Source organism: Dendrobates tinctorius, unplaced genomic scaffold (assembly GCF_039654945.1).
Source record: "Dendrobates tinctorius isolate UK_male_01 unplaced genomic scaffold, ASM3965494v1 ptg000025l, whole genome shotgun sequence".
NCBI lineage: Eukaryota > Metazoa > Chordata > Amphibia > Anura > Dendrobatidae > Dendrobates > Dendrobates tinctorius.
The window spans coordinates 17,586,818-17,658,906 of record NW_027361693.1 but is presented as its reverse complement, the minus strand read 5'-3'; positions in this window follow the sequence as shown (position 1 = coordinate 17,658,906).

The window sequence follows — 72,089 nt, the reverse complement described above, 5'->3', positions numbered from 1 at the left end:
CAGCCAGAGCAGCCTGAGAAGAATTGTATGGAACAAAATGGGGAGGACATAGAACCCGATTTTCTCGCGATGCAGAAAATCTCCCACTCACAACTCCACCTCCTCCGTAACCTTAGAGATCGTCTCTTGCAAAGGCCTTCCATCTACAGAGGAAATCAGCCGGGATACCTGTGACCGGAATCTGAAGCTTACTGACCTCTTCTAGACTTATGAAGTTGCCTGCCGTGCCTGAATCTACATATGCCAACTCAGAATAGTGCCTATTCTTAAAAATTATTTGGACCGACATGGGTGATGGTAGAGAGGAGTCACATACGCCTAGGGCAGCCTCTCCTACCTGACCTAGGTGGAGGAGTTTCCCATCTACACGGGGCAAGAGCAGAGTTAGTGCAAAGCACTACCACAGTAAAAACCCTTGTGCGACCCTCTCTTTCCGCCGTAGATCTGCCACTTTGACTCCATCTACCTGCATAGGTTCAGGTGCGGGAATGGAAGGGGATGCTGAGGACCGCGGACTGGGAGGCCTATTGGTGGCAGGAACTGGATGACAGTACCTTCTCTCTTGAGCATACTCACGAGAACGCTCCTGGAAGCGTAAATCAATATATGTGGCCAGGGAAATTAATATTTTAAGGAGGTGGGGGTATCCCAACCTGCAAGTTCATCCTTAATTCGGCCCGAAAACCATCACCAGAAATCTCCGACCAGTGCCCCATTATTCCACCCTAGTTCCAAGGACAAAGTACGAAAACGATTGGCATATTGTCCGACAGTGAGAGCCTTGGTGAAGATTAAAGAGAGACTCAGTGGTTGAAGCTATGCAGCCTGGTTCGTCAAATACTGTTCAGAATGTCTCCAAAAAAGGTCAACAGCTGAGAGGTTATGAGGTCATCTTGCTCCTACAGAGGATCAACCCAAGCCAGAGCTTTGCTCTCTAAATGAAAAACCAGAAAGGCCACCTTAGCCCGATCGGTGGGGTATAGGTACGGCAATAGCTCAAAATGTAGACGGCATTGATTTAAAAAAAACCTGCACAGCATGGCATCACCATTATACCAGGGGGTTTACCAAGGCAGGGTGGAGGGTTGCCAAGTGGGATCGGGATTACAAGACAGGATTTGTGCAGAAGCCGGGGCGGTAGACCGAAGGGCAAACGGTCATCCACGGAAGCCATATAGCTTAAAATGTGAGACTAGGTGTCACAATGCTGAGCAAGCTCCTGTTGGAGAGTGGCAAGCTGGGAGTCATTCTCTGGGTCAGAGGCCTGTAAGGTGGACAAGCAAGACTCCATAGTCTTCTTAAAAGACATTATACGTGTCTGATTCTCCTGCAAGTACACCAACTCTTTCTGAACAGCAGCCGAGGCTCTGTTATGAATCCTGGATTGGATCCACTGGATCGCAGTACCGACCGATCCCGGGCGAGTTGGTCAGGTGGAACCAACCCCTATACAGGAACCATTAGGGACAGGCCTAAGAGGAAATTATACAGCAATAGTTAGCGCCAGAGGGGTGGCTCAATGATAACGAGGAGAATTTGGGTACTTACCAAGAACCAGATGGAGCAGAGAAGTCTCAGAGAGTCACAGGGTCCAGGACAAGGCAGAGTTGACTGTGAAGGTACGGGATCCTGGGCAGAGCAGAGCATGCACTGGAAGCGTACAGGGACAGAGTTGAGCAGAGCATACACTGGAAGCATAAAGAGACAGTGCAGAGCAGAGCACACACTAAAAGAACACAGGGATAGAGCAGTGCAGAGCACGCACTGGAAACATACAGGGACAGAGCAGAGCAGAGCAGAGCATGCACTGGAAGCATTCAAGGACAGAACAGAGCAGAGCACGCACTGGAAGCATACAGGGACAGAGCAGAGCCCGCACTGGAAGCGTACAGGGACAGGGCAGAGCAGAGCACACACTAGAAGCGTATAGGGAAATAGCAGATCAGGGCACGCACTGGAGGTGTACAGGGACCTGGGAGAGCACCGGCACAGGGCAAGTGCAGGAAATAATAATCAGGTGCTGAAGAATGGCCAAAGCAGCCTTATATACCTGACTGAGGGCACCGTGCAAGATCACTTCCGGGTCAGAACTCTGGCAGAAGCCTAGGTCCCCCGGCAAGCGCGTGGCCAAGGTCTAAGGGTGCGCATGCACTGACAGCGGGGGACCTGGGAAGACTGCAAGGCTGGCGGTACAGTGACAGCGTGGTGCGCCCCGGTCCCAGCAGCCCATCAGGAGACTGGAGCGCGGGCGGGATATGGCGGTAATATGCTGTTTCCTTGACAAAGTTGATGAAGGAAGCAAGGCAGGTCTGAAGGGCCAAACAATTATGATGAAGCAGCTAGGACTACTAGCATAGTAGTTGCAGTGCCCAGTGTCCAGGCATAGCCATAGTGTCTCCAAAAATTATCCCAAGGGGCTGTATCATAGTTGATCAAGGAAGTAAGACAGGTCTGAAGGGCCAAACAATTATGATGAAGCAGCTTGGACTACTAGCATAGTAGTTGAAGTGCCCAGTGTGCAGGCATAGCCATTGTGTCTCCAAAAATTATCCCAAGGGGCTGTATCATAGTTGATGAAGGAAACAAGGCAGGTCTGAAGAGCCAAACAATTATGATGAAGCAGCTAGGACTACTAACATAGTAGTTGCAGTGCCCAGTGTCCAGGCATAGCCATAGTGTCTCCAAACATTAGCCCAAGGGGCATGATACCCTGGTTGATGAAGGAAGAAGGGTCTCACTCTCATCACAAGTGCCTCTGATGGGAAATATTAATTAATGTAACATTGTTTTTAGCTTATTGTTATTGACCATGAGGTACATGTGGCAGAAGCCGGATTTGAAAACGTGTAAGAAAAAGAAAAGGGGCTTGTATGGGAAGGGAAGGACGTGATCACCAATTTTAATAAAAATAATGTTTTGGGTGACTTTAGGTTGGGATACTGTCACCTGGAGGGCTTAAATACTGTTGCAAAATCCAGTCCTTGTTAAATTTTATCAGAGTCAGCCTGTCTGCATTCTCTGTAGTCAAGCGTATGCGTGTACCTGTGATGATTGCCCCAGCGGCACTGAAAACATGCTAGCAGCAGGGCAGACCAGCTCCTCCAAGGCATATAAGTAGATGTCTGGCCAACTATGCAGCTTGGATACCCAGTAATTAAATGGTTCAGAAGCATCAGGAAGGATGCAAGTATGGTCACTTAGATAGTCATTGACCATCTTGTTCTACTTCTCCCTCCTTGACATTGCTACTGTTCCAGCTAGTCCTTGGTGATGAGCTGGTTTATTGAAGATGGCCCAGTTTGTGGACATTTTACCACCACCTCTTTTGGAACTGCTTGGCGTGTCTCTCCCCATTAATGCATGCTGTTGCACAGAGCTGGTACCTCTGCTAGCAGTGGTGTCTGAGGGTGCTGTTGCTATCAAATGATCTACAACAGCCTTCTTGAAGGATTCCATTGTGAAACCCCTTGGTGAATGCAACAGTAGCAAAGGAAATTTGTCCTTGCGCCGTGGGTCCAGAAAGGTGGCCAACCAGTATAGGTTGCTATAGAAAATGTGGATTACACGAGGGTCTTGGCACAGACAGTCAGATATGAAGTGTGCCATGTGTGCCAAGCTGCAAAGAGGCAAATCTTCTGTGACCCCAGAAGGAGTAACAATACCCATCCTCTCCTCACACTGACTCTCCTCCTCCACCTCCTCCTCTCCAGCCCACCCATGCTGGACAGACATGAAGCTGGGGTTGGGATTCTCCTCTGTAGCATGAGGTGTCCCCTCGGTACCACTGAAAAAGTCCTCTCCCTCCTCATTTTCATTATCATCTTCATCCCCCAATGTTACCTGATGATATTGGCTGGGCTAGATAGGATCACCCATTGTGAAATCTTGCTCCATACCCAGCTGCTGGGCACACAAAGATTCCATTTTTTGATTCTGCAGTGATTTTTTTCAGCAGATATAGCATAGGGATGGTTATGCTGATAATAGCCTGATCACCGCTCACAAGCTTGTTGCAATACTCAAAGTTATCAAGCACCTCACAAATATCAACGATCCACACCCACTCAACAGTTGTTATGTGTCTTGGCTGAGTCTCAGTGTGATGGTCATGTTTAAGCTGGTATTCAGCAAGTGCCCTCTGCTGCTCACTTACCCTTGCCAACATATGATATGTTGAGTTCCACCGTGTTGGCAGGTCGCAAAAGAGTATGTGGTTTGGCAAATTAAATTGCTTTTGAAGCACTGCAAGACAGGCAACAGCGGTTGAGGAATGGCGGAAATGGCAGCAAATACGACGCACATTCTCAAGTTGGTACGGCAAATCAGGGTATGTTTTTATAAATTTCTGCACCACTAGGTGCAGCACGTGAGCCATGCATGGCACGCGTACCAGCTTACCGAGCTTTAAAGCTGCCACCAGGTTATGCCCATTGTTGCAGACAACCAGACCAGGTTGGAGTTGCAGTGGGGAGAGCCACTGATCGTTCTGTTGTTTTAGACCTTACCACAGCTCTGCTGCAGTGTGTGGTGTTTCACCTAGGCAGATCAGCTTCAGCAAAGCGTGTTGCCACTTTGCTGATGCGCTGCTGCACAGCTCCCAACTTGGGAGTGATGTGGAGGGTAATTCAGCATAGGATGACTAGGCAGAGAAGTAGGAGGAAGAGGGTAGACTGGACATATATGATGAGGCGGAAACCCTGATTGAGGTTGGGCCCGCTATTCGTGGCGTGGGTAGGACATGTGATGGTCCAGTTTGAGACTTTGTCCCTCCCTCCACCAGGTTGAGCCAGTGTGTCGTGACAGAGATGTATCATCCCTGGCCACAAGTACTTGTCCACGTGTCTATAGTAAGGTGGACCTTCCCAGTTACGGCATTGGTGAGAGCATGCTTTAGATTGTTTAAGACATGCTGGTGTAACGCGGGGACAGCACAGCGGGAAAAATAGTGCCGGCTGGGAACCGAGTATCGTGGGGCAGCCACAGCCAAAAGATCATGGAAAGACTGTGTCCCCACAAGCCTAAATGGCAACATCTCCACGGCTAGCAACTTGGCAATGTGCACGTTCAGTAGTTGTGCTTGTGCGTGCATGGCTTGGTATTTACGCCTCCTTTCATACATCTAGGGCACAGACAATTGTACGCTTTCCTGGGAAAAACAAGTGGATGAGCTTGTTGTGGCCTTTGTCTGTGCAACCGCAGGTTGTGAGCAAAAGGTATGATGATCACCTGCTTCCTGCTCAGCAGATTGGAAAGGACGTATCACAGGCAACATGGCAGTGGTTTCACCCGCAGTCGCAGACACTGATTTGGTTCCCTGTTGTTCAGCCCACCGACTAGAGTTCTTGGCTGCCATGTGTTTCTGCATACTAGTGGTGCTTTGGTTGCCTTTGCCCTAGCCTCTGCTCAGCTTCATATGGCAGATGCTACAGATGACAACATTTGGTTCAGAAGGACTATTGGAAAAAAATTTCCAGACAGCGGCTGAACGCACCCTTGCCTTGACTTGGGGCACAGAGGGATTGCTCTTGGTAACAGTTGACACACTTCGTACTCTGCTCAAACCAGTAGCCCTTGGTACCTTTGTTGCTGCTACGTATCCACCTTCTTCCTCTGTGCTGCTGTGCTGGCAATGCATGCCAACGGTCCAGGTCGGATCGTGGTCTCATCATCGACCACCTCGTCATCCATGTCATCCTCCTTCCTGTTAGGAATGGCGGAACGCACTAAATAAAAATAAATAATAAAGTGCGTTTGCCGCTCGGGGTCCGCCATGCAGTAGGTGTTACACCGCTGCTAGGTAATGACAGCCGAGCAATATGGCGGTATAATGCGCATGGGTTCAACTTCAAGATTGCCAGGTTTAATAAGGGATATGTGGGAGACATCGGGCGCAGCAAAACCACCCGGAGCATAAGTTGAAGTGGAACGCCGCTGTGTGTCGGTGGATGTCTCCACTCTCTGTTTAAGGAGGCTAACCCAAGCACATGAGGCGCAAGCCTGAATATATTTTTTAATGTCCTGAGCGCTGTGTGGCCACCAATAAGACCCTGCCAGGAATTTTGTGGTCTGCATGTAGCCACAGTGACCACCCGCCCTGGACGCGTGTGCCCACGCAAGAACCTTCGGCCGAAGGTGAGGGGGAACAAAGGTCTTGCACGGCGGCACAGAGTTTGGCCATTGCGGGGCCCCATTATCCTGGGGAACAGAGTGCTGACAGTGGTAACCGCAAGTGGAGCCTAGTGCCGGACGCGCCTCGAGACTGGTGCAAGACACCTCCATGGGCTCTGGGAGTGAACACTGTGGCTCGAGTGATTCTAGAGGTTCAAAGAAGTTGGGAGCCGGAGTAACCTTCTGGATTGAGCACGCTCCAGCCAACGCTCCGAGAAGCGGAGATCAATGTGGGTGGCAATGGCAATCAGCTCCTCCAGACTTACAGGAACCTCTCTGGTAGATAAAGAATCCTTAAGATGCTCAGCTAAACCTCTCCAAAACAAAGGGATAAGGGCTTTATCAGACCACTCCAGCTCGGAAGCCAGCATCCAAAAACGAACGGCATACTGGCTGACCAAGAGGGATCCCTGAGTTAATGCAAGGAGCTGGAGAGAGGTATCATGCGTGACCCATGGTCCCAGGAAGATCTGCTTGATAGATGTTAAGAACTGAGCAGCGGTCCGAACCTCAGGGTCACCACGCTCCCATAGTGGCGTGGCCCACTCCAACGCCCTGCCCGACAGAAGGGAAACAATAAACCCCACCTTAGCCCGTTCTGTAGGGAATCGCGCAGCCAGTAACTCCAGCTGGATAGAGCACTGGCTCACGAAACCCCTGCAGGAGGCGCCATCGCCAGAAAATTTATTGGCAATGGGAGACGGGAAACTGTCGGCGCAGGGGACGAGGACATACGTGAAACCGCCTCTGCGATCACCTGAACAGCAGCCTCTGAAGACTTCGCCGCTGAGATAACGCTCTCAAGAGTAGCCAACCAGCCCTCTAGCTGGCAAATGCACTTTAGGAGTTGCTGCTCATCTGCCACTACTAGCCAGACCCTGGTGCTAGTATAATGTTAGGAATGGCGGAATGCACTAAATAAAAATAAATAATAAAGTGCGCTCGCCAATCGCGGTCCACCGTGCAGTAGGTGTTACACCGCTGCTAGGTAATGACAGCCGAGCAATATGGCGGTATAATACGCACGGGTTCAACTTCACCCAAAGTGCGCAGAGCGGGCTCTGTTCACACACAGAGGCGCCGCAACATAAACATACATAATCGCTGAGCCTGTTAGTGTCACAGGCCTCAGGTGAATGCACACACGGTATCTGGTCACAGGAGCAGTACCTAAGACATCGGAGCTGCATCCGTCTAGACCTACAGTGCGTGTGGCGTCGCTACTGCGAGCGCCAAGAAGGGCTGCAACTGCAGCGCCGCGTAGAACACTGCCGCTCAATGACAAAGCTAGAAAGCAAGCACAATGTCGGACGCTAGCGTAGAGGTGCGGTGTGCACAGTGGCCTAAGGCTTGCCACTGACTGTCGCTGACTGCTGAACTAATTCTCTATCCACATGCGTAATATCAGAGGGAAGGGGTTTCAAATGAGTCAGTCACCAGAATCATACATCCATCACCATTCAGACATCTAGCAAGTATAGCCTATACTAGCGCATGGCCGAACGGTCAGGCACACTTTTTATAGCCGTGCAAGACCTACCAGATTTCCGAGATGGACCAATGAGATCAGAAACAGGACTTGAGCATATGACTCCCGATCTCCATAGGGAGATCGTCTCGTGAGCATGCCCAGTAGGAGCACAGAGGGACTTAGTCTCTGGAGCGGTCTGCTGCAAAGTAATCTCCTCTGCAGTAGATAGACAGCAGGAGACTGCAGATTGTGAGGCTCTGGATTCCTGCAGAGCAGACGCAGAAACCCGACGCCTAACACTTCCGTGTTGATATTGGCCACTGGCAAGATGGCAATTGTGTGTCATCACCATCAGCCTCCACCTCTTCACCCGGTATATCACGTGGATGAAAGTGGCTTTCTTCTGGCCGTGGGGTTTCAAATATTTGGCCATCATCAACAGACAATACCTCCTCACGTTCCTCTTCAATGTCACGCGGTAAGAGGCCAGAGGCAAGGAAAGGAAATGGATCAAACAGATCCTCGGGGTGACCAAGGTTGGGGTGACCAAGGTTGGGGTCAAATGTTTCCTGCGACTCGTGACTGGGTGATTAACTAGGAACAGGTAGAGAATAGGATGACCCAGCGTTCACTGTATGGACAGGAGACTGTTTTGTCATGGACGATTGGGTCCTGCTAGAATATTTCGCTGAGGCCTTATCAGCCATCCAAGACAGTATCTGCTCTTGTTCCTCTGGCTTCCAGACCCGTTTATGTTCCAGACCGGGAAATTTTGCCAGGAACCTAGATGCATCAACCTTCTTCTGTCTCCCAGACTCTGTGCCTTGATGGGCACAAATAAAAACCCCACATCCACGTCCCTGTCCCTTCACAACAGCCTTTTTAGGAATTTTGGATTTTTCTGCCATAGTTGCAGATGTTCAGATGCCGATTTTGGGGAACAAGGAGCAGTTAGTGCTTTGTGGAAGGTAGCACTACAGCCTAGTACTGCTTTGTTCTTTACAAACAGTACCGCAACAGCACATAAAAATTGCCCTGAGGTTTAAGGCGAGATTAGGCACCCCAGTCACCACACAAGACAGTGGTGCTGCCACTAAAAAATTGCCCTGAAGTTTAAGGCGAGATTACGCACCCCAGTTACCACACAAGACAGCAGTGCTGCCACTAAAAAATTGCCCTGAGGTTTAAGGCGAGATTATGCACCCCAGTCACCACACAAGACAGCGGTGCTGGCTGCGTGTCAGTTGTGCAGTACCGTACGTGCATCCTATTCGCTGTGAACACAGCACCCCAACAGCACAAAAAAACTGCCCTGCAGGGGTAAATGAGACCCCAAAAATACAGTCATATGTTAAAGTTTGGGCACCCCTATTAATGTTAACCTTTTTTCTTTATAACAATTTTGGTTTTTGCAACAGCTATTTCAGTTTCATATATCTAATAACTGATGGACTCAGTTATATTTCTGGATTCAAATGAGGTTTATTGTACTAATAGAAAATGTGCAATCTGCATTTAAACAAAATTTGACGGGTGCAAAAGTATGGGCACCCTTATCATTTTCTTGACTTGAACACTCCTAACTACTTTTTACTGACTTCCTGAAGCATTAAATTGGTTTTGTAACCTCATTGAGCTTTGAACTTCATAGCCAGGTGTATCAAATCATGAGAAAAGGTATTTAAGATGGCCACTTGCAAGTAGTTCTCCTATTTGATTCTCCTATGAAGAGTGGCATCATGGGCTCCTCAAAACAACTCTCAAATGATCTGAAAACAAAGATTATTCAACATAGCTTTTCAGGGGAAGGATACAAAAAGTTGTCTCAGAGATTTAACCTGTCAGTTTCCACCGTGAGGAACATAGTAAGGAAATGGAAGAACCCAGGTACAGTTCTTGTTAAGCCCAGAAGTGGCAGGCCAAGAAAAATATCAGATAGGCAGAGAAGAAGAAGAATGGTGAGAACAGTCAAGGACAATCCACAGACCACCTCCAAAGACCTGCAGCATCATCTTGCTGCAGATGGCGTCACTGTGCATCGGTCAACAATACAGCGCACTTTGCACAAGGAGAAGTTGTATGGGAGAGTGATGCGAAAGAAGCCGTTTCTGCAAGCACGCCACAAACAGAGTCGCCTGAGGTATGCAAAAGCACATTTGGACAAGCCAGTTACGTTTTGGAAGAAGGTCCTGTGGACTGATGAAACAAAGATTGAGTTGTTTGGTCATACAAAAAGGCGTTAGGCATGGAGGCTAAAAAAACACAGCATTCCAAGAAAAACACTTGCTACCCACAGTAAAATTTGGTGGAGGTTCCATCATGCTTTCGGGCTGTGTGGCCAATGCCGGCACCGGGAATCTTGGGTTTTACAGAGGATTTCTGGATGATTTGCAGAAACAAACACAACTCTCCCTAGCAGCTGCTCACACTCTCCCTGCACTAGCTGTGTTCTGCATGCACTGTGCAGAAAATGGCGGCGGCAGGGCTTAGATAGAGCCAGGCTATGATGACTCATAGCCTATGATGCAGGGCGGCCAGCCAATCATAGTAATGCCGCCCACAACCAAGAAGGCTGCAGCATTACTGTGATTGGCAAATGCTCGGTGGGAGATCCGAGTAGTGTAAGGCGATTAGTGAAATTCGCACTATTTTCTGAGTACCGCGAGTACTTCACTACTCGCCGACTACCGAATACCCACGATTATGCTTGCTCATCCCTAGCCCCGAGCTCAAAAATATCAGCCCGCAGATGCCCAGAAAAGGTACGTCTATTAGATGCACCAATTCTGGTGCTTTGCCCGGCTCTTCCCAGTTGCCCTGTATTGGTGGCAACTGGGGTAATAGTTGGGGGGTTGACCTTTTATGTCACCTTTGTACTGTCAGGTGACATAAAGCCCTGAGGTTAGTAATACAGAGGTGTCAATAGGATACTCCCATTACTAACCCCATAGTCACATTGTAGTTAAACACTGACACCCAGAAAAAAACTCCTCGGAGTAACCATTGACACTCTCCTGTCCTTTAAACCGCACATCTAAACTCTTTCCACCTCCTGCCGCCTCCAGCTCAAAAATATTTCCAGAATCCGTCCCTTCCTCAACCCTCACTCTACTAAAATGCTTGTGCATGCCCTCATCATCTCCCATCTCGACTACTGTAACATCCTTTTCTGTGACCTCCCTGCTAACACCCTCACACCTCTCCAGTCCATCCTTAACTCTGCTGCCTGACTAATCCAGCTCTCTCCGAACTACTCCTCCACTTCTCCCCTCTGCAAATCTCTTCCCTGGCTCCCACTCCCTCAGCGTATCCAATTCAAATTACTAATACTGACCTACAAGGCCATCTATATCCTGTCTCCTCCATATATCTCTGAACTAATCTCCCAATATCTTCCCTCACATTATCTCCGATCCTCCCAAAACCTCCTTCTTTCCTCCTTATTTGTTCCTCACCCAACCGCCTCCAAGACTTCTCCCGAATTGCCCCTATTCTCTGGAATTCCTTGCCCCAACACCTCCGGCTATCAACCACATTCGGATCCTTCAGACGGAACCTGAAAACCCACCTCTACAGGAAAGCCTACAGCCTGCAATGATCCCTGCTGCCTCCTCACCACTACTGGAGCTACTGCCTCACCATCACGGGAGCTGCTACAACCCCCCAACCAACTGTCTCCTTCCCCACCACCCAGTAGAATGTAAGCCCGCAAGGGCAGGGTCGTCTCTCCCCTCTATATCAGTCTGTGATTTTTAGTTTGTTTACTGTGATATCTGTAATTTGTATGCAACCCTTTCTCATGTACAGCACCATGGAATCAATGGTGCTATATAAATAAATAATAATTATTATAATAATAATAATTGAAAGAATGACACAGACTCCTTTAGAAATCTTAATTAAACCATACTTATGACCTCGCCTAATTCCACCGAAGTTCTCAATCTTCTGTAATAAAACTAAAATAAAAAACAACAATATACCATGCCTGTCCGTCATTCTGTCCCACGCTGTAATCCATGTCTTGGGGATAAACAGTTTTCCACCTGAACGGTGCCAAGATGTTACCGTCCAAGCTGAGAACCATTGGTGACTTAGCAGCTGTGATTGCGACCTCAGTGACTGGTGGTGATATCATCAAGGTTACGTCTGGTCACTGAAGCTCTGTTCCCAGCCGGGCTGAACTGCGGTGACCTCGGTGAGATCCATAGAATCATAGAATCATAGAATCGTAGAGTTGGAAGGGACCTCCTGGGCCATCTGGTCCAACCCCCTGCTCAAAGCAGGATTCGCTAAATCATCCCAGTCAGATGTCTGTCCAGCCTCTGTTTGAAGACTTCCATTGAAGGAGAACTCACCACTTCTCGTGGCAGCCTGTTCCACTCATTGATCACTCTAACTGTCAAAAAGTTTTTTCTAATATCTAATCTGTGTCTCTTCCCATTCAGTTTCATCCCATTGCTTCTAGTCTTTCCTTGTGCAAATGAGAATAAAGTTGATCCTTCTACAATGTGACAGCCCTTTAGATATTTGTAGACAGCTATTAAGTCTCCTCTCAGTCTTCTCTTTTGCAAACTAAACATTCCCAAATCCTGCAACCTTTCCTCATAAGACAGGGTTTGCAGACCGGTCACCATTCTGGTCGCTCTTTTCTGAACTTGCTCCAGTTTGTTGATGTCTTTTTTAAAATGTGGTGCCCAAAACTGGACACAATATTCCAGATGAGGTCTGACCAAAGAGGAGTAGAGGGAAATAATGACTTCACGTGATCTAGACTGTATGCTTCTGTTAATACATCCTAGAATTGCATTTGCCTTTTTTGCTGCTGCATCACACTGTTGACTCATATTCAGTCTGTGATCTATTAGTATACCCAAGTCTTTTTCACATGTGCTGTCACTTAGCCCTATTCCTCCCATTCTATATATGCTTTTTTCATTTTTATTGCCCAGATGTAGTACTTTGCATTTCTCCCTGTTAAAAACCATTCTGTTAGTTGCTGCCCACTTCTCCAGTTTATTTAAATCTTTTTGAATCCTCTCTCTCTCTTCTCTAGTATTAGCTATCCCTCCTAGCTTTGTGTCATCAGCAAATTTAATCAGTTTACCCTCAATTCCTTCATCTAAATCGTTGATAAAGATGTTGAACAATACAGGGCCCAGGACAGAGCCCTGTGGTACCCCACTTGAGACATTCTTCCAACTGGATGTGCAGCCATTTACGACCACTCTTTGGGTCCGATCACTAAGCCAGTTATGAATCCACCTAACAGTTGCCTTGTCCATTCCATACTTAGTCATTTTTTCAATAAGGATTGTATGAGAGACTTTGTCAAATGCTTTGCTGAAGTCAAGATATACTATATCTACAGCATTTCCTTGATCCACCCAATCAGTGATACCGTCATAGAAGGAAATTAAGTTAGTCTGACATGACTTATTAGTTACAAACCCATGCTGACTCTGTTTAATCACTTCATTCTTATCCAGGTATTGACATACATGTTGTTTAATAATTTGTTCAAAGATCTTTCCTGGTATAGAAGTCAGACTCACCGGCCTATAGTTGCCTGGGTCCACCTTCTTCCCCTTTTTGAAGATAGGAACAACATTTGCTCTTCTCCAGTCTTCTGGCACTTCTCCTGTTCTCCAAGAATTTTCAAAGATTATGGAGAGGGGTTCAAAAATTTCTTCTGCTATCTCCTTCAGTACTCTGGGGTGTAATTCATCTGGACCTGGAGACTTGAATTGATTTAGGTTAGCTAAGTGTTTCCTCACTATCTTTCTGTTTATAGATATCCTGGATTCTTCTATTCCCTTAATAGGACAGTGAATAACAGTTGATGTTGCATTTCCTTTCTGAGAGAAAACAGATGCAAAATAGGAATTTAAAAGTTCAGCCTTCTCAACATCCTGTCTTACCATTTCATCATTTTCATCCTGTAAAAATCCTATAGCATCTTTGACTTTTCTTTTACTTTTGACATATCCCCAAAATCCTTTATTATTGCTTTTGACATCTCTTGCAAGCCTCAGTTCATTTTCAGCTTTAGCTAATCTGATTTGTGCCCTGCAGGTTCTGCAGACAGCATTATATTCTTCTTTAGATATGCCTCCCTCTTTCCATTTTATAAACATTTTTTTCTTCCTTTTTAGCATGTGCTTAAGTTCTGTGTTCATCCATCCTGGTTTCCTTAAATGCTTCCTATTCTTCCCTCTTTTCGGAATTGTTAACAACTGTGCTTTGAGAATTTCATTTTTCAAGATTTCCCATCCTTCCTGGACATTTTTGTCTTTAAGGATATCCAGCCATTGGATCCCTCCAATTCTCTTTCTGAATCCCTTAAAATCTGCCTTTCTGAAATCTAACCTTGACGTCTGAGTCTTCACAGGTCTTCCACCTCTAGTAATCCAAAATTCTAAAATAGCATGGTCGCTACCTCCTAGGGTCCCAGCCACTTTTACCTCCTCAACCATTTCCTCCCTGTTTATAAGGATTAGATCCAAGGTAGCAGTTCCCCTTGTTTTCTCCCTTACCTTTTGGAAGATAAAGTTGTCAGCAAGAGAGGATAAGAATTTCCTTGACCTGTTAGTTTTGCCTGAGAGAGATTCCCAACAAATGTCTGGATAGTTGAAATCTCCCATGACAACTATGTCATATTTTTTGGAGAACTTGGCCATCTGATGCATAAAGAGTTCATCTATATCTTCGGCTTGCACAGGCGGCTTGTAGTAAATGCCTACAATGGTGTCCTTTCCATTGTTCTGTCCTTGTATTCTTACCCAAACAGTTTCCACAGAACTCCCAGTCTCTGAAGCTTCAATCTCTGTGCAGATATACGCGTTTCGAACATACAATGCGACACCCCCTCCTCGTTTATCAAGTCTATTTCTTGCAAATAAGTTGTATCCTTCTAGTCTTGTATTCCAATCATGTGTATTGTCCCACCAAGTTTCAGTGATTCCAATTACATCATATTTCTGTTCCTGTGTTAGTAGTTCCAATTCTCCTTGTTTGTTGCCCATGCTTTGTGCATTAGTATAGAAACATTTTAGTTTGTGATTGGTTTCTCTTTCTCCATTATTTTTATTAATTAGATTCTTTCGTCTTTGTTCTTCCTTTCCACTTCTAATAGCAGAGTTCTCAATAGCATTTGTCAGGTGTATGGCTTTTTCTGGTCTTTTGCTTCCCTTCCCATGTTGTTCTAGTTTAAAGCTCTCCTTACAAGTGTAGCAAGGCGACTTCCAAATACATGCTTTCCAGTCTTCGTAAGGTGCACCCCATCTCTAGCAAGTAGTCCATCGTATAAGTAGTTCACTCCGTGATCCAGAAATCCAAATCGTTGCTGACGGCACCATCGACGTAGCCAGTTGTTCACCTGCAGAATCTTATTCCACCTCCTTGTTCCATGGCCATCCACTGGGAGGATGGAAGAGAAGACCACCTGCGCTCCCAGTTCTTTCACTTTCTTGCCTAAGTCTTCAAAGTCTCTGCAGATGATTTCCAGATCGTTTCTTGCTGTGTCATTTGTCCCCACATGTAGTAGCAGGAATGGGTAGTCATCTGTAGGTCTGAAGAGTCCTGATATCCTGTCAGACACATCTTTAATTTTTGCACCTGGAAGACAGCACATTTCTCTTGTAGTTATATCCGGTCTGCAGATAGCGGCCTCTGTTCCTCTCAGCAGGGAATCCCCCATGACCACCACTCTCCGTTTCTTCTTCACAACATTTTTCTTTCTCCATCCAGGATGACTCTGAGGGCGTACAAGGTTGCTGTTTGTTGGCAAAGTCTTATCCTGATGTATTTCTTCATCGTTTTCCTGCGTGAGAGCCTGGTACTGGTTCCTGAGCAGTATGGGTGCTGACTGCCTCCTGATCCTCCTGCTTCTCTGGGTCACATGTCTCCATTCCTCTGTTTCTTCAGGTGCACTTCGAATTTCTTCTCTTTCTGTTACATGAAGAGATAATTCTGCTCTGTCCAAGAACTCTTCACCTTCCTTAATGATCTTCAACGTAGCTAACCTCTCTTCGAGATTTTGCAACTTTTCCTCCAACAGGGACACAAGCTTGCATTTGTGGCATGTGAAGTTTGGCTTTTCCACTGGTAAATCTGTGAACATGTAGCAAGAAATGCAGCTCACCAAATGGCTCCTGGCCTCTTCCATCTTGAGATTTCTTAAAAACGATGAAAGATGAGCCAAAATTCCGATTTCCTCTTTTCAGCTGCAATGGCCAAAACCCAGTGATCGTTGAGCTCGCGGAGACTCTTCACTTATCCCAGAAGGCACTGGGAATATGCAAATGATCTCCTCAAGACTCTTCCCCTGGTTTTCCGATTTCCTCTTTTCAGCTGCAACGGCCAAAACCCAGTGATCGTTGAGCTCGCGGAGACTCTTCACTTATCCCCGCTAGCAATGTGAGAGTTTTTCTCAGGGTACTAGTGGGGATCTCACCGAGGTCACTAACTTTAGCCCAGCTGGGAATGCAGCCTCAGTGATGTCACTGCTAGTCACTTGGTACCGTCCAGGCTGAAAACTATTTCTCACCCAGACATGGATTACGGTGTGTGACAGAAAGACGGACAGATATGTTGTATTGTTGTGTTATTATTTTACTTTTATTACAGGAGATGGAGGGCTTCAGTGGAATTAGGCAAGACAGTAAGTATGGTTTAATTAAGATTATTAAAGGAGTCTGTGTCATTCTTTCAATTAAAGGACTTTTTTCTGGATGTGTTTTCTTGTGGATGTGTTTTCTTACAATGTGACAATGGGGTTAGTAATGGGGGTGTCTTATTGACAATACAATGCAAAGTGACATTAACTCCCCCAACTATCACCCCACTTGCAACTGCTACAGGGCAAGTGGGAACAGCCAGGTAAAGTGCCAGAATTGGCAGATCTAATAGATGTGTCTTTTCTGGGCAGCTGCGGGTTGCTATTTTTATGCTGGGGGGAATATCCATGGCCTCTGTCACGCTCGCGCCTTGGCTGAATGGCGCGAGCCGGGATTTGTGGCCCCACTGTGCCACAAACCAGACTACCCTGGAAGGGGCGTGACTACGACAGCTGCCTCGGTCTTCACTGGAGCCTCTGATGGTGAGGTCAGGCTTGTGCGGCAGATAGCTGTCGGGTGCCACTCCAGGGTGGTGTCTGGCTGTGGCTGCTGATCCCACACGGGGACAAGTCACTCGGACAGGTGTGACTAACAGGCAGGCTGAGACACTGGGCAAGAGGGCACGGCTTGGAGACACAGGACAGGCGGGCACAGCTTGGAGACACAGGACAGGCGGGCACGGCTTGGAGACACAGGACAGGCGGGCACGGCTTGGAGACACAGGACAGGCGGGCACGGCTTGGAGACACAGGACAGGCGGGCGTGGTAAGAGAAGGGGCAGGTAGGGACCTGTTCACACAGCAGGTGTAGGTAGGAGGGAGTGGTGTATGAGAGAGCAGGATTGGGCCTGTTCACACAACAGGTGTAGGCAGGAGGGAGTGGTGTATGAGAGAACAGGTTTGGACCTGTTCACACAAAAGGTGCAGGTAGGCAGAGCCGCAGAGGTGCAGAGCAGGCAGAGCCGCAGAGGTGCGGAGCAGGCAGAGCCACAGGAGTGCGGAGCAGGCAGAGCCGCAGGAGTGCGGAGCAGGCAGAGCCGCAGGAGTGCGGACCGAACGGCTAGGGGGCCGTGCAGACAGAGCGGCTAGGGTGCAGATGCACAGATAAAGCTGCAAGGGTGCAGATGCACAGATAAAGCTGCGAAGGTGCAGATGCACAGATAAAGCTGCGAAGAAGGCAGATGCACAGATAAAGCTGCGAGGGTGCAGATGCACAGATAAAGCTGCGAAGGTGCAGATGCACAGATAAAGCTGCGAAGGTGCAGATGCACAGATAAAGCTGCGAAGGTGCAGATGCACAGATAAAGCTGCGAAGGTGCAGATGCACAGATAAAGCTGCGAGGGTGCAGATGCACAGATAAAGCTGCGAAGGTGCAGATGCACAGATAAAGCTGCAAAGGTGCAGATGCACAGACAGGGGGGACACAAGGAAAGACACGGCAGAGAAGGAACCACAAACAAGGAGACTGACAGATAGAGGTAAGACTGAGTTCAGACAGAGACACCTGGACAAAGACACAAGGACCAGGATATACTGCCTCCTGGCAAGCGGACAGAGAACAGACAAGGCACTGGGAACAAGACTCAAGGGCCAGGATATGCAGCCTCCTGGCAGGCAGACAAGGTACAAAGCAAGACTAGAGTAATCCTCCAGAGAAGGAGACACACAGAACAGGGCCTGGCTTCCTCAGCAGCAAGATACTAACTGGGTATAGACATTGCACAGGCAATGTTTCAGTGGGAGTGGTGAAACTAAATAGTCAAGGGCTCCAGGTGATTGGTCAGGGACAGATTACCCAGGTGCACCCTGACTGCATAAGAACCAGAGAGTTCAGGCGCCGCCCCCCTATACACACAGTCAGGAAACATGGAGAGCAAGCAGGAAAACACGAGGCATAGCACATGGAGCACAGGGCTGGCAACAGACAGTATTCACAGCATGGCTTGAAGCAGAAAGTAAGTTGGTGTGCGGGGGATGGGAGGCCATGTAGTGATGCCAGCAGGGTTGTTACAGCCTCTTACCAGCCTGACAATGCCAGCCCCCAGCTGTCTGCTTTATCAAGGTTGATTGTCCAAAATGTGGCCATTAATTAGAGGCAGCAGGTGTCGGATGATGGGATCAGTAGTCCCATCAGCTGACACCAGTGACTAGAGGTAAACTTTATACCTCCGATCACAGCTGAGTGCTCATGCTGTCTATTAACAGCGTGGGAACCACGTCCCTCTGATGATTTCACCACCGATCACAAGTGGTGTTTGCCGCGCTGTCATGCACAATGCAGCGTGGCAAACACTGAATGTTCGGGCCCCCCATTCAAGTGAATGCGGTCCGGGTTCAGATGTGGAAACTGTTCTGGTACCTGAACCCGAACTTTTTGTAACTTAAGCCAAACTCACCGAACCAGAACATCCAAGTGTCCGCCCATCTCTACTATTAACCCATTACATGCCACTAGAGTTGAGCGACTTTTGGTTTTTTAGGGTCGAGTTTCGTTTCGTGAAACCCGACTTTTCCAAAAGTCGGGTCGAGCTAGATCGTCCGATTATAGGGAAAAGTCGGGGTCGTCCCGAAACACGAAACCCAATGTAAGTCAATGGGGAATAAAAGTCGGCAGTGAGAGGAGGACAGGAAACACACCTACAGTGCCCATTTGAATGCCAAAAGCATCAATTCTTCTTACTTAAGCTTCTCAACCTTAATTAACTTCATAATACAAGTTACGCACTGAAAAATGGGGGTTATTTGGCTAAAGTTGTGGGGCGGGAGGGCTGGCTCCAGGTTTTCATGTGCCCTGGGCGAAAGAGCGCCCCTTTAACACATGCCACAACTCATCATGCTCCAATACTGCAGAGAAATAGCGGTATAGTACAATGAAAAATACTTCACTTTTTACATCTCATGACGAGGCCCATCTATTTCTCCATACAGAATCATTGGTCCCATATAATGTTTGAAACAGTATATGATGAGCTCCACATAATGCTACAGTATATGTTGGTCCCCATGGATGAAGCTCCACTTTCTTATGGGCCCAAATAATGCTCCAAACATAATGGGCCCCATTTCTAATGCTCTAGTGTAAAATGGGCCCTGTAAATGCTGCTCCAGTGTCTGATGTCCACCTTTGTAATGTTCCAGTGTATGGTGGGCCCCATCTATTATTCTCCAGAGTATAGTGCTCCCCAAAAATTGCTGTCCCAACATTGAAAACAATCAAATAAGTCTCCTCGCTAGGGAATCCCTGTACTTGTCTGGACTCCTCGTCGTCCCCATCTTCCATCTCACTGCACAGTATTTCAACTTTGCAAGTGCTGTGATCCTGAGCAAGCAGGGGGGGCCCACTCGTTGGCGACGGCACTGGCACAGGGCCCCTGATAGTACGGTGGTGTGTCTGATGGCGGGTGGGCCGAACCTGCACTTTCATCTGCAGCTTCCTCTTTGTCACCGTGTAAGATGGAACTGTATATGGGAAGGGTAACCTGAGTTTCATCAGGGTCAGATTCAGGCCGTGTAGCGTGCGAGGGGAATGTAGTGGTCTGGGTCAATGTACCAGCAGATTCATCGAGCAGTGGCTGGGCATCAGTGCACTTGTGTCGCCCCCAGGAGTACGGTCGCCACAGTGGCATTACCTTCCTCCAAGGGAGTGTGATGTCATGCTTGGGAGCAATGAACGATCTCTCTAGCAGGTTAACTGATTGGGCGGCGTTATTCCCACGAGTCATGACCCTCCAAACAGCGTTCATGAAGGCAAAGTGTTTGTTTTACGTGGGCAGTATGGTTGCAAAGCTGAACCTTAAAGGAATGTCCAGAAGGGCACCACCAGGAGTGGAGCCTACGGTTAAATTCAACTCCACCTGGGAAACCTCAACCATGCCAGCTACAGAACAGATGCACACATTGCAAGCTTAATTCCGTTAACGAACGAGACTCCGTCATGCCCCGCGGTCCGAGTCCGGCTTACTAGAGGGACACGTGAGGCTCTGCCACATGAGAATGGCCAATAACTCGTGTGTCATGCCCTTACATGTCCGTGGCTGCATGTGCGCTACACTGAAAAGGCCAGCGTTTGTCGCTTACAGGTGCAGATAACCCGCTGAACAACGTTAGTGATGGGGATCACTGATGACAATTATTACCCGCGAACAATGATTTCCCAGTAAGTGCAGGTCAACCGCAGTTCCGGAATTAGGCCTAACCGTCATTCCTGAAAAAATGAAAAACTTACGTGTGCAAACCACAGGTGCTGTAGCTTGCGTAACAGCTCGCCAGCCGTTCTCACGCCCAGTATGGATTACACGTGATTGCACAAAGGTGAGAAAGGGTACCGTATCCCCAGATAACATGTATGGATAGCGTACACATTCAAAATATATGTCTATACATCAGGAGGCAGGCTCAGACGGTGTTAGGCCCAGTATGGATTGCACGTGATTGCACAAAGGTTAGAAAGGGTACCGTATCCCCGGATAACATGTATGGATAGCGTACACATTCAAAATATATGTCTATACATCAGGAGGCAGGCTCAGACGGTGTTAGGCATAGTATGGATTGCACATGATTGCACAAAGGTTAGAAAGGGTACCGTATCCCTGGATAACATGTATGGATAGCATAGTGTACATATTCAAAATATATGTCTATACATCAGGAGGCAGGCTCAGACGGTGATAGGCCCAGTATGGATTGCACATGATTGCACAAAGGTTAGAAAGGGTACCGTATCCCCGGATAACATGTATGGATAGGTAAACACATTCAAAATATATGTCTATACATCAGGAGGCAGGCTCAGACGGTGTTAGGCCCAGTATGGATTGCACGTGATTGCACAAAGGTTAGAAAGGGTACCGTATCCCCGGATAACGTATGGATAGCGTACACATTCAAAATATATGTCTATACATCAGGAGGCAGGCTCAGACGGTGTTAGGCATAGTATGGATTGCACGTGATTTCACAAAGGTTAGAAAGGGTACCGTATCCCTGGATAACATGTATGGATAGCATAGTGTACACATTCAAAATATATGTCTATACATCAGGAGGCAGGCTCAGACGGTGTTAGGCCCAGTATGGATTGCACATGATTGCACAAAGGTTAGAAAGGGTACCGTATCCCCGGATAACATGTATGGATAGCGTACACATTCAAAATATATGTCTATACATCAGGAGGCAGGCTCAGACGGTGTTAGGCCCAGTATGGATTGCACATGATTGCACAAAGGTTAGAAAGGGTACCGTATCCCCAGATAACATGTATGGATAGCGTACACATTCAAAATATATGTCTATACATCAGGAGGCAGGCTCAGATGGTGTTAGGCCCAGTATGGATTGCACGTGATTGCACAAAGGTTAGAAAGGGTACCGTATCCCCGGATAACATGTATGGATAGCGTACACATTCAAAATATATGTCTATACATCAGGAGGCAGGCTCAGACGGTGTTAGGCCCAGTATGGATTGCACGTGATTGCACAAAGGTTAGAAATTGTACCGTATCCCCGGATAACATGTATGGATAGCATAGTGTACACATTCAAAATATATGTCTATACATCAGGAGGCAGGCTCAAACGGTGTCAGGCACAGTATGGATTTGACGGCCCAGACTACACAGCGGAGGAGCAGGGAGAGGTAAAGATTGCAAATGCTGGGGCCCTGCCCAAGCAAGGGGGGCCCACTCGTGGGCGTCGGTACTGGCACTGGGCCCCTCATAGTACGGCGGTGTGTCTGACGGAGTGTGTTCACCACCACCATCAGAGACACTTGATTGCACTATGAGGGACCCTGTGCCAGTGCCCGTGCCCAAGAGTCGGCATACCCACCTGTCCAGGGCAATGGCACTCGCACGGTGTCGTGCGCTAGGTGGTGACCCCGGCCATGGGGGGGAGGCAGCACAGTTAGGGAGTTTTAGAAAGTGGCATATGTTGATGTTGGTCATTCAGCTGATGCAAAAGGTGAAATAGGTCAAGTCCCAGGAAGAGGTGGACCAAAGCAAGCCATTTTTCTGTCACCCTATGTGTCATCAGGGGAAGGTGGGACAAAATCCTTGGAAACCCATGCGTGGTTCATTTTAATGAAGGTTAGATCATCCACATTTTGGGTTGACAGACGGGTCCTTTTTTCTGTCAGGATTGATCCAGCTGCACTGAAGACTCTTTCCGATAGCACACTTGCAGCTGGGCAAGTGAGCTCCTGTAAGGCATATTGGGCCAATTCAGGCCAGGTGTCCAGTTTAGCGGCCCAATAGTCAAAGGGGAATGACCTGTGTGGTAGAACATCGATATGGGAGGAAAATTAGTTTGTAACCATAGTTGACAACTGCTGTCTCCTGTCACTTTCCATCAATACAGTATTACCAGTTGTGTGAGCGGTACTTGAAAAATCAGTCCACAACATTGTCATGAAACCCCTGTCTCCAACACCACTTCTGCTGTGTGCACCACGAACACCTCTGCCAAGCTGCCCCCGGCCCATACGGCTCGTGTGAGAACCATCACCGCTGCTGTGTGCTGGGAATGCCTCAAGCAACCGATTTACCAGAGTTGCTTGTTTATTAGCCAATATTAGGTCAAGGTTGTCCTGTGGCATGATGTTTTGTAATTTGCCTTTATAGCGTGGATCCAGGATGCTGGCCAACCAGTAGTCGTCATCGTTCATCATTTTGGCAATGCGGGGGTCCCTTTTTAGGATCTGCAAGGCATAATCTGACATGTGGGCCAATGTTCCCGGTGTCAATGATGCACTGCGAGTGCTGGTTGGAGGAGCACTTTCTGGCAAATCCACATCCCTCCAGTCACGCACAAACCCTGTACCAGACCTTGCCACGCCAACATTTTCACTTGCCCCACGAGATGCATCCTCCTCCCCTAAGTAATCATCCCCATCATCCTCCTCCTCCTCCTCCTCTTCTTCCTCCACCTCGTCCAGGAGAGGTCCCTGAGCAGACAATGGCTGAATGTCATCAAGGATTCCCTCCTCCTCTTCCTCCTCATCAACATTGGCTGCAGAAGCCTGCTCCTTAAGGTGCATCAAAGTTTGCATGAGCAGACGCATAAGTGGGATGCTCATGCTTAGGATGGCGTCGTCTGCGCTTACCAGCCGTGTGCATTCCTCAAAACACTGAAGGACTTTACAGAGGTCTTTCAGCTTCGACCACTGCACACCTGTCAACTCCATGTCTGCTCTCAAAGTGCCTGGCCGTGTATCCTCCCACAAATGCATTATGGCCTGCCTCTGCTCGCACAGCCGCTCCACCATGTGCAGGGTGGAGTTCCACCTTGTTGCAATGTCGATAATGAGGCGGTGGTTGGGAAGGTGGAGCAATCGCTGCAGTTTCTGCATACGAACGGAGTGTACAGGCGACCGGCGGATGTGCGCGCATAGTCTTCGCACCTTCTGGAGCAGGGCTGTTAACTCCGGATAATTTTTGAGGAAGCACTGCACCACCAGGTTCAAGGTGTGAGCCAAGCAAGGTATATGGCTGAGTTTTTTTTCAAAGGGCTATGGCTGCCACAAAATTACGGCCGTTATCACTAACTACCTTGCCTGCCTCAAGATGTACACTGCCCAGCCATGACTCAGTTTGTCGCTTCAAGTCCTCGGCCAGCACCTCGGCGGTGTGTCTGTCTCCCAAACACATCATCTGCAACACAGCCTGCTGACGCTTTCCACTAGCTGCTCAATAGGGGGACACCTCGTGTGCAACAGTGGCAGCTGCAGATGGAGTGCTCGTACGACTGCGTTCTGTGGACGAGCTTTCGCTTCTGGAGGAGGAGGAGGAGGAGGAGGGTCGAACGCCTACAGCCAACTGTTTCCTATACCATGGGCTAGGCAGCACTGTCCCACCACCGCTGTCCCCTGTGGACCCTGCATCCACCACATTAACCCAGTGCACAGTGATGGACATATAACGGCCCTGGCCATGCCGACTGGACCATGCATCAGTTGTGAGGTGCACCTTTCCGCTCACTGACTGCTTGAGTGCATGGACAATGCGGTCTTTCACATGATGGTGGAGGGCTGGGATGACTTTGCGAGAGAAGAAGTGGTGACTGGGTAGGTCATAGCGTGGTACTGCATAGGCCATGAGTTCGCGGAAAGCTGCGCTTTCCACCAACCGAAAGGGCATCATCTCAAACGAGATTAGTTTGGCAATGTGGGCGTTCAAACCCAGTGTACGCGGATGAGAGACTGAGTACTTTCTTGACCTACTCATAGTGTCTGGGAGGGTGAGCTGGACTTGAGAGCTGCATATGGTGGAAGTAGCGGTGGACAGGGCGGACTGAGAGAGGGTTGATGATGGTGATGGAGTTGGTGCTCTTTCTGATGGCCTAGAATCAGTCTTTCGTTGATATAACAGTGGGATTCCCTGACTGCTGTGGCCTTGCAACGACACCTCTACATTTGCTGCTGTGCTAACCGGTGGGCTTACAGTGGGGAAAACAATGTAGCGTTGCTGACTACCTTCGTTGTGATCAGTTGCACATGTGGCACTTGAGGTTTGGTGTTGTGTCCACGCTTGCAAGTGCATGGTGGTTAAATGTCTAAGCATGCAACTGGTATTCAAATTTTTCAGATTTTTCCCTCGGCTAAAGGTCTTTGCGCACTTCTTACAGATAACCTTGGCCTGATCATGAGGATTTTGTTCAAAAAAGTGCCACACTGCACTCTTCCTACTTTGGCAGACATTTTGCGGCCTAGCACGCTGTGATCTTTTGACCCTCTGGACAAGCTGTCCAGCAACTCTTTTGATTTTTGGAACCTGTCTTTGGAGTGCTCCTTGCCTGCCAGATAACAGCTGTTGCGATGTCGATGTCTGCTGTGGATGCTCCTCATCTGAGCTATTGGAAGCAGCACCCTCTTCCCCCAATGGATGCCAATCTGGGTCAACAACTGGGTCATCCATCACCTCCTCTTCAATGTCATGTGCACCTTCCTCTGTGTCACTGTGTATGGTGGTATAGTGTGCGGGAAGGGGCACCTGAGTCTCATCAGGGTCAGAATCTGGCTCTGTACACTGCGAGGACAATGTAGTGCTCTGAGTGAATGTACCAGCAGAATCATCCATCAGCGGCTGTGCATCAGTGCACTCCATGTCAGATTCATCTTGGCCTGGGTAATTCACCATTTCACTTGATAATCCAGGCATGGTATGTGAAAACAGCTCCATGGAGTAATCAGTAGTATGGCGTGCGTCATCCTTCAATCTTGGTTGGGGTGAAGGACACAAGGAAAGGTGTGGTTCATGAACATGAGCCTCCAATGACGACTCAGTGCTTTTACTTTTTACAACTGAAGAAGAGGAGGCGATAGAGCTGGAGGCTGAGTCAGCAATGTAAGACAAAACTTTTTCCTGATGCTCTGGCTTTAAAAGCGGTTTGCCAACTCCTAGAAAACTAAGCCTTCGAAGCCTTATGGAGCCAGACGATGAAGCAGGCTCAACACCTCCTGCATTAGGTCCTATTTTGCTCTTGCCACTACCATCAGATCCACCACCAACACCATCATTACCAGCTGCCAACCCCCGCCCAATTCCACGGCCTCTTCCACCAGACTTCCTCATTTTTTGTAGAAATGTAGAAAAAATCCAACAAACTATTTAGTAATGTAAAACAAGGTACAAGGTGTCTATAGGACAGGGGAGATTTTGAATTTCTGCACACACTAGTGGACACTGGACACTTTTGGATTGTGTGAGGCACACTGAATATCTGAGCGCTATGTCACAGACTCGATGGCACAGCTGTGACAAAAGTGACTAGAGGATAAGTGAGATTTTGAATTTCTGCACACACTAGTGGACACTGGACACTTTTGGATTGTGTGAGGCCCACTGAATATCTGAGCGCTATGCCACAGGCTCGATGGCACAGCTGTGACAAAAGTGACTAGAGGATAAGTGAGATTTTGAATTTCTGCACACACTAGTGGACACTGGACACTTTTGGATTGTGGGAGGCCCACTGAATATCTGAGCGCTATGTCACAGGCTCGATGGCACAGCTGTGACAAAAGTGACTAGAGGATAAGGGAGATTTTGAATTTCTGCAGACACTTGTGGACACTGGACACTCTTGGATTGTGTGAGGCCCACTGAATATCTGAGCGCTATGTCACAGGCTCGATGGCACAGCTGTGACAAAAGTGACTAGAGGATAAGGGAGATTTTGAATTTCTGCACACACTAGTGGACACTGGACACTTTTGGATTGTGTGAGGCCCACTGAATATCTGAGCGCTATGTCACAGGCTCGATGGCACAGCTGTGACAAAAGTGACTAGAGGATAAGTGAGATTTTGAATTTCTGCACACACTAGTGGACACTGGACACTTTTGGATTGTGTGAGGCCCACTGAATATCTGAGCGCTATGTCACAGGCTCGATGGCACAGCTGTGACAAAAGTGACTAGAGGATAAGGGAGATTTTGAATTTCTGCAGACACTTGTGGACACTGGACACTCTTGGATTGTGTGAGGCCCACTGAATATCTGAGCGCTATGTCACAGGCTCGATGGCACAGCTGTGACAAAAGTGACTAGAGGATAAGGGAGATTTTGAATTTCTGCAGACACTTGTGGACACTGGACACTCTTGGATTGTGTGAGGCCCACTGAATATCTGAGCGCTATGTCACAGGCTCGATGGCACAGCTGTGACCAAAGTGACTTGAGGATAAGGGAGATTTTGAATTTCTGCACACACTAGTGGACACTGGACACTTTTGGATTGTGTGAGGCCCACTGAATATCTGAGCGCTATGCCACAGGCTCGATGGCACAGCTGTGACAAAAGTGACTAGAGGATAAGTGAGATTTTGAATTTCTGCACACACTAGTGGACACTGGACACTTTTGGATTGTGTGAGGCCCACTGAATATCTGAGCGCTATGTCACAGGCTCGATGGCACAGCTGTGACAAAAGTGACTAGAGGATAAGGGAGATTTTGAATTTCTGCACACACTAGTGGACACTGGACACTTTTGGATTGTGTGAGGCCCACTGAATATCTGAGCGCTATGTCACAGGCTCGATGGCACAGCTGTGACAAAAGTGACTAGAGGATAAGTGAGATTTTGAATTTCTGCACACACTAGTGGACACTGGACACTTTTGGATTGTGTGAGGCCCACTGAATATCTGAGCGCTATGTCACAGGCTCGATGGCACAGCTGTGACAAAAGTGACTAGAGGATAAGGGAGATTTTGAATTTCTGCAGACACTTGTGGACACTGGACACTCTTGGATTGTGTGAGGCCCACTGAATATCTGAGCACTATGTCACAGGCTCGATGGCACAGCTGTGACAAAAGTGACTAGAGGATAAGTGAGATTTTGAATTTATGCACACACTAGTGGACACTGGACACTTTTTATTGTGTGAGGCCCACTGAATATCTGAGCGCTATGTCACAGGCTCGATGGCACAGCTGTGACAAAAGTGACTAGAGGATAAGGGAGATTTTGAATTTCTGCACACACTTGTGGACACTGGACACTCTTGGATTGTGTGAGGCCTACTGAATATCTGAGCGCTGTGTCACAGGCTCGATGGCACAGCTGTGACAAAAGTGACTAGAAGATAAGGGAGATTTTGAATTTCTGCAGACACTTGTGGACACTGGACACTCTTGAATTGTGTGAGGCCCACTGAATATCTGAGCGCTATGTCACAGGCTCGATGGCACAGCTGTGACAAAAGTGACTAGAGGATAAGGGAGATTTTGAATTTCTGCACACACTAGTGGACACTGGACACTTTTGGATTGTGTGAGGCCCACTGAATATCTGAGTGCTATGTCACAGGCTCGATGGCACAGCTGTGACAAAAGTGACTAGAGGATAAGGGAGATTTTGAATTTCTGCAGACACTTGTGGACACTGGACACTCTTGGATTGTGTGAGGCCCACTGAATATCTGAGCGCTATGTCACAGGCTCGATGGCACAGCTGTGACAAAAGTGACTAGAGGATAAGTGAGATTTTGAATTTCTGCACACACTAGTGGACACTGGACACTTTTGGATTGTGTGAGGCCCACTGAATATCTGAGCGCTATGTCACAGGCTCGATGGCACAGCTGTGACAAAAGTGACTAGAGGATAAGGGAGATTTTGAATTTCTGCAGACACTTGTGGACACTGGACACTCTTGGATTGTGTGAGGCCCACTGAATATCTGAGCGCTATGTCACAGGCTCGATGGCACAGCTGTGACAAAAGTGACTAGAGGATAAGGGAGATTTTTAATTTCTGCAGACACTTGTGGACACTGGACACTCTTGGATTGTGTGAGGCCCACTGAATATCTGAGCGCTATTTCACAGGCTCGATGGCACAGCTGTGACGAAAGTGACTAGAGGATAAGGGAGATTTTGAATTTCTGCACACACTAGTGGACACTGGACACTTTTGGATTGTGTGAGGCCCACTGAATATCTGAGCGCTATGTCACAGGCTCGATGGCACAGCTGTGACAAAAGTGACTAGAGAATAAGGAAGATTTTGAATTTCTGCAGACACTTGTGGACACTGGACACTCTTGGATTGTGTGAGGCCCACTGAATATCTGAGCACTATGTCACAGGCTCGATGGCACAGCTGTGACAAAAGTGACTAGAGGATAAGTGAGATTTTGAATTTATGCACACACTAGTGGACACTGGACACTTTTGGATTGTGTGAGGCCCACTGAATATCTGAGCGCTATGTCACAGGCTCGATGGCACAGCTGTGACAAAAGTGACTAGAGGATAAGGGAGATTTTTAATTTCTGCAGACACTTGTGGACACTGGACACTCTTTGATTGTGTGAGGCCCAATGAATATCTGAGCGCTATTTCACAGGCTCGATGGCACAGCTGTGACGAAAGTGACTAGAGGATAAGGGAGATTTTGAATTTCTGCACACACTAGTGGACACTGGACACTTTTGGATTGTGTGAGGCCCACTGAATATCTGAGCGCTATGTCACAGGCTCGATGGCACAGCTGTGACAAAAGTGACTAGAGGATAAGTGAGATTTTGAATTTCTGCACACACTAGTGGACACTGGACACTTTTGGATTGTGTGAGGCCCACTGAATATCTGAGCGCTATGTCACAGGCTCGATGGCACAGCTGTGACAAAAGTGACTAGAGGATAAGGGAGATTTTGAATTTCTGCAGACACTTGTGGACACTGGACACTCTTGGATTGTGTGAGGCCCACTGAATATCTGAGCGCTATGTCACAGGCTCGATGGCACAGCTGTGACTAAAGTGACTAGAGGATAAGGGAGATTTTGAATTTCTGCAGACACTTGTGGACACTGGACACTCTTGGATTGTGTGAGGCCCACTGAATATCTGAGCGCTATGTCACAGGCTCGATGGCACAGCTGTGACAAAAGTGACTAGAGGATAAGGGAGATTTTGAATTTCTGCACACACTAGTGGACACTGGACACTTTTGGATTGTGTGAGGCCCACTGAATATCTGAGCGCTATGTCACAGGCTCGATGGCACAGCTGTGACAAAAGTGACTAGAGGATAAGTGAGATTTTGAATTTCTGCACACACTAGTGGACACTGGACACTTTTGGATTGTGTGAGGCCCACTGAATATCTGAGCGCTATGTCACAGGCTCGATGGCACAGCTGTGACAAAAGTGACTAGAGGATAAGGGAGATTTTGAATTTCTGCAGACACTTGTGGACACTGGACACTCTTGGATTGTGTGAGGCCCACTGAATATCTGAGCGCTATGTCACAGGCTCGATGGCACAGCTGTGACAAAAGTGACTAGAGGATAAGGGAGATTTTGAATTTCTGCAGACACTTGTGGACACTGGACACTCTTGGATTGTGTGAGGCCCACTGAATATCTGAGCGCTATGTCACAGGCTCGATGGCACAGCTGTGACCAAAGTGACTAGAGGATAAGGGAGATTTTGAATTTCTGCACACACTAGTGGACACTGGACACTTTTGGATTGTGTGAGGCCCACTGAATATCTGAGCGCTATGCCACAGGCTCGATGGCACAGCTGTGACAAAAGTGACTAGAGGATAAGTGAGATTTTGAATTTCTGCACACACTAGTGGACACTGGACACTTTTGGATTGTGTGAGGCCCACTGAATATCTGAGCTCTATGTCACAGGCTCGATGGCACAGCTGTGACAAAAGTGACTAGAGGATAAGGGAGATTTTGAATTTCTGCACACACTAGTGGACACTGGACACTTTTGGATTGTGTGAGGCCCACTGAATATCTGAGCGCTATGTCACAGGCTCGATGGCACAGCTGTGACAAAAGTGACTAGAGGATAAGTGAGATTTTGAATTTCTGCACACACTAGTGGACACTGGACACTTTTGGATTGTGTGAGGCCCACTGAATATCTGAGCGCTATGTCACAGGCTCGATGGCACAGCTGTGACAAAAGTGACTAGAGGATAAGGGAGATTTTGAATTTCTGCAGACACTTGTGGACACTGGACACTCTTGGATTGTGTGAGGCCCACTGAATATCTGAGCACTATGTCACAGGCTCGATGGCACAGCTGTGACAAAAGTGACTAGAGGATAAGTGAGATTTTGAATTTATGCACACACTAGTGGACACTGGACACTTTTGGATTGTGTGAGGCCCACTGAATATCTGAGCGCTATGTCACAGGCTCGATGGCACACCTGTGACAAAAGTGACTAGAGGATAAGGGAGATTTTGAATTTCTGCAGACACTTGTGGACACTGGACACTCTTGGATTGTGTGAGGCCCACTGAATATCTGAGCGCTATGTCACAGGCTCGATGGCACAGCTGTGACAAAAGTGACTAGAGGATAAGGGAGATTTTGAATTTCTGCACACACTAGTGGACACTGGACACTTTTGGATTGTGTGAGGCCCACTGAATATCTGAGCGCTATGTCACAGGCTCGATGGCACAGCTGTGACAAAAGTGACTAGAGGATAAGGGAGATTTTGAATTTCTGCAGACACTTGTGGACACTGGACACTCTTGGATTGTGTGAGGCCCACTGAATATCTGAGCGCTATGTCACAGGCTCGATGGCACAGCTGTGACAAAAGTGACTAGAGGATAAGGGAGATTTTGAAATTCTGCAGACACTTGTGGACACTGGACACTCTTGGTTTGTGTGAGGCCCACTGAATATCTGAGCGCTATGTCACAGGCTCGATGGCACAGCTGTGACAAAAGTGACTAGAGGATAAGGGAGATTTTTAATTTCTGCAGACACTTGTTGACACTGGACACTCTTGGATTGTGTGAGGCCCACTGAATATCTGAGCGCTATTTCACAGGCTCGATGGCACAGCTGTGACCAAAGTGACTAGAGGATAAGGGAGATTTTGAATTTCTGCACACACTAGTGGACACTGGACACTTTTGGATTGTGTGAGGCCCACTGAATATCTGAGCGCTATGTCACAGGCTCGATGGCACAGCTGTGACAAAAGTGACTAGAGAATAAGGAAGATTTTGAATTTCTGCAGACACTTGTGGACACTGGACACTCTTGGATTGTGTGAGGCCCACTGAATATCTGAGCGCTATGTCACAGGCTCGATGGCACAGCTGTGACAAAAGTGACTAGAGGATAAGGGAGATTTTGAATTTCTGCAGACACTTGTGGACACTGGACACTCTTGGATTGTGTGAGGCCCACTGAATATCTGAGCGCTATGTCACAGGCTCGATGGCACAGCTGTGACCAAAGTGACTAGAGGATAAGGGAGATTTTGAATTTCTGCAGACACTTGTGGACACTGGACACTTTTGGATTGTGTGAGGCCCACTGAATATCACAGCGCTATGTCACAGGCAGAAATTGGCTAGTGTATCACAAGCTACAAGGTGTATGTAGAATTGGGCAGAATAGGAATCTCCCTAGAGTGCAGGTCTGTAAGAACGGAACATGTCCTCGACTTATTCTCACAGAGTGACACAGATAGCTTCACTGTGGCTGTGATAACAGCCGTTACATGGTACTGTGTGAGGAGCGTACACCGCTGTATGGTGTGAAAAAATGCACGCTCAGTACCTCAGCAGGCCAAAAAAAAAATTGGGATTGCTTTTAAAAAAGCAATTTGCAGCTCAGTACCTCAGCAGGACAAAAAAAAAAAATTGGGATTGCTTTTAAAAAAGCAGTTTGCAGAGCAGTGGGTAAACAGCAATGCAGCTGTCAGGAAGCCTTAGAAGGCAGCCCAACAACCAACACCACTGATACACCACAATATAGCCTCCCCTTGCACTGCACACACAGTGACTTGTGTGTTGTACAGGCACAATTGCTAGCAGCAGAAGCAGTGTTTTTTCTTCTTCCCTGCCTAACGCTCTCCCTACAGAATCAGCAGCAACCTCTCCCTATGCTAAGATCGGCAGAATTAAGATGGCGGTCGGTGTGCACGCCCTTTTATACCCCCTGTGATGCCCACCAAAGCAAGCCAATCACTTGCATGCCCTTCTGAAAGATGGTGGTGACCCGTGCCTATGTCATCACGTTGCCCACAGTGTCCGTGGATCCTGATTGGCTGAAAAAGAGCGCAAAACAAACTTTTGAAACGCGACTTTGACGCGTAAGTCGCCGACCTCGTGGCCGACCTCATCCTAGGGTCGGGTTTCGTTTCATGAAACCCGACTTTGCCAAAAGTCGGCGACTTTTGAAATTTTTCGACCCGTTTCGCTCAACTCTACATGCCACTATTAATCTCTCCAAAGGTGACTAATGAATACAGTAAAGTTTTAAAAAAAATGTTTTCAAGACTATGAAAAAAATTTAACACAAAGAACACTATGGTCTAGGAAAATGTTCAATTTTTTTCACCACCTAAATAAAAACATATGCATATTTAGTGTCTACGTACTCATACTAACCTGGGGACTCACATTGCCAGGTTAGTTTTACCATATAGTGAACAATTTAAATAAAAATACCCCAAAGCAATTGTTGAATTGTGCCTTTTTTATAATTTCAATGCACATAGAATTTTTTTCCCCATTTTACAGTACTCTTTGTGGTAGATTGAATGTTGTCATTCAGATAGTATTTATCCCACAAACAACAAGCTCTTATACAGCTGTGTGGACAGAAAATAAAAAAAATATGGTTCTTTCAAGAAGGGGAGGAAATAAACAGAAAATTGCCCAGTTGTGAATGGGTTAAAATCATAGAATGTCTGGAGACTAGACCCAAAAGTAACGCAGAAAACAGTGGTTATTATTCCTCAAAACACTTCAAAAGTAGTTTTATGTCATTTTGTTTTTGTTTCAAACCGACCAATCACAAACTAAAATGCTTCTATACAAATGCACAAAACATGGGCAACAAACAAGGAGAATTGGAACTACTAACAAAGGAGGAGAATTATGTCACTGGAATCATTGAAACTTGGTGGGACGATATACATGATTGGAATACAAGGCTAGAAGGATACAACTTAATTGCAAGAAAAAGACTTGATAAAAGAGGAGGATGTGTCACATTGTATGTCAGAAAAGCATATACCTGCACAGAGATTGAAGCTTCAGAGTCTGGGAGTTTTGTGGAAACTGTTTGGGTAAGAATACAAGGAGAGAACAACAGAAAAGACTTCATTGTAGGCATTTACTACATGCCGCCTGTGAAGGCTAAAAGTTTGGATGAACATGCATCAAATGGCCAAGTTCTACAAAAAATATGACACAGTTATCATGGGACATTTCAACTATCCAGATATTTGTTGGGAATCTCTCTCAGGCAAAGCTAACAGGTTAAGCAAATCCTTATCCTCTCTTGCTGACAACTTTATCTTCCAAAAGGAAGGGGATAAATCAAGGGAGTCTGCTACCTTGGATCTAATCCTTATAAACAGGGAGGAAATAGTTGAGGAGGTAAGAGTGGCTGGGACACTATGAGGTAGCAACCATGATATTTTAGAATTTTGGATAACTAGAGGAGGAAGACCTATGAAGACTCCAACTTCAAGGTTAGATTTCAGAAAGGCAGATTTTAAGGGACTCAGAAAGAGAATCAGATGAATCCAATTGCTAGATATCCTTAAGGACAAAAATGTCCAGGAAGGATGGGAAATCTTGAAAAATGAGATTCTCACAGCACAATCGTTAACAATTCCAAAAATAGGGAAGAATACGAAGCATTTAAGGAAACCAGGATGAATTAACACAGAACTTAAACACATGCTAAAAAGGAAAAAAGAAATGTTATTCAACTGGAAAGAGGGAGGCGTATCTAAAGAAGAATATAATGCTGTTTGCAGATCCAGCAGGGCACTAATCGGATTACTAAAGCTGACAATGAATTAAGGCTTTCAAGAGACATCAAAAGCAATAAAAAAGGATTTTGGGGATATGTCAAAAGTAAAAGAAAAGTCAAAGTTGCTATAGTATTTTTTCAAGATGAAAATGATGAAATGGTTAGAAAGGATGTTGAGAAGGCCAAACTTTGAAATTCCTATTTTGCATCGGTTTTCTCTCAGAAAGGAAATGTAACATCAACTGATCTTCACTGTCCTATTAAAGGAATAGAAAAATCCAGGATATCTATAAGCAGAAAGATAATGAGGAAACACTTAGCTAACATAAATAAATTCAAGTCTCTAGGTCTACATGAATTACATCCCAGAGTACTGAAGGAGGTAGCAGAAGAAATTTTTGAACCACTCTTCATAATCTTTGAAAATGCTTGGAGAACAGAAGTCCCAGAAGACTGGAGAAGAGCAAATATTGTTCCTATCTTCAAAAGGTGGACCCAGGGAACTATAGGCCGGTGAGTTTGACTTCTACACCAGGAAAAATCTTTGAACAAATTACTAAACATGTATGTAAGAAACTGAATAAAAATGAAGTGATTAACCAGAGTCAGCATGGGTTTGTAGCTAATAAGTCATGCCAGACTAACTTAATTTCCTTCTATGACAGAAACACTGACTGGGTTGATCATGGAAATGCTGTACATGCAGTATATCTTGACTTCAGCAAAGCATTTGACTAAGTATCTCACACCATCCTTATTGAAAAAATGACTAAGCATGGGATGGACAAGGCAACTGTTAGGTGGAAGAATGTCTCAAGTGGGGTACCACAGGTTTCTGTCCTGGGCTCTGTATTGTTCAACATCTTTATCAATGATTTAGATGAAGGAATTGAGGGAACACTGATTAAATTTGCTGATGACACAAAGCTAGGAGGGATAGCTAATGCTAGAGAAGAGAGAGAGGATTCAAAATTCAAAAAGATATATATAAACTGGAGCAATGGGCATCAATTAACAGAATGTTTTTTGACAGGAAAAATGCAGGGTACTACATCTGGGCAATAAAAATTAAAAAGCATGTACAGAATGGGAGGAAAAGGGCTAAGCAACAGCACATGTGAAAAAGACTTGGGTATACTAATAGATCATATGCTGAACATGAGTCAACAGTGTGATGCAGCAGCATAAAAGGCAAATGGAATTCTAGGATGCATTAACAGAAGCATACAGTCTAGATCACGTGACATCATTAATTCACTCTACTCCTCTTTGGTCAGACCTCATTTGAAATACTGTGTCCAGTTTTGGGCATCACATTTTAAAAAAGACATCAACAAACTGGAGCAAATTCAGAGAAGAGCGACCAGAATGGTGACCTGTCTGCAAACCATGTCCTATGAGAAGCGGTTACAGGATTTGGGAATGCTTAGCTTGCAAAAAAGAAGAATGAGAGGAGACTTAATAGCTGTCTACAAATATCTCAAGGGCTGTCACATTGTAGAAGGATTATCATTATTCTCATTTGCACAAGGAAAAACTAGAAGTAATGGTGTGAAACTGAATGGGAGGAGATTAGATATTAGAAAAAACTTTTTGACAGTTAGGGTGAACAAAGAGTGGAACATGCTGCCACGAGAGGTGGTGAGTTCTCCTTCCATGGAAGTCTTCAAACAGAGGCTGGACAGACATCTGTCTAGGATGATTTAGTGAATCCTGCCTTGAGCTGGGTGTTGGACCAGATGGCCCAGGAAGTCCCTTTCAACTCTGCCATTCTATGATTCTATGACTGTCAAGGGGGGATACAAGCAAAAAGGGATTTCCCTGTGCTTCACAAACCTTTAATGGATTGGCACAAAGATAAAATGGGGTCTCTCCAAGAACATAAAAAAATCTAAAGGAAACATCATTATAAATAAATAAGTCCCTAAATACTTTTAAATAGCAATACTTAATCATTATGATTGTGTTTTTTTTAAAGATTATATAAAAAAGAACAAGCAAAAGTTAGAAAACTTAAGCTATCTAGAACTTAGATACTGTTCAGTAGAATATCTATTCACAAATTAACAGGACATACCAGTTTGTCTTGTGTGTGGAGCCAATATAACCAAAGAATATAATATTAGAAGACACTATGAAATGAAACACCATGACAAGTAGAGGGACATGAATATAGCCCAAAATCTGCAGAAAGTAGAGGAGATGAAAAGAAGTTGGTTCATCACAGAATATGTTCACAAAAGCCATATCTCAAAGTGAGGCTTGTGTAAAAGTTGGTTTTATTGTGGCAGCAGAGATTGCTAAATCAGGCCGACCCTTTAATGAGGGACAGTTTGTCAGAAAGTCCATGATGAGTTTGCAATGTTGTGTGCCAAGATAAAAAGAAAGCATTTTTAAATGTGAGCCTTGGCAGAAACACAGTAGCTGGTTGTGTATGTGACCTTGCCACAAATCTGCTCGAACAGTTGATAGAAAAAGGAAAATATTTCATAGTGTTCTCCCTTGGTGTAGATGAGAGCAGCAACACATCTAATTCTGCCCAGCTGTTAGTTTTCATCTGTGGAGTGGACTCAAATCTGTGCATTACAGAGGAAATTTTGAGATTAAAATTAATGAGTGACACAACCACAGTAAAATAAATCTTTAAAGAGGTTTCCAAATGTGTAACAAAAATTAGACTGCTTTGGGATAAAAATGTGGGTCTAACAACAGATGGTGCCCCGTGATGTGTGGTCAAAAGAGTGCGTTGTGGCCAGGATTCGGGAGAAAATATGGGGTTATAACTGTGCAGGGGAGATAACTGTTTATCACTGCATCATACATCAGGAATCATGGTATGGCAAAGACTTGAGAATAGGACATTGTATGAGCACCATAACACAAAGAGCTAAAGGTTTGAATTATCGCCTGTTCAAGTCTTTTCTGGTGGAGTTTAGCACAGAATATACAGATGTGCAGAGAAAAAGTACTGAACAGATGTGTGAGGAAATTTGTCAGTTTTTAGAAAGCAAATATAAAGAGACAGCAGAGCTTTCGGGAAAAAAGAGTTTCTGCCTGAACTGGCATTTCTGTGTGATTGTACATCTCATCATAAAACTGTGGCTTGTCTCCTTCTCCTGACATTGTTGAACGCTTGTAGAGGCGTATGGGTCATTGCTTTGCCATCTCCCTTCTATTGTTTTCATGGTAGAACACAGCTAATTTTCCATTTACTTCTCAAAGTAATCTTCACTAGTATAATTCCTGTACATCATGTGCTGACTTATAAGCAGAGGGATATGCTGCAGATAGATCAGCGACGGTTATAAACCTATTCGTGGGGGAACAAGCACCAATAACGAGAGACGCATGACAATGATGTCACCAGGTTGTCAACGCACAGGCACATTTCTGTGTGATATCACAAGCCATCTCAATGAGCTGAATATGCAGCTATAAGGGTAGGGCCATTCTTCACAGGCATGCACGCTGCAGTGAGGGCTTTCAAATCAAAATTTTGGCTCTTTGAGATTCAGGTGATTCCAGGAAACCTGGGCAATTTTCCTTGCTGCAAAACTATAAAAACGCACATTTTTACAGCCGTGTTCTCAAGTGAAGTTTGCTGAAAAAATCTGCTTTCTCAACTAACCTCCAAATGAAGCTGATTGAACTGCAGTGAAGTGACACACTAAAGTCAAAGTAATGTGCTTTTGTCACTGCACTGTTTCCATGTTAAATTCCTGATACAATGTCCCAGCTCTGCACCCAAGTTACTGAAATGTTCTCTATGTTCGCCAGCATATATCTGTGTGAGCAACCATTCTCCTTGATAAAGATGAACAAAACATCAAACATGAGTTACCTCACTGATGAACACCTTCACTTAATCCTGAGGATTTCCCCCCTCAGTGCATGACCCCAAACATTGATGAACTAGCATCCAAGAAGAGATAGCAGGCATCTGGTTTGGGCCAGTGTGCTTCAGAGTAGATCAGTAGATTCAATGTTTAAGCAATACTGCCCTACAAACAAAATACACGTTTATCAATAGATCTTGGAATAAAAATAAATGTCACAATTTGATGTGCTGTAAAAAAATGCTGAGACAAACTTATAAATGTGCCTCTGCTGTGTGCTATGTAATGACAGTGTGACGCCTAGGAGAGGCGAGCTTCCAGGAGTGGACCCTCTGGGTTGTGGCTCCAAACCTCCCCTGGGTAAGCGAACCAGGTGGACCCGACCCCTATACAAAGATTGTTAGCGGCAGGCCCGGGGGAGTCAGATACCATGACAGCTGGTACCAAGAGGGATGGCCCGTAGAGAAGCGGTTGGACAAAAAAAATAGGGTTGGCGGGACAGTCGCAGGCTGGGTAGCAAGGGGACAGAGACAAAGATGGCCTAGCAGGTTCTGGGCATATAGGAGTGAGAACCCTGAAACACCGGGCTATGGGAGCAGGAGAGAGAGACAGGGACCGCTGAACAGAAGCCAGGAGCCGAGGGACCACCAGAGCAGAACAGGAGCAGGGAACCCAGAGGCAGGGGTAACCAGGAACTGTAGGAGACACAAGCAGAGATAGGGTTAACCAATGACAGCGATCAGGTTCCTGCAGAGACAGCCTAAGCGTGAGTACGCAGTAGCACACACAATCAGGCACCTCCACTAAGGGAGTGCGGCCTGATATATCCAGAGACAGCATCTGATAGGGGCAGTAGTAGTTCCGGGTCAGGTGCTGCAGGCTAAAGGGCTGGCAAAGCACGCAGCCATGGCTTAAGGTGCATGCGCAGATCTGTCGCCAGCCGTGAGACCGACAGCATGGGAGAGACATGCCAGGACCTCCTGGGAGAGACATGCCGGGACCCCCAACCAGCTGGAAGAGGAGGCGCCGGGCCAGAGCGGTAAGTACTGGGAGGCAGGATGGGCGTGGCTGATGTGGCAGCCGCAGTCATGACAACACCCCCCTTACGCCACCCCCTCTAGAGGTTGGCCAGAAACCTCCCCAGAGTATGGGGGGGCATCAATGTTCTCCCGTGGCTCCCATGATCTCTCCTCTGGCCTGAAACCCTTCCAATCAATAAGAAAGAAAGTTTTCCCCCTGACTCTCTTCATAGCCAGAATATCCTTTACCTCAAAGACATTGTCAGCACCAATTGGCTGAGAGACTGAGGTGGGTGCAGAATGGTACCAATTAAATACAAAATGTTTGAGGCGAGAGACATGGAAGGAATTAGGGATCAAGATCAAAGCAGGCAACATCAATTTATAGGTCACATCACTGACGCGTCCGAGGATTTGAAAGGCACCAATGTATCGAGGACCCAGCTTGTATGAGGGAATCTTTAGTCAGATATATTTAGACGAGAGCCAGACTTTATCGTCAGGCCAATATGGTGGGAGGTCCCTCCGCCTCTTTTCTGCATGCCTTTTCATCCGACCACCAGCTTTTTTGAGTGCTTCCTTGGTCTCCCTCCAAACTTTAGAAAACTCCATGGAGAGGGTGTCTGTTGTGGGCACGCCTGAGGCTGGGATTGCAGGGAAAGGCACACCAGGATGTCGTCCAGAGACAACAAAAAATGGCGACTTGGTAGGAGACTCGCTGGGATGGTTGTTATAGGCAAACTCAGCCCATGGAAGAACAACTACCCAGTCATCTTGATGGGTGTCAGAAAAATGATGCAGGTAAGACGTCAAAACATGGCTTGTTCGTTCCACCTACCCATTGGTCTGTGGATAATAAGTAGAAGAGAAGTCCAGAGACAAGCCCATGAGTTTATAGAGTGCTCTGCAGAACGGGGAAGTAAACTGAACTCCTCGATCAGACATGATACACAGAGGGAGTCAATAGAGTCTGAAAATTTGATGAATAAAAATCTTGGCTAACTCAGGAGCTGACGGTAGCCCAGGCAGGGGAACAAAATGAGCCATTTTGGAGAACCAGTCCACAACCACAGGATAGCCATACATCCAGAGGAACGAGGCAGGTCGGTGATAAAGTCCATTGCAATGTGCTGCCAAGGAACCGCAGGAACTGGCAAAGAGTGGAGAAGACCGTAATGTAACTGTTAATGTAACTGTTTTGGGACCTTGTTCTTAGCACAAGAAGTGCAGGAGGCTGCAAAATCTATTACATCTTGGCGGAAAGATGGCCACCAATAATAGCAAGAGATGAGCATGCAAGTCTTAGTCCCAACGTGCCCAGCAAGTTTGGAGGAGTGTCCCCAACATAATACCTCTACTCTTTCTCCTTCAGAGACAAAGGTCTTACCTGGCGGAGGAGTAACAAGATTCAAGGGAGCCACTGTGATGATCTTAGCAGGTTCAATATTATGCAATGGAACCTCCTCCGCCTCAGTTGACTGAAGGGACCTGAACAGTGCATCAGCTTTGGTGTTTTTATTGCCGGGTCGGAAGTGGAGCTTGAAATCAAAGCGAACAAAGAACAGAGACTATCTGGCCTGCTGGGAATTAAGTTTTTGGGCTGACTGGATATAGGCCACATTTTATGTTCAGTGAAGATTATGAAGGGATGAATGGCCCCCTCCAAGAGATATTGCCATTCCTCTAGAGCCAATTTTATAGCTGACAATTCCTGATCTCAAATCGAGTAGTTGCATTCCGATGGAGAAAACGATTTGGAGAAAAATCCACAGGGAATTAGGCGACCAGATGATGTTTTCTGAGAAAGTACCTCCCCAGCTCCCGTGGAAGACGTGTCCACCTTGAGGATGAAGGGCCTGCTGGCCTCTGGCTGATGTAGGACAGGGGCAGTAGCAAAGGCCCATTTCAGAAATTGAAGGGCATCTTTGGCCTCCGAAATCCAAGAATTAGGTTTAGCTCCCTATTGAGGGGAATGGGGAAAAAAGTCAGCATTGAGCGATGACATTCATCCACTCAATGCCGACTTTTATTCCCCATTGACTTGCATTGGGGTCGGGTTTCATCCGATTCAAATTTTGTTTCATGAAACCTGATCCGAACAAAGTCGCTCAACTCTAAGGTCCATGACACAAGAGTAAAGGAGGTCCTGGAAAATTTTGTTAACAAACTCCTGAAACACTGCCGGAGCATTGTAGAGTCCAAAGGGCCTGACCAAATATTCATAATGGCCATCCCGTGTGCTAAAGGTGGTCTTCCACTCATCTCCGGTGTGTATATGGATCTGATTATAGGCACCTCGAAGATCCAATTTGGTAAATATCCAGGCAGTCAAAAAGCTCTGGGTTGAGCGGCAGAGGATATCTGTACTTGATCGTGATGTCATTTAGACCTCTGTAGTCGATACACAGCCGGAGGGATACGTCTTTATTCCAGACAAAGAAAAAAGTCGCTCCCATAGGAGAAGAGGATTTCCATATGAAACCCTTGGCCAAATTTTCCCAAACGTATTTCGTCATGGCCGAAGTCTCTGCTGGAGACAACGGATAGATCCTACCCCTAGGAGGGGTGGCTCCAGGAATTAGCTCAATTGAGCAATCATATGGCCGATGCGGGGGATGACTCACCACCTGCTTTTTATCAAAGACATCCGCTAATGACTGGTAGGAGGCAGGGAGCCCAAGATCGGAGGATGATCTTTAAAAGCCAGGTCGAGGAACAGGCAACAGACATCGTTCGTGACAAGAATGGCTCCAATGAAGAACTTCACCCGATCACCAGTCAACAACTGGCTCGTGCGACCAGAGCCAGAGAAGACCAAGAAGCAGTGAAAGAGATAGGTTGGGCAAGATGTAAAAGGCAATCTTTTCATTGGTGTAAGGCTCCTACTTGCATCACTACCTTGTGACGGACTCAGCTTCTGCTGAGCTGATTTTTTGAGTGGACCCTCTGGGTCGTGGCACCCACCCACCGAGGGCGAGCTTACCTTGTGAGAAACCATCCCCTATACAGGGAGCGCCATGGGCAAGACCAAGGGGGTGAGCCACTGCAACTGCTGGGACCAGACGGCCAGCTCAGGAGAACACTATGTGCAAGTGTCTGACGACAAGGACGAACAAAAAGCAAGACAAGACAAGAGGTAAGTTCAAGGTATCTTCATTAAGAACTTCAGGATAACATTCAGTGCGAACGTGAAAACAAGCAACACGGCAGGGTGCGTGCGTGGGCAGGCCAAGGTCCATAGCATGGTGCGGGCCAGGAGGCACGCCTGGGTACAGGTAAAGGCACAATGGCATCGGACTCAGGACAGCTGACAACGATCGACACGATCAGGGCAACAGGCTGTGGACATCAGCTCCGGACATCAGGCCGCAGTCATCAGGCCTACGATCTCTGGCAGTGATCGGCAGGTTCCGGGCATCCGGCAGGCAAACCAGGGTTCAGGCAAGGAGGCATGACAGATCTCCAGGCATGGTGCGTGTTAGGGAACACGCCGAGGTCCAAAGCAGGATTCCAGGCAGAATGCGTGCTACGGGCACACCAGGGTCTAGGGTAAGGTGCAAGGCTAGGTGCATGTGTAGGGGACATGCCAGGGTACAAAGCAAGGTGCAAAGCAAGGTGCGTGTGTAGGGGACATGCCAGGGTTCAAGGCTTAACAAATGAGACAGGGTGCATGTGTAGAGACACGCCAAGGCACAAGGTACAAGACAGAAGGGTTCAAAGTACAACAAACAAGACAGTGTGCGTGTGTAGAGACACGCCAAAGCACAAGAGACAAAGCAGAGTCCTGTGCGTGCAAATAGACACGCCAGGGTTAGGGTTCAAGGCAGGGTGCGTGCTAGGAGCCACGCCAGGTTTCAATGCAGGGTACGTTGTTATGAATGAGTCACCGAGGAGGAAAAAACAAAAAGCAAGCCAAGCCCAGAAAACCGGAGAAGTTGGTAACTAGTGGATTGCAGACCCCTGATCCTATCCACAAGTAGCCGTGGAGCGTGCTTACGGTGGTCCTATATGCCTTGTCACGGCCGGAGAACTAAACAAGCCTAAAGAAAGAAAGGGAAGATCTAAACTGCCCCAGAGCAGACCACAAAGCAATAGACAGCCCCCAACATGTATTGTCGGTGAAACAAGGTGAAAACACAGACACAGAAAGAAAGATAGGCTGAGCAAACGATGGGGCCCTCACTAACTAGAAAGGACAGGAAAGAAAAGCTACTGTCTGCAATCACGCAAAAAACCCTGCCAAAAAAAATGTCCAACACGTCTGATAGAAAAAGGCCCTGAAGTCGCTAGACTTCAAATCACTATATCAGCACTCAGGTATATTCTGAAGACAGAGCAAAAGAGATCAACTGATCAGAGACAAAATGGGGATTCAGCCAAGTCCCAGCCAGGGCTGGCTGAACACAAAAACTAAGCAAACCAGACAAAAACTCATATGAACAATAGCAGAGAAAACTTAGCTTTAGGAAGGCAGGAACCAAACTGGAAACCAGAAGCCACAGTCAGGAAAAATCACCAGCAAGAAACTAGGGAGTCTACTGACTTAAATCCAATCAGAAACTCCTGATGTCCAATCGCAGTCCTCTTCTTCAGGTGGCCGGTCTCAGCCATTTAAATCAGCTTCACTACCTCCCTTCACCAACAGAGGGAGTCCATATAGAGAACTCACTACTCCTCTGTCAGCACAGCCAGCTCCATAACCCTCACTAGAAGCCAGAGGCAAACCCGAAAATGAGCTCACAACAGTACCCCCCCTTGAGGGGGGTCACCGAACCCTCATCCATGCCACCGGGCCGATTAGGATGGGCCCGATGAAAAGCAAGAACCAATCTATCGGCATGAATAACAGAGGCAGAGACCCAAGAATTGTCCTCCTGGCCATAACCCTTCGACTTGACGAAATACTGGAGTCTCCATCTAGCCAGACGAGAATCCAGTTTTTTCTCTACCTCATATTCCACATTACCTTCCACCAATACAGGGTCAGGAGGTGCCACCACAGGAACTACTGGCTCAACAAACCTCTTCAACAGCGACTTATGAAACACGTTATGGATCTTAAACGTAACAGGAAGAGCCAATCGAAAAGAAACCGGATTAAGAATCTCCAAAATCTTGTAAGGTCCAATAAATCTTGGCTTGAACTTTGGAGAAGCAACCTTCATAGAGATATTCTTTGATGACAACCAAACCATATCACCCACTTTAAACCAGGGACCAATGGTCCTATGCCGGTTAGAAAACCGCTGGGCCTTTTCCTGGGAGAGAGACAACTTATCCACTACTTGGTCCCAAATCTGCTGCATTCTCTCTACCACAGTGTCCACACCTGGGCAGGCTGAAGATTCCACCTGCCCTGAAGAAAATCGAGGATGAAACCCAAAGTTACAGAAAAAGTGCGACATCAAGGTGGCAGAACTAGCTCTATTATTTAAAGCGAATTCGGCCAAGGGCAAAAATGAAACCCAATCATCCCGATCAGCAGATATAAAACATGTCAAATAGGACTCCAAAGTCTGGTTTGTTCTCTCCATCTGCCCATTGGTCTGAGGGTGAAACGCAGAGGAGAAGGACAACTGAATTCCCAGCTTGGAACAAAAGGCTTTCCAGAATCTGGAAACAAACTGAACTCCTCTGTCCGATACAATGTTCTCAGGAATCCCATGTAACCGAACCACCTGTTGTAAAAACAAGGGTACCAACTCTGAGGAAGATGGCAACTTTGGGAGTGGTATAAGATGGACCATCTTAGAGAATCTATCACAAATCACCCAGATAACAGTCATTCTCTGAGAGACAGGAAGATTAGAAATAAAATCCATTGAAATATGGGTCCATGTCCTCTTAGGCACCGGGAAGGGCATCAACAACCCACTAGAGCGAGAACAGGGTTTTGACCGGGAAAAAGTCCCACAGGACTGCACAAAATTCCTGACATCACGAGATAAGGCGGGCCACCAAAAAGACCGACTCACCAAATCTCTGGTACCAAAAATACCTGAATGACCAGCCAATGCGGAGCAATGAACTTCAGACATCACTCTCTTCCTCCACTGGTCAGGAACATACAATTTTCCCATTGGACAACGCTCAAGTTTGTCCTCCTGGAATTCTTCCAGAGCACGTCTCAAATCGGGCGAGATGGCAGAAAGAACTACCCCCTCACCTAGGATGGTAGTAGGCTTGGTCACAATAGTAGAATCAGCAAAGAAACTCCTAGAAAGGGCGTCTGCCTTAACATTCTTAGTTCCTGGAAGAAAGGTGACCACAAAATCAAAACGCGTAAAAAAAAGGCCCACCTTGCCTGTCTAGGATTCAAGCGTTTGGCCAACTCAAGGTAAATCAAATTCTTGTGGTCAGTGAGGACCACAACTTGATGTCTAGCTCCCTCCAACCAATGTCTCCACTCCTCAAATGCCCATTTCATGGCTAACAATTCCCGATTCCCCACATCATAGTTGCGTTCAGATGGGGAGAACTTTTGGGAAAAGAAGGCACAGGGATTCATTTTAAACGTCACCGGATCTTTTTGGGACAAAACAGCTCCTGCACCAATCTCTGAAGCGTCTACCTCCAACTGAAAAGGAAGTGAGACATCAGGTTGCCGCAAAAACATAGCAGAAGTGAATCTCCGCTTCAGCTCCTGAAAGGCCGAAACAGCCTCTGAAGACCAATTCAGCACATCAGCACCCTTTTTAGTTAAATCAGTCAGTGGTTTAGCAATACCAGAAAAATTAGCTATAAATTTACGATAAAAATTAGGAAAACCCAAAAACTTCTGGAGAGCCTTCAAAGAAGTGTGTTGAACCCAATCAAAATGGCCTGTACCTTGGCCGGGTCCATTTCAATAGTTGACGGAGACAAAATAAATCCCAAAAATGAAATCCTCTGTACACCAAAAAGGCACTTCGATCCCTTAACATACAAAGAATTCTCCCTCAAAATCCGGAACACAGTCTGAACATGTTCCACATGAGAATCCCAATCCCAGGAAAGTATCAAAATATCATCCAGATAGATGATCAAAAACTTATCCACAAAGTCCCGGAAAATATCATTCATGAAGGATTGGAAGACAGAAGGGGCATTAGTGAGCCCAAAAGGCATCACCAGGTACTCAAAATGTCCCTCTGGAGTATTAAATGCCATCTTCCATTCATCCCCATGCTTGATGCGAATAAGATTATACGCCCCCTTGAGGTCAAGCTTAGTAAACCAGCAAGCACCTTTAACTCTGGAGAATAAATTGGAAATCAGGGGTAACGAATACTGAAATTTAACCGTAATTTTGTTGAGGGAACAATAGTCAATACAAGGCCTTAATGAACCATCTTTCTTTGCCAAAAAAAAAAACCCCAGCACCTAAGGGCGAAGAGGATGGTCTAATATGACCCTTCTCCAATGACTTCTTAATATAAGATCGCATAGCCTCGTGTTCAGGTACAGATAAATTGAAAAGTCAACCCTTGGGAAATTTACACCCAGGTCTCAACTCAATTGCACAGTCATAACTCCTATGAGGAGGCAAAGACGCAGACATGCTCTCACTAAATACATTATAAAAATCAGCCAAATAGTCAGGAACATCATGCGACTGGGGACAGGTGGAGAAAACAGGAGTGTCGCCAAGAGCACACCGACAACCCCAACTCACCACAGACACAGATTTCCAATCCAAAACCGGATTATGGATTTGCAACCAGGGAAAACCCAGAACAATGGTATCATGTAAATTATGCAACACCAAAAATCTACAATTTTCTTGGTGGTCTGGGGCAACCCGCATTATCACCTGGGTCCAAAACTGAGGTTTATTCTTCGCCAAAGGAGTAGCATCAATACCGCTCAAAGGAATAGGTGTCCACAGAGGTGTCATAGGAAAACCACAATGTTTAGCAAAATCCAAGTCCATTAGATTCAAGGCCGCTCCTGAATCCACAAAAGCCTTCACGGAAAATGTGGATAAGGAGCAGATCAGAGTAATTCCCAAAAGAAACTTAGGTTGTACACCACCCACAGCAAATGTGTGTGCAAAACGTTTCTCTCGTTTATGGCAGACAGAAATAACATGAGAGGCATCTCCACAGAAAAAACACAGCTTATTATGCCTTCTAAACTCCTGACGTTGCACCCTAGACAAAACTCCATCACATTGCATAGGTTCAGACATTTGTTCAAAATGTGACAGCGCCTCCCGTGTAGTATTGCGTTCACGTAAATGCCGATCAACTTGAATGGCTAATGACATAGAATCATCAAGACCAGAGGGAACAGGAAATCCCACCATAGTACCTTTTAAAGTCTCAGACAAACCCTTCCGAAAGAGAGCTGCCAATGCACATCATTCCATGTAGTAAGGACCGCCCACTTTTGGAATTTCTGACAGTATAACTCTGCAGGATCCTGACCCTGGTTCAATGCCAATAGGGCTCTCTCAGCTTGATCAATAGCATTAGGTTCATCATATAACAACCCTAAGGCTTGAAAAAATGCATCCACATTAGTCAAAACAGGATCTTCAGGTGTCAAAGAAAACGCCCAATCCTGGGGATCGCTGCGCAATTTTAACCTGCTGCGCAGAGCTCCCCGATGAGTTAGGCTTCAAGGCAAGAAATAACTTACAATTATTCTTAAAATTCAAAAATGTAGACCGATCCCCAGAAAACACATCAGGAGCAGGGATCCTTGGTTCAACAGCATGTGAATGAGTGAGATAGGTGGAAATTCCCTGCACTTCAGCAACGAGCTGCTCCACACGATCCGACAATTACTTAATCTCCATCAAGGAGAAAAAGAAAAAAAAAAAGTATCCTCCTACGGCCCCAGAAAAAAAAGAGGAGAAAATATACATACAAGAACAAATACTGACACTCTTTTTTTTTTTTTTACAGTTCTCTCCTGCTTTTGAGTACCCTAGAATCTGCGGTATGGCTGGTGATTCTGTTATGAATGAGTCACCGAGGAGGAAAAAACATAAAGCAAGCTAAGTCCAGAAAACCGGAGAGTTTGGTAACTAGCGGATTGCAGACCCCTGATCCTATCCACAAGTAGCCGTGGAGCGTGCTCACGGTGGTCCTATATGCCTCGTCACGGCCGGAGAACTAAATAAGCCTAAAGAAAGAAAAGGAAGATCTAAACTGCCCCAGAGCAGACCACAAAGCAATAGACAGCCCCCAACATGTATTGTCGGTGAAACAAGATGAAAACACAGACACAGATAGAAAGATAGGCTGAGCAAACGATGGGGCCCTCACTAACTAGAAAGGACAGGAAAGAAAAGCTACTGTCTGCAATCACGCAAAAAACCCTGCCAAAAAAAATGTCCAACACGTCTGATAGAAAAAGGCCCTGAAGTCGCTAGACTTCAAATCACTATATCAGCACTCAGGTATATTCTGAAGACAGAGCAAAAGAGATCAACTGATCAGAGACAAAATGGGGATTCAACCCAGTCCCAGCCAGGGCTGGCTGAACACAAAAACTAAGTAAACCAGACAAAAACTCATATGACCAATAGCAGAGAAAACTTAGCTTTAGGAAGGCAGGAACCAAACTGGAAACCAGAATCCACAGTCAGGAAAAATCACCAGCAAGAAACTAGGGAGTCGGCTGCCTTAACCCCTTCATGACCCAGCCTATTTTGACCTTAATGACCTGGCCATTTTTTGCAATTCTGACCAATGTCCCTTTATGAGGTAATAACTCAGGAACGCTTAAACGCATCCTAGCGATTCCGAGGTTGTTTTTTCATGACATATTGGGCTTCATGTTAGTGGTAAACTTAGGTCGATAATTTTTGCGCTTATTTGTGAAAAAATGGAAATTTGGCGAAAAGTTTGAAAATTTAGCAATTTTCAAATTTTGAATTTTTATTCTGTTAAACCAGAGAGTTATGTGACACAAAATAGTTAATAAATAACATTTCCCACATGTCTAATTTACATCAGCACAATTTTGGAAACATTTTTTTTCATTAGGAAGTTATAAGGGTTAAAAGTTGACCAGCGATTTCTCATTTTTACAACAAAAATTTACAAAACCATTTTTTTATGGCAGAAAATACCCAAAAGTGACACCATTCTAAAAACTGTACCCCTCAAGCTACTCAAAACTACATTCAAGAAGATTATTAACCCTTCAGGTGATTCACAGGAACTAAAGCAACATGGAATGAAAAAATGGACATTTTAATTTTTCCAACCAAAATTTTCTTTTAGCATCAGTTTTTTCATTTTCACATGGGTAACAAGATAAAATGTATCATAAAATTTGTTGGGCAATTTCTCCTGAGTACACCGATACCTCATATGTGGTCATAAACCACTGTTTGGGCGCATGGCAGGACTCAGAAGGCAAGGAGCACCATTTGACTTTTTGAATGGAAAATATGCTTGAATATTTAGCGGTTGCCATGTCGCGTTTGGAGAGCCACTGTGCGCCTAAACATTAGAGCTCCCCAACAAGTGACCACATTTTGGAAACTAGACCCTCCAAGGAACTTATCTAGATGCATAGTGAGCACTTTGAACTCCCAGGTGCTTCACAAATTGTTCCATAAAAAAAAAAGTACTTTTTTTTCACAAAAATTTCATTTAGCCTCAGTTTTTTCATTTTCACATGGGCAACAGGATAAAATGGATCCTAAAATTTGTTGGGCAATTTCTCCTGAGTACATCGATACCTCATATGTGGTCATAAACCACTGTTTGGGCACACGGCAGGGCCCGGAAGGGAAGGAGCGCCATTTGACTTTTTGATTGGAAAATTAGCTCCAATCGTTAGCGGACACCATGTTGCATTTGGAGAGCCCCTGTGTGCCTAAACATTGGAGCTCCCCCACAAGTGACCCCATTTTGGAAACTAGACCCCCGAAGGAACTTATCTAGATGCGTGGTGAGCACTTTGAACCCCCAAGTGCTTCACAGAAGTTTATAACGCAGAGCAGTGAAAATAAAAAATCATTTTTTTTGCTCAAAAAATGATTTTTTACCCCTCTATTTTTTATTTTCACAAGGCTAACAGGAGAAATTGAACCACAAAAGTTGTTGTGCAATTTATCCGGAGTACACCGATACCCCATATGTGGGGGGAACCACTGTTTGGGAGCACGGGAGAGCTCAGAAGGGAAGGAGCGCCATTTTGTAATGCAGACTTTGATGGAATGTTCTGCGGGCGTCATGTTGCGTTTGCAGAGCCCGTGTGTGCCTAAACAGTAGAAACGCACACAAGTGACCCCATTTTGGAAACTAGAACCCCCAAGGAGCTTATCTAGATGTGTAGTGAGCACTCTGAACCCCCAAGTGCTTCACAGAGGTTTATAAACGCAGAGCCATGAAAATAAAAAAAAAATTTTCCTCAAAAATGATTTTTTAGCCCGCTATTTTTTATTTTCCCAAGGGTAACAAGATAAATTGGACCCCAAAAGTTGTTGTCCAGTTTGTACTGAGTACGCTGGTACCCCATATGTGGGGGGGAACCACTGTTTGAGCGCACGGCATGGCTCAGAAGGGAAGGAGCGCCATTTGACTTTTTGAATGGAAAATTAGCTCCAATCGTTAGCGGACACCATGTCATGTTTGCAGAGCCCCTGTGTGCGTAAACTTTGGAGCTCCCCCACAAATGACCCCATTTTGGAAACTAGACCCCCTAAGGAACTTATCTAGATGCATAGTAAGCACTTTGAACCCCTAGGTGCTTCACAGAAGTTTATAACGCAGAGCCGTTAAAATAAAAATCTTTTTTTCTCCTCAAAAAACAATTTTTTAGCCTGCTATTTTTTTATTTTCACAAGGGTAGCAGGATAAATTGGACCCCAAAAGTTGTTGTCCAGCTTGTCCTGAGTACGCTGGCACTCCATATGTGGGGGGAACACTGTTTGGGCACATGTTGGGGCTCGGAAGGTAAGTAGTGACATTTTGAAATGCCGACTTGATGGAATGGTCTGTGGGCGTCATGTTACGTTTGCAGAGCCCCTGATGTACCTCAACAGTGCAAACACCCCACAAATGACCCCATTTTGGAAACTAGATCACCCAAGGAACTAATATAGATGTGAGGTGAGCACTTTGAACCCCCAAGTGCTTCACAGAAGTTTATAATGCAGAGTCGTGAAAATAAAAAATATTTTTTTTTCCTCAAAAAATGATTTTTAGTCCACTATTTTTTATTTTCACAAGGGTAACAGGATAAATTGGACCCCAAAAGTTGTTGTCCAGTGTGTCCTGAGTACGCTGGTACCCCATAAGTGGGGGGACCACTGTTTGGGCACACGTTGGGGCTTGGAAGGGAAGTAGTGACGTTTTGAAATGCCGACTTGATGGAATGGTCTGTGGGCGTCATGTTACGTTTGCAGAGCCCATGATGTACCTAAACAGTGGAAACCCCCCACAAGTGACATCATTTTGGAAACTAGACCCCCCAAGGAACTTATCTAGATGTGTGATGAGCACGTTGAAGCCCCAAGTGCTTCACAGAAGTTTATAACGCAGAACCGTGAAAATAAAAAATCATTTTTTTTCCACAAAAATAATTATTTGAGCCCCCATTTTTTTATTTTCCCAAGGGTAACAGGATAAATTAGACCCCCAAAGTTGTTGTGCAATTTTTCCTGAGTACGCTGATACCCCATAAGTGGGGGTACACCACTGTTTGGGCACACATTGGGGCTTGAAATGGAGGGAGCACCGTTTGACTTTTTGAACTCAAAATTGGCTGGAATAAATGGTGGCTCCATGTCGCGTTTGGAGACACCGTGATGTGCCTAAACAGTGGAAACCACTCAATTCTATCTCCAACCCTAACCCCAACACACCCCTAACCCTAATCCCAACCCTAATCATAACCCTAACCACAACTCTTATCCTAACACACCCCTAACGAAATCCCAACTCTAACCCTAACCACAAGCCTAACTGTAATCCCAACCCCAACCCAACCCTAACCCTAATCCTAATTACAATCCTAACCCTAATCCCATCCCTAATTCCAACCCTAACCCTAATTCCAACCCTAACCCTAAGTCCAACCCTAACCCTATTTCTAACCCTAACCCTAATTCCAACCCTAGCCCTAACCCTAGCCCTAGCCCTAACCCTAGCCCTAACCCTAGCCCTAAACCTAGCCCTAGCCCTAAGCCTAGCCCTAATGGAAAAATAAAAAAAAATATTTTTTTTTTTATTTTATTATTTGTCCCTACCTATGGGGGTGATAAAGGGGTGGTGAGTTTATTTTGATCACTATGAAAGTTTATCATAGTGATCAAAATAAATGAATGAATCTGCAGCGTTGCAGATTCGATTCGGCGCACTGCGCATGCGCCTGCCATCTTCCAAGATGGCGGCTCCCATGACGCTGGACGGTGGGACACTGGGACAGATAGCGGGAGGTCGGAGGCACAAAGGAGGGTGAGAGGGGGTGATCGGAGGGTGGGGGAGCAGATTATGACGGCGGCTGCCGATCGGTGCCGTCAGACGGTGGCGGCAGCCGATCGGTGCATCAGTCGGTGTGGGAGGGGGTCCGGTCTCGGTCTCCAGCCATGTCTGATGCTATTTCAGCATTGGCCATGGCTGGATTGTAATATTTCACCAATTTTCTTTGGTGAAATATTACAATCGCTCTGATTGGCAGTTTCACTTTTAACAGCCAATCAGAGCGATCGTAGGCACGTGGGGGCTAAGCCACGCCCCCAGGTGTTAACTCTAAAGGGTCCTTTGTGTGCGGGTCGGGTGACCTTTCAGTGACCCTGGTCACCCGACCCGCAGGGGGCAATCAATTCATGACGCCACATAGGTGTCATGGGTCGTATTGTCACGACTTTTCATGACGCCTATGTGGCGTCAAAGGTCGTGAAGGGGTTAAATCCAATCAGAAACTCCTGATGTCCAATCGCAGTCCTCTGCCATTTAGATCAGCTTCACTATCTCCCTTCACCAACAGAGGGAATCCAGATAGAGAACTCACTACTCCTCTCTCAGCACAGCCAGCTCCATAACCCTCACCAGAAGCCAGAGGCAAACCCGAAAATGAGCTCACAACAGTACGTGCTAGGAGCCACGCCAGGGTTCAAGGCAGGGTGCATGCTAGAAGCCACGCCAGGGTTCAAGGCAGGGTGTGTGCTAGGAGCCACACAAGAGGCACGCCTCACTGGCCAGTGCACACGGCTGTACACAAACACGAGGCACAACCAAGGCACAGGAGGCGGCGAGGGAACCCACGCCGGGGTTCAGGAAAGGCAAGACAGGGAGCGAGGCAAGGCAAGGCAGGGAGAAGAACACGGAGAGGAGCAGAGACAGAAACAGAGTCAGATCAGAGCGAGAACAGAGCTAGCAGCAGAGCGTAGGCCGAAGCCCAAAGCCGAGCCAAGGCAGAGCCTTGGGACTAGCCAGAAAACGAGACATAAAAATAGCAGCGGAGCGTAGGCCGAAGCCCAGAGACGGGCCAAGACAGAGCCTTGGGACTAGTCAGGGAGTGTGCTAGAGAGCACCAGAGGACAGAGTCTAGCAGCGGAGCATAGGCTGAAGCCCAGAGCTGTGCCAAGGCAGAGCCTTGGGACTAGACATCGAAATGTGCAAGAGAGCACAAAAGGAAAGAGAGGAGGAATAGTGCGTGTGCCAGGAGTCACTACAGAGCACCATAGGAAGAGAGCGAGGCAGAAAAAGCAAACACCAGAACATAGGAAGGAACACAAGGCAGAGCATAGCAAAGGCAAGACATGGCAGAAACAGGCAAGGCAGAGAACAGAGGAAGGACTACAAGTCAAAGAATAGCTAAGGCGAGACATAGCAAAACAAGCTAAGGCAGAGAACAGCGGAAGTACTACAAGGCAAAGCAAGGCAAGGACAAGCATGGCACAAGAGACAACACAAGACATGGCAAGATACAAGAGGCAGAGTACAAGCACAGAGCGTTTGCAGAGATGCACGACAGGGCAGAGTGCAGGGGCACAGAAAACAGGGAGCGACTGAGCAGACCAAGCAGCCTTGCAGGGAAGCAACACAATAATCAGGCCCTGACCATAGGGAGGGGCGGTCTGATATAGCACATAGCACCAGTACTTCCAGGTCAAGACCAGGGGAGAACTTCCAGTTCATATCCTCCAGGATCACAGAGAGCAGTCACTTGACAAGGGATTCCAGACATGCAGAGATGATTGCAGAATCAGACAGTACTGGAACCTAGGAAAGGTCACATGATCAGGGGTTCCAGACATGCAGAGATGATTGCAGAAGCAGACAGCGCTGGAGCCTAGGAAAGGTCACATGATCAGGGGTTCCAGACATGTAGAGATGATTGCAGAACCAGACAGCGCTGGAGCCTAGAAAAGGTCACATGATCAGGGGTTCCAGACATGCAGAGAAGAGATGATTGTAGAACCAGACAGCGCTGGAGCCTAGGAAGGACACATTATCAGGGGTTCTTGGAACACAGAGATGATCACAGAAGGCAGAGCAGAAATGCAGGGATCTTGTAGCCCAACAGTCATGAGGTGAGTGTGCACACTGCACTAGGGAACATGCAGGATAGCAGACATGAGATGCGCGTGCACACCGCTCCAGGGGTCATGAGGCAAAACAGACATGGCGGACATGGTGGACGTGACAGTACCCCCCTCCTTAAGCCCCCTCTTAACTGGGCTGGAAAGAAGAAAAAAAAAATTCTTCGGCAGAAACCAGAGTTTAGCACAAACAATCCAAATAACGTTGATCTGACATCTGAAACGAAAACCTGCACCGGTCAAGATACAGGAGCCGCAGACAAGACACGGAGATCCAGTGGGGAGGACTGCGGGTAGACAAGAAAGTCTTCTTACTCTGGCTGCCATCATTTCCAAACGAGTTCAGAGGACAAGGGCCGGGTCTGATTCACATCAGAAGAGTGGCCGGGGTACGGCGATTTTCCAAGCGAGTTCAGAGGACATGGCCTGGGTCTGATTCACATCAGAAGAGTGGCCGGGGTACCGCGATTTTCCAAGCGAGTTCAGAGGACATGGCCTGGGTCTGATTCACATCAGAAGAGTGGCCGGGGTACCGCCGTTTTCCAAGCGAGTTCAGAGGACATGGGCCAAGTCTGATTCACATCAGAAGAGTGGTCGGGGTACCGCCATTTTCCAAGCGAGTTCAGAGGACATAAACCAGGTCATATTCTTCATCATAAAAGTAGCCGAGGTACCAGTGGAGTCCAGGGCCTGATTAACTGTGACGGACTCAGCTTTTGCTGAGCCAACTTTTTGAGTGGACCCTCTGGGTCATGGCACAACCCACCGTGGGTGAGCTTACCTTGTGAGAAACCACCCCCTGTACCCCCAGCACCAGTATTTCCGGGTCAAGACCAGGGGAGAACTTCCAGTTCATATCCTCCAGGATCACAGAGAGCAGTCACATGACCAGGGATTCCAGACATGCAGAGATTATTGCAGAACCAGACAGTACTAGAACCTAGGAAAGGTCACATGATCAAGGGTTCCAGACATGCAGAGATGATTGCAGAACCAGACAGCGCTGGAGCCTAGGAAAGGTCACATGATCAGGGGTTCCAGACATGCAGAGATGATTGCAGAACCAGACAGCGCTGGAGCCTAGGAAAGGTCACATGATCAGGGGTTCCAGACATGCAGAGATGATTGCAGAACCAGACAGCACTGGAGCCTAGGAAGGACACATGATTAGGGGTTCTTGGAACACAGAGATGATCACAGAAGGCAGAGCAGAAACGCCGGCATCTTGCAGCCCAACAGTCATGAGGTGAGTGTGCACACTGCTCTAGGGAACATGCAGGATAGCAGACTTGAGATGCGCGTGCACACCGCTCCAGGGGTCATGAGGCAAAACAGACATGGCGGACGTGACACACCTCCAACGTAACTATGGTGACGTACTCTTGAAGAGGTTTGCCATCCTCCCACCCCCTCCCACTCTACACCCCCTTCTCCATGCGAGTGGCGGTGGTGTATCATCCTCCTGGCCCCTCCCATCAGTTCCTGGATCATTTGCCACTTGGCTTCCACATTTTCTCCCCTGTGACATCCCTACCCTCATCATGGGAGATTTCAACATCCCCATTGCTCTTCCCCTCTCCCCATCTGCTACTCACCTTTTATCTCTAAGCTCCTCGTTTGGCCTTTTGCAGCTTACTAATTCTCCAACGCATGAAGACGGAAACTCCTGGCTTTGTGCAGTGGATGATTTTGCAAACTCCCCTCTCCTGCTCTCTGACCACAATCTGCTTTCATTCTCTATCAAGAACTGCCAGGCTGCTCAGGTCACCCCCACTGTCCATACTTATAGAAACATACAGGTCATTAACACCCAGAAACATATGAAGAACTTGCAGTCTTCATTGGCCCCTATCTCCTCCCTCTCATGTCCTGATTCTGCACTGAAGCATTACAATGAAACACTTCAAAGTGCCCTGGATGAATTTGCACCCCCTATAAATAGAACACCACATCACAGGCGGCGACAACCCTGGCACACCCTGCAAACACGTTTCCTGCTGCGGTGCTCCAGGTGCGCCGAACGTCAGTGGAGAAATTCCAATCTACACGAAGATTTCATCCATTATAAGTTTATGCTTAGAACATACAACACTGCCCTTCACCTCTCCAAACAAACCTATTTCAACACCCTCATCACCTCACTGTCCAATAACCCGAAACGTCTCTTTGACACTTTTCATTCTCTACTTAACCCAGGAGTACAGGCCCCAACCACGGAGCTCCGAGCTGACGATCTGGCCAATTACTTCAAAGAAAAAATTGACCAGATACAACAGGAAATTACCTCCCAATCACCTCATACCATGCACTGTCCTCCCTCCCCCACTGCATCTAGCTCACTCTCTGATTTTGAACCAGTCACAGAAGAAGAAGTAAGCAGGCTCCTTGCATCTTCTCTCCCAACCACTTGCATCAGTGACCCATTTCCGTCACATCTCCTCCAGTCCCTTTCCCCTGCTGTCACCCCTCACCTAACTAAAATATTTAACCTCTCTCTCTCTTCTGGTATCTTTCCCTCCTCATTTAAGCATGTCATCATACATCCACTACTTAAAAAACCATCCCTCGACCAAAACTGTGCCGCTAACTAGACCTGTCTCTAATCTTCCCTTCATCTCTAAACTCCTGGAACACCTGGTCCACTCCCGTCTTATCCGCTATCTCTTTGATAACTCTCTTCTCGACCCTCTCCAATCCGGTTTCCGCTCCTTACACTCTACTGAAACTGCCCTCACTAAAGTCTCTAATGATCTACTAACAGCTAAATCAAATGGTCATTACTCCATGCTAATTATCTTGGATCTCTCTGCAGCATTCGACACTGTGGATCATCAGCTCCTCCTCACTATGCTCCGTTCCATTGGCCTCAAGGACACCGTTCTCTCCTGGTTCTCCTCCTATCTCTCTGACCGCTCCTTTACTGTATCTTTTGCCGGTTCCTCCTCCTCTCTCCTTCTCCTTACTGTTGGGGTTCCTCAAGGATCGGTTCTAGGCCCCCTCCTCTTATCCTTGTACACTGCCCCTATTGGTCAAACAATCAGTAGATTTGGTTTCCAGTACCATCTCTATGCTGATGACACCCAATTATACGCTTCTTCTCCTGACATCACGCCAGCCTTTCTAGAAAACACTGGCAATTGCCTAAACGCTGTGTCTAACATCATGTCCTCACTATATCTGAAACTGAACCTGTCAAAGACTGAACTCCTTGTGTTTCCTCCCTCTACTAATGTACCTATACCCGACATTGCCATTTCTGTGTGTGGTTCCACTATTACTCCCCAGCAACATGCTCGCTGTCTTGGGGTCATACAGTCATATGTTAAAGTTTGGGCACCCCTATTAATGTTAACCTTTTTTCTTTATAACAATTTTGGTTTTTGCAACAGCTATTTCAGTTTCATATATCTAATAACTGATGGACTCAGTTATATTTCTGGATTCAAATGAGGTTTATTGTACTAACAGAAAATGTGCAATTTGCATTTTAACAAAATTTGACCGGTGCAAAAGTATGGGCACCTCAACATAAAAGTGACATTAATATTTCGTAGATCCTCCTTATGCAAAAATAACAGCCTCTAGTCGCTTCCTGTAGCTATTAAAGAGTTCCTGGATCCTGGATGAAGGTATTTGTGACCATTCCTTTTTACAAAACAATTTCAGTTCAGTTAAGTTTGATGGTCGCCGAGCATGGACAGCCCGCTTCAAATCATCCCACAGATGTTCAATGATATTCAGGTCTGGGGACTGGGATGGCCATTCCAGAACATTGTAATTGTTCCTCTGCATGAATGCCTGAGTAGATTTGGAGCGGTGTTTTGGATCATTGTCTTGCTGAAATATCCATCCCCTGTGTAACTTCAACTTCGTCACTGATTCTTGCACATTATTGTCAAGAATCTGCTGATACTGAGTTGAATCCATGCGACCCTCAACTTTAACAAGATTCCCAGTGCCGGCATTGGCCACACAGCCCCAAAGTATGATGGAACCTCCACCAAATTTTACTGTGGGTAGCAAGTGTTTTTCTTGGAATGCTGTGTTTTTTAGCCTCCATGCATAACGCCTTTTTGTATGACCAAACAACTCAATCTTTGTTTCATCAGTCCACAGGACCTTCTTCCAAAATGTAACTGGCTTGTCCAAATGTGCTTTGGCATACCTCAGGCGACTCTGTTTGTGGCATGCTTGCAGAAACGGCTTCTTTCGCATCACTCTCCCATACAGCTTCTACTTGTGCAAAGTGCGCTGTATTGTTGACCGATGCACAGTGACGCCATCTGCAGCAAGATGATGCTGCAGGTCTTTGGAGGTGGTCTGTGGATTGTCCTTGACTGTTCTCACCATTCTTCTTCTCTGCCTTTCTGATATTTTTCTTGGCCTGCCACTTCTGGGCTTAACAAGAACTGTACCTGTGTTCTTCCATTTCCTTACTATGTTCCTCACAGTGGAAACTGACAGGTTAAATCTCTGAGACAACTTTTTGTATCCTTCCTCTGAAAAGCTATGTTGAATAATCTTTGTTTTCACATCATTTGAGAGTTGTTTTGAGGAGCCCATGATGCCACTCTTCATAGGAGAATCAAATAGGAGAACTACTTGCAAGTGGCCACCTTAAACACCTTTTCTCATGATTTGATACACCTGGCTATGAAGTTCAAAGCTCAATGAGGTCACAAAACCAATTTAGTGCTTCAGGAAGTCAATAAAAAGTAGTTAGGAGTGTTCACATCAAGAAAATGATAAGGGTGCCCATACTTTTGCACCGGTCAAATTTTGTTTAAATGCAGATTGCACATTTTCTGTTAGTACAATAAACCTCATTTGAATCCAGAAATATAACTGAGTCCATCAGTTATTAGATATATGAAACTGAAATAGCTGTTGCAAAAACCAAAATTGTTATAAAGAAAAAAGGTTAACATTAATAGGGGTGCCCAAACTTTTACATATGACTGTACTTGATTCCGAGCTTTCCTTTGCCCCCCACATTCGATCACTGGCTCGCTCTTGTCTTCTGCACCTCAAAATCATTTCTAGAATTCGACCTTTTCTTACTTTTGACTCTGCAAAAACTCTTAATGTTTCTCTTATTCATTCTCGTCTTGACTATTGTAACTCTCTTCTAATCGGTCTCCCTCTTACCAAACCCTCCCCTCTCCAATCTGTCTTGAATGCTGCAGCCAGGATCATATTCCTCACCAATCGTTACACCGATGCATCTGCATTGTGCCAGTCATTACGCTGGCTACCCATCCACTTCAGAATTCAGTATGAACTTATTACCCTCACCCACAAAGCCCTCCATGGCTCAGCACCACCCTACATCTCCTCCCTTGTTTCAGTATGCCACCCTACCCACATCCTCCATTCTGCTGATGGCCTGAGGTTAGCATCCTCAATAATCAGAACTTCCCACTCCCGTCTCCAAGACTTTACACGTGCTGCGCCAATTCTTTGGAATGCACTTCCCAGGTCATTACGATTAGTCCCCAATCCCCACAATTTTAAGCGTGCCCTGAAAACGCATTTATTCAGACTGGCTTATCGCCTCAACACATTAACCTAATCTATCCCTGTGTGGCACAGCCAAAAGTTTTACCATAACCAGGTTCCCCACATCATGTTCCCACATGCTTTATGCATCCATTATCCCTCTGTGTCTGTACTGTTACACACTTAACATTATGGCTGGTCCATACAATCAGGGCAACTGTTACCACCCACCTTTCATGTCTACCTTTTTCCTCATAAACTGTAAGCTTGCGAGCAGGGCCCTCATTCCTCTTGGTATTTGTTATAATCTATGTGATTATTGTTATGCTGTAATGTCTATTGTCTGTACAAATCCCTTCTGAAATGTAAAGTGCTGCGGAATATGTTGGGGCTAAAGAAATAAAATTTATTATTAATAAAATTTATTATCCTCCAAAGCAATCAAACGTGGATTTTTGAAGGTTAGTACAGGAATCTGGTACTTGTTCCCCTCTTCAAGCCGAATAAAGTTGCCTGCCGCACCCGAATCCACACATACCACCTCAGATCCACGCCTCTGTCCAAGGACAAGAAGGACAGATATAGTAATGGGTACAGAGGAATTAGGTTCACCTAGGGAGGCCTCTCTTACCTGTTCTAGGTGGACGAGTTTCCCGGTCGCTCAGGACAAGAATGGAGAAAATGAAAAGACCTCTGCAGTAGTAGTATAGGCCCTGCGCACATTTCTCCTTCCGAGGGAGTTCCGCCATCTTGAGCCAATCCACCTGCATCAGTTCCACAGTGGACACCGTTGGGAGTTGTGGTTGGTCACGGACTAGGCGGCCAATTCACCGAGGGGGACGATCTAAAGGATCTCCTCTCCCTAGTCAACTCCCGGAAGCGTTCCTGGAATCAAAGGTCTATGTGGGTAGCTAATGAAATAAGATCCTCCAATGAGGTCGGGGTATCCCGACCTGCTAGTTCATCCTGAATTTTGCCTGAGAGACCATGCCAGGAAGCCCCCCACCAGTGCCTCATTATTCCACCCAACTTGGAAGACAAACGAGTAGCATACTGTCCGACCGTAAGGGCACCCTGATGGAGATTAAAGAGGGACTCAGTAAGGGAGGCTAACTGACCCGGTTCATCAAAGACCCTACGGAAGATGTCTAAGAAGGCCAGAAGACTAGAGACTATGGGGTCATCTCACCCCCAAAGGGGGTTTACCCAGGACACGGCCTCTCCCTCCAGATCGGACACAATGAAAGCTACTTTAGCAAAGTCAGTAGGGTGCTGCTGGTGTAATAACTCAAAATTTAGATGACACTGATTTAAAAATCCCCTGCACAGCTTAGGGTCGCTGCTATACCGGGGCAGTTTACCGAGGCGAGGAGGAGAATGAGGAATAGAATTAGGAACGCGGGACAATGCCTGCAACGAGGCAACTGACTGTAGACAGATTAAACGGTCATCCACAGAGGCCATATATGTCATATGTGGGCCTGAGCGTCGCGCTACTAGACAAGCTACTGCCAGACTGGATAGCTGGATGCATTTCTGGGATTTGCGGCCTGTAAGGCCGACAATCGATAATCCATGGTTTTCATGAAAGACATAATGTGAGTTTGATTCTCTCGCAGATAGACTAACTCCTTCTGAGCAGAGATGGAGGCACCAGTGGGGTCCATGGCATGATTATACTGTGACGACTAGGAGAGGTGAGCTTCCAGGAGTGGACCCTCTGGGTCGTGGCACCGAACCTCACCTGGGTGAGCGGACCAGATGGACCCGACCCCTATACAGGGATCGTTAAGGGCAGGCCCGGGGGAGTCAGATACCATGACAGCTGATACCAAGAGGGACAGCTTGTAGAGAAGCGATGGGACAAAACAGATAAGGTTGGCAGGACAGACGCCGGCTGGGTAGCAAGGGGACAGGAACCAAGAAGGCCTAGCAGGTTTTGGGCATATGGGAGGGAGAATCCTGAGACACCTCTGAACAGAAGCCAGGAGCCGAGGGACCACCAGGGCAGAACAGGAGCAGGGAACCCAGAGGCAGGGATAACCAGGAACTGCAGGAGACACAAGCAGAGATAGGGATAACCAATGACAGTGGTCAGGTTCCTGTAGAAATGGCCTAAGCATGAGTACGCAGTAGCATACACAATAATTAGGCACCTCCACTAAGGGAGGGTGGCCTGATATACTCATTGACAGCATCTGATAGGGGCAGTAATAGTTCAGGTGCTGCAGGCTAAAGGGCCGGCAGAGTGAGCGGCCATGACCTAAGGCGCTTGCGCAGATCTGCCGCTAGCATGGGAGAGACACATCGAGATCCCCAATTAGCTGGAAGCTGAGGCTCCGAACCAGAGCAGTAAGTATTGGGAGGCGGGGTGGGCCTGGTGGCTGTGGCAGCCACAGTCATGACAGACAGTTCAGGAACTGTGGCTTGATTATATCACAGATCCTGGGCAGGGGCGGAAGCAAAATACTATACAGACAAGACAGCATGGAATCACAGAGGTGGGGTCTGTAAAGAAAAATATTTCCCTACCTGGTTAAAAACTTGAGTTAGCAAACAGAAAGAATCAGTTGTGATCACATTCTGTCCTGTCTGAATATGTTTGTGGGAAAACTCTTTGTTTCCATATGAAAAGGTTCATTGTTATATTTGTTGATAGTTAAAAACTTCCTCAATTCCTTATGTAACTGAGATGATGAAAACTTGATTCACATTGATATGACCTGGAATTTGATATTTGAGGCATGTTTCCACTATCTCATCAATCTCAAGGGTCAGAAACCTCAAGAAACAAAGATAAGCCATCAATATCTGGTCAGCAGGAGCACACCTGCCTAACCGTTGTCACCAACGCAGTCCGGATTTTCTCCGGAGTACTCGGCCGTGGCCGAGTACTGTCAATTTACCACCTATTCAGATGAATGGGTGGTGAATCTGTAATAACTGGCCATGGCCATGATAGTAGCATATCACTGGCAACATTTGATCTCATGCTGGGTGTCACAACCTCATTGATCAAATATTGATGGGATAAGTATATAAAGATAGATCATAAATAAAAATGTAGTGGTCAACTTCCTTAAGTCTTCTTAAGGAAGGGAGGAATAGGGCTAAGCAACAGCACATGTGAAAAAGACTTGGGTATTCTAATAGATCACAAACTGAATATGAGTCAACAGTGTGATGCAGCAGCAAATGCAATTTTAGGATGTATTAACAGAAGCATACAGTCTAGATCACATGAAGTCATTATTGCCCTCTACTCCTCTTTGGTCAGACCTCATCTGGAATACTGTGTCCAGTTTTGGGCGCCACATTTTAAAAAAGACACCAATAAACGGGAGCAAGTTCAGAAAAGAGCCACCAGACTGGTGACCAGTCTGCAAACCCTGTCTTATGAGGAAAGGTTGCATGATTTGGGAATGTTTAGTTTGCAAAAGAGAAGACTGAGAGGAGACTTAATAGCTGTCTACAAATATCTCAAGGGCTGTCACATTGTAGAAGGATCATCTTTAGTCTCATTTGCACAAGGAAAGACTAGAAGCAATGGAATGAAACTGAATGGGAGGAGACACAGATTAGATATTAGAAAAAACTTTTTGACAGAGTGATCAATGAGTGGAACAGGCTGCCATGAGAAGTGGTGAGTTCTCCTTCAATGGAAGTCTTCAAACAGAGGCTGGACAGACATCTGTCTGGGATGATTTAGCGAATCCTGCTTTGAGCAGGGGGTTGGACCAGATGGCCCAGGAGGTCCCTTCCAACTCTATGATTCTATGATTCTATTTTTTCTACCTTTCACTTTAAAACTGTTTTGCTTGCTTTATCTTTTTCTACCTTATTAACACTTTACCTTCTCAGGTAAATCTTAAAGGAAATCTATCACCGGAAGTTGCAGGCCTATGTAAATGGCCTGGGTCCGGTCTGATGGGCGGTGTTTCTTCTTTTTTCTCCACCCCATTCGTGGCCCCGTCCATGCTCTTCTCCGGTATTCTTCTTCATCATTCACGCATGTGCAAAGCAATCTTGCTTCGCGCATGTGCAGCATGCTTTGCCCAACTGCGGGCAAAGTCGAAAACCATTACTGCGCATGCGCCAGTACACTATGTGCCAAAAGTATTTCACTGTGTTCCGGGACATAGTGTACCGGCACATGCGCAGTAATGATTTTCGGCTTTGCCCACAGTTGGATAAGCATACTGCCCATGCGCAAAGCAAGATTGCTTCGCGCATGCGCAAACGATGGAGAAGAATACCAGAGAAGAGCCGGACGGGGGGTCACGGATAGGGTGGAGAAAAAAGAAGAAACATCGCCCATCGGACCAGACCCAGGCCATTTACATAGGCCTGCAACTTCCGGTGACAGATTCCCTTTAAGCTTAAAATTGTTATACCAAGAATATAAGTAATATCCCACCAATAGAATTTGGGATGATTTATTGCTGTTTTGGAGACTCACCAATGGGAACTCCTTCTCCCCGCCCATCAAGAGAATGGGTTTCTGCATAGCCCACACTGAATGGAGCTAAAGTTGAGCATGCACTTTAGTAACAGGAAGTGCCAGGAGGGCCCTGTGGTCAATGTGAACCCTTCAGGCTTTATCCACTGCACATGAGTTTATGAGACCATAACTCCCTTCCAGCACGTCCCATTATTAAATCACTAAGCAAGGAGTTGGACACCATCATCAGAGTTTGGACCTTTGCGGGTCCTGATGAAGATGTTAGACTGATCATTGGTAAGTACTACAGTGCAATTAGTGATGCATTGCCAGTGCATGAGACACATGACATTTCATAGTGCCATTCTTACCTTCTCTATTGGCATTACATTTTGATCGGAACTGTGGGCATTTAATAATAAATTTTATTTCTATAGCGCCGACATATTCCGCAGCAATTTACATTTCAGAGGGGATTACTTTTTTCTTCTTTTTATGATTAGACAGTGTCATAGTAGGTTTAAATTATACACTCACAGAGCTGAACAAAATTTACCACCCACATGAGCGATAATAAAATCCAACAAAATTTGCCAAATACGCAAGAAGAACAGCATAACCACGAACAACCTATGGAAGCAGCAATATACAGTTTGTTTGTAATTATAACTATACATCCTGCTGCTAAATGTACATGGATTATGTCATTCAGCCTTTAATAGTCTCTTATACCTCTGGTTGGGTTCTAGTGTCAGAACACTACATTTATCCAGAAGATGAAGATTTTAAAAAAAATTGTTAAAGTTCCAGACAGAATCTTGTCTTCTGTGTATCTGCCTCACATTCTTATTCCAATGTTGTCACTATAATACTGGAGTTTGTAGCACAGGACCAACGTGTTTTAGAATATAATACCATTAGCATAAATTGGATAGAAAATTGCTAGACATTCTAAAACACTATGACAAAACGCAAAAAGGAGGCAATTTTCAGCAAAGTGATGTATATAAAACCGCTGTAATGGAATCAGCTTAATGACAAATTTTACTTACACACTGTACAGTACTTTCAATATACATATCAAATAATGTCAATTTGTCCTTGAATTCCAACATTTCATCACATTAAAATATATAATTTAGCTGGTTTAGCTTATCAGCAAGAAACCACAGCTGACCGAGAAAGCTGTCTGAGTCAAAATGCCGAAATACAACAGATTTATAGTGTAGTACTGATGATCACATGTTGAACTGCAGAATATCTAGCAGATAGCTTATTTTCAGCAATGTAATTATCTTCCCAACATAGCAAGGATAATTATATTGTAAAGTTTCCTAAAACTAAGGGAATGTGCACACAACGTCCTTTTCAGGCAGAATCTGTTGTGAAAAATTGCCTGCAAAAGCACTACACAAACGTTCAAAAAAAAGAACATATGCATTTCTTTTTAAAAATGACTTGCTTTACATTTTTTTTAATCCATAGAGCTTCTTTTAACCTCTTGAGGTATCCAAAGATGGAAAGTAGTTTAAAGTACGAGTTTAAGGAAAAAAATGATCCAGCCTCCAGATCCAATTAGAGATAAAGTTGTGATTTTACTGTTGAGCCATAAAAAAAGATATACACATGGAGATTCAAGTATTCAACATCTAAATTCAAAATCTTCCCTGTTATAAAGAGTATGTTCTTGATCCCCTCCATAAAACAATCAACATGGCCATATGATGGCTCAGTTAAACATATTAATTGTAACCTTTTGCAAGTATTTGAAGAATTAAAACCATTTGGCATTCGAACAATATAGGTTTCACTGGGGTCTTCCATGTAATTTATTTTATTTTTGCAACGTGTCTATTTTTTAATGGATTAACAATAAAATCACAATTTTAACTCTAATTGGATCTGAAAGCTCGACCTTTTTCCTTGAACTTGTATTTAATTAAAAAACAAAAATACTGTGCAGGAAAACGCTAAAAAAAGATGGCAGTGAATAATGTAGCTGCAGAGATCAAAATGACCAAAAGAGTCCTGTAAAATATATTTTAGGAAAATAACACTGACATTCCTAAAATGTATTCCTTTTGAAAAACTTGGCAGGTTCTGCTGCCTGGAAAAAACAAACAAAACTTTTTTACAGAATATAATTGTCCCTACAGAAGTATGAATGGAGTTGTAAGGTTCAGACTAGACACAGGCTGTTTGATTTGATACAAATCAAGTGTGTTGAATTTTTGGAATATCACTGAACCCAGTAAATTTGAAAAATTTGCAATTTGATTTGTGTGAGTCACCAAAAATACCTGCTGCCATTTTCAACAATGTTGAATATTGCAACAGCCAATAAAAGGCTCACATGACACTGGATGAGACAAGGAGAGCTTCCCAATTATGCCTGGCTGCTATCAAATCACAGCCAATCAGGAGGGACAATTATAGCATATATAAAAGCTGAGGCAGGGAATGCATTAGCAATGTTGTGTTGTGTCTGGATACTGGGAGAACATGATAGGTCACAGCTTAGCAATATAAACAGAGAAAGCCATATAACATCAGAAGAATTATATAAATAGTGTTTGTTGTTAAGTTGCAGTAGTGAAGATTAGTGTCATAAATAGAGAAAAAAATAGAGATTCAGTTGTTTGAGGAAGAGAAAGCTGTCAGTAGTAGAGTTGAGCGATACCAGCCGATACTTGAAAATATTGGATCGGAATGGATCGGCTGATCTTAAAAAAAAGTATCGGTATCGCCGATTCCGATACCGGGAACCAATGCAAGTCAATGGGGCCAAAATATCGGAATTAAAAAAAACCCTTTCTTTCCTTGTAGGTTAATTCTACATGAAGAAAAACAACTAAGAATAATGTAGAATGTATTGTGGGAGATGGAGGAGACATTAAAGCCATAGAGGTTTAGCCCAATCAAATGGAATAGCAGGAATTAAACTTTTTTTTTAAAGACGTTAGGAGTTACAAAGATATTGACTATGTTAGCCTCATTTATATTTTGCCAGACATGTATGTCTTCTTCTTATTTCTTCTTTCTTCTTCTTTCTTATTCTTCTTCCTTTTTTTACCTTCTTCTTATTATTATTATTATTCCTTTTTTTACATTCTTCTTCTTCTTCTTCTTCCTTTTTTTACATTCTTCTACTTCCTTTTCTTACATTCTTCTTCTTATTCCTTTTTTTACATTCTTCTTCTTCTTCCTTTTCTTACATTCTTCATATTCTTCTTATTCAACAACTATTATTCTACATATTCAACTTCTTCATCTTCTTCCTATTCTTCTTCATCATATTCTTGTTTGTGTCAGGTATTCCTGTAGTTGTTATCTAGAAAAGTTAGAAGTTTACACCTTCCGTTCTGCCTGTCACAAAAGATTTACAACAGGATTTGTCCGCGTTCCGTTTGGCCTGCAGCAGCAGGCCTTTTCCAGGGGCACCACGAGGAGGAACGGACTCACCCCCATACACTGCTTAGTCTTCTTCTGCTTATAAATAAGATAATATCATTTGCTCAGAGTATTAGTCTTATGCTTAATGTTCTTCTGCTTTGTTTTTTTATGCTTCTTTGTCTTCTCTCTCTTGTTGTTCTGCATCTTGGTGGTTGTCTTCCTGTTCTTTGTCCTCTTGAACCAGCTGACTGTACTGGCACCCGGAGGGGCAGCAGAAGGAACAAGAGCCAATGGCACTACCGAGGACCAGCTGACGGTGCTGGAACCCGGTTACTAAGCAGGAGGTACCTGTGCTACAAAGCACTACCAAGGACCAGCAGACGTTGCCGGAACTCGGATACCGAGATGGAGGCACCTAGGCCAAAGGCTCTGATGAGAACCAGCTGACGGTGCTGGAACCCGGAGGGGTAGCATAAGCTGCAAGAGCAAATGGAAATAGCGAGGACCAGCTGACAGTGCTGGCACCCGGAGGGGCAGCAGAACGAATAAGAGCCAATGGCACAACCGAGGACCAGCTGACGGTGCTGGAACCCGGTTACTAAGCAGGAGGTACCTGTGCTACAAAGCACTACCAAGGACCAGCAGACGTTGCCGGAACTCGGATACCGAGATGGAGGCACCTAGGCCAAAGGCTCTGACGAGAACCAGCTGACGGTGCTGGAACCCGGAGGGGCAGCTGAAGTTACCCCTGAAAAGCAAAGTTGGCATGCCGCAAGCTGGCCGCAGTTACCGAATCACACAGTCCTACAGGGGGTGCTTGTCCTACTGGCACTACGGAACAAGCCTTTCTTACCAGAACCCGCAGTCCACATAGGAAGCACCTAAACTGCTGGCACCCTAGCCTCGGCTAACCCAACCGCAACACGACATGGCAACTTGGGGTGGCAAACTGACATTGACACTTCCCGGAAACAGCAGGCAGGGCTGGAACCAAGCTGGGCAGGAGGGAGTACCCATGCCAAAGTCAGTTATGAGCAGCAACTGGCGATGTTGGAACCCAGGGACAAGCACTTAGCAGGCTGAGGCCTGATGTGCTGTCAATTGGGAGGCAGCAGGACAGATTGCCATCAAAACAGCAGGGGAACAGCTGACGTTACTGAACCCCACAAACACAGGAGCTAGTGTTTTACTCTGTGAAGACGGCACTTCCGAGCAACAACTGGCTGTGTTGAAGCCCAGGGACAAGCACGGAGCAGGCTGAGGCTGCATTGAAGAAATTTTAAGATCGGTTGTAGAGTTCTACTAATTTTAACCAAGCTCCACTTAGGCCTGTGGCTTCACTGATATTCGTATTTCCCCTGTCCTCCAACCCCGCCAGTTACAGCTCCGAAGTGGCGTCTGCACAATCCACTAGTTATGGGAATGTGGACAGAGCAGGCGACATTGCCGGACACACATCAGGGGATTAACTGACCGGACTGAACACCTGTAACACAGGAACAAGTGTGGATTGTGCAGACGCCACTTCGGAGCTGTAACTGGTGGGGTTGGAGGACAGGGGAAATACGAGAGACAGTGGAGCCACAGGCCTAATTGGAGCACGGTTAAAAATCAGTAGTAGTACGACTGTGTAGGCAGCAGGAGACTTTGCCATCCACACAGCAGGGGATCAGCTGACGTTACTGAAACCCACTGAGACACGGGAGCAAGTGTCTCTTTCCGTGTGGACTGCACTTCCGAGCTACAACTGGCTGTGTTGAAGCCCAGGAAATAGGAGGGTGTAGGCAGAGGCCTACTGTATTTGGAATGTGGAGACAGCAGGAGAGACTGCCATCCACACAGCAGGGGATCAGCTGACGTTACTGAACCCCACTGAGACACGGGAGCAAGTGTCTCTTTCCGTGTGGACGGCACTTCCGAGCTACAACTGGCTGTGTTGAAGCCCAGGAAATAGGAGGGTGTAGGCAGAGGCCTACTGTATTTGGAATGTGGAGACAGCAGGAGAGACTGCCATCCACACAGCAGGGGTTCAGCTGACGTTACTGAACCCCACTGAGACACGGGAGCAAGTGTCTCTTTCCGTGTGGACGGCACTTCCGAGCTACAACTGGCCGTGTTGAAGCCCAGGAAATAGGAGGGTGTAGGCAGAGGCCTACTGTATTTGGAATGTGGAGACAGCAGGAGAGACTGCCATCCACACAGCAGGGGATCAGCTGACGTTACTGAACCCCACTGAGACACGGGAGCAAGTGTCTCTTTCCGTGTGGACGGCACTTCCGAGCTACAACTGGCTATGTTGAAGCCCAGGAAATAGGAGGGTGTAGGCAGAGGCCTACTGTATTTGGAATGTGGAGACAGCAGGAGAGACTGCCATCCACACAGCAGGGGGTCAGCTGACGTTACTGAACCCCACTGAGACACGGGAGCAAGTGTCTCTTTCCGTGTGGACGGCACTTCCGAGCTACAACTGGCTGTGTTGAAGCCCAGGAAATAGGAGGGTGTAGGCAGAGGCCTACTGTATTTGGAATGTGGTGACAGCAGGAGAGACTGCCATCCACACAGCAGGGGATCAGCTGACGCTACTGAACCCCACTGAGACACGAGAGCAAGTGTCTCTTTCCGTGTGGACGGCACTTCCGAGCTACAACTGGCTGTGTTGAAGCCCAGGAAATAGGAGGGTGTAGGCAGAGGCCTACTGTATTTGGAATGTGGAGACAGCAGGAGAGACTGCCATCCACACAGCAGGGGATCAGCTGACGTTACTGAACCCCACTGAGACACGGGAGCAAGTGTCTCTTTCCGTGTGGACGGCACTTCCGAGCTACAACTGGCTGTGTTGAAGCCCAGGAAATAGGAGGGTGTAGGCAAAGGCCTACTGTATTTGGAATGCAGAGACAGCAGGAGAGACTGCCATCTCCACAGCAGGGGAACAGCTGGCAGTGCTGAACCCCACTAACACTTGAATGAATGTGTTTGGCTCTGTGGAGACGACACTTCTGAACACCAACTGACGCTGTTGGAGCCCAGGATTAGGCGAGGAGCAGGCTGGGGCCTGTTGCTTTTGGCAGGTGAAGGCAGCAGGAGACTTGCCATCTCCACAGCAGGGGAACAGCTGGCAGTGCTGAACCCCACTAACACTTGAACGAATGTGTTTGGCTCTGTGGAGACGACACTTCTGAACACCAACTGACGCTGTTGGAGCCCAGGATTAGGCGAGGAGCAGGCTGGGGCCTGTTGCTTTTGGCAGGTGAAGGCAGCAGGAGACTTGCCATCTCCACAGCAGGGGAACAGCTGGCAGTACTGAACCCCACTAATACTTGAACGAATGTGTTTGGCTCTGTGGAGACGACACTTCTGAACACCAACTGACGCTGTTGGAGCCCAGGATTAGGCGAGGAGCAGGCTGGGGCCTGTTGCTTTTGGCAGGTGAAGGCAGCAGGAGACTTGCCATCTCCACAGCAGGGGAACAGCTGGCAGTGCTGAACCCCACTAACACTTGAACGAATGTGTTTGGCTCTGTGGAGACGACACTTCTGAACACCAAATGACGCTGTTAGAGCCCAGGATTAGGCGAGGAGCAGGCTGGGGCCTGTTGCTTTTGGCAGGTAAAGGCAGCAGGAGACTTGCCATCTCCACAGCAGGGGAACAGCTGGCAGTGCTGAACCCCACTAACACTTGAACGAATGTGTTTGGCTCTGTGGAGACGACACTTCTGAACACCAACTGACGCTGTTGGAGCCCAGGATTAGGCTAGGAGCAGGCTGGGGCCTGTTGCTTTTGGCAGGTGAAGGCAGCAGGAGACTTGCCATCTCCACAGCAGGGGAACAGCTGGCAGTGCTGAACCCCACTAACACTTGAACGAATGTGTTT